A 60,948-nucleotide genomic window follows, 5' to 3' on the forward strand; every position below is an offset into this window, starting at 1 on the left:
GGAGGTTGCCGCGGCAGACCTTGCTCCGCTCCCGGAAAACTTGGGTGTATGTACTGGAGCGGTGGGCAAGCGTGGGTTTCCGGTTCGATTAGAGGGGAGCGTTGTGTCGTTGAATGGGACAATTGTCCGTTGTGAGCTGGTCAGCGCAATCTGACGAGTAGTATCAGTTACGGTCGAGCTTGCAGGCAAAGCAGTCTTACCAACCCATGGTGCTATGATGACGCGCGGGCTGAGTTGGTGGATTTGTAGTGAGGAAAGGAAAAGAGCGGTGTCACCGTGACTGCGGGTAACAAATTTTGGATCAACCACGACTGCAACAGCCAAACCAAGAACCAAGCTCAATTCTTTTCTGTCTATACGACGAGGAATCCTTTTACTGTCTGTGCTTTGAGTACGCTGACAGGAATCACACAGTGCAAACTGGATTACTGGAAAAAGTTCCGACGAACAGATCATCACCCATTTATTAGATGCTGAGGAAAACTTGAAGGCCCTACCACTGGTCTGGCGCATTCTCAGTAGACTGGTATTGCCTGATGCGGACAGAAAAACTCCGGGGCCGTTTTTGATTGAAAAAAAAGCCTTGAGCTTGCTCGCCTCAGTAGCTCCATTTCTCAAATGAACAGTTTCGGGGCTCAATTGAATCCGTTTGTCCGCTTTGCTTTCAACACCAGTACTTAACCAAGTATACTACTCTCGCAGGTGCTGTGGAGCCACGAAAGTCCTGGCCGGTCGGCATGTCTACTTTGGGTTGACTTTTTGGCTATGCTAAGGCTGTGCGATGGACATACACTTCTTGTCAGCTTCTCTCACCACTGATACTATGAATCGGGCCTACTTCCCTCGAGAGCTGGAGCGACTCATTCTGGAGACTGCTGCCGAATCCAGCCCCAATTTTGTTCCCACCTTGCTCCTCGTGGCTCATCGCACATCTATCTGGTAGTACCTCAGCGTTTCCATTTTAACGCAAGTGGTCGAGCCGTAGCTGTAATATTTTGAAAAAATCCCCTGGATATAACCAGGGTGACCGGATTCCACAGGCCCCGGATGTAACCAGGACCTGGCTGGGACCACCCAGCACGCACTCAGCACTACACACACGGCTCTTCCCCGGCACCGGGCTTGCACCGCCGCACCGGGCCATCAGCGTCATGCGGCACATCAATCACACACACGTTGATCGCTGGCAGCTGTTTGATGGTTGCCCACCAGTGCTCCCACATGTCGCCGATGACACTTCCCAAGCATGCCATGCTATGTGGCGGCATCGTTGCCCGCCCACTGATGATGGCGCATCAAATGTGACATAAGCACGTGGCGATTCGCTTGCTTTACTGCAGATTTCTTGTTACTATGAGTTGTTTCAATGAATATATAGCAGTATATGTCCCTGTTTTAACTAAACAGCACAATTAACCCATCTGCTGTAGGGAGTGTCAGGGGTTGGTGCATCTCTGACTGGTAAGTGAAAGAAATCCAGAGAAAGGCCATACAGAGATTCTAGTAGCATATATACCATGAGAGCCTAGCCAAATGTAGTATAATTGTGTCTCAAATATTGGAAAATAGTGTTAATCTATTGCCAGTCACGGTCACGTGACCAGCGCCCACCCTTGCGATTGGACGTGTATATGACCTTCTGTTTATAATTTCCAGTTGCCAATAGTGTCATAGACATGTCCAAATTGCTCTCCTGCCCTCATTATCACCATGAAGTGCCTCAATAAGTGTACTGTACTGAATGGCAGCAACTTTGTTCTTCTCCCTCTATGGACTGGTATATTACTGCCTAGCTAATAGAATTGATATGAGGCATAGTTTAACCCCCTGACTAGCTGTCTCACACAGTGGTAAGTCTGAATATTATGATTTGTGCCAGAAAAACATCTGCAAAAGTACAGCTGATGGCAAATCAAAAGGCACTTTCTAGCCAGTCTGCAGCTGAAACTGCTCTGAATTTGCACTATGACACTCAGACAAGGTATTCACTTCATATGAAGTCCATAATTATCAAAATCAGTTTAGAGAAACAAAATTGTACAAGTGAAATGTGTTGCGGCATACATGTTTCTGAACTCTAACCAAGCTTTTGAGAACTTGAAACTCTTCTTGCTTACTGTTGAGAAATAAAATCTAGAAAAAATCTCAAGACACCCCAGGATCCTACCCAACAATTTCCATGCAATTCCGAGGTCATAGGACCAGCGGGTGTAGGAATATAAGCTATTTAATCAGCTTCACTTTTGGAGGTGAGTTCGCGACTATTTGAGGTGAGTTCGCGACCCGCCGAATTGTCTCATTCCTGTGTAGCTACCGACACCGGATCATGTAGATCATGGGTAGATCTCCCCGCGTTACCTAGTAAAATGCAGGAATGCTGCAATGTCACTGACAGATCCCACTTTTCGCCACCAGTTGTTGCTGACTGCGCCCCCTCCTCTCTCTTACACCGTCACCACTATTCTGACGTGCCTCCCCATCAAGACGAAGCAGCCATTCAACGTAGGCTGTGGTGGGCGCCCCAGCGCCCATGCGAAATTCGTGGACCGTGGCTGGTGGGGTGGCCCAGCGTGGGCGTTGGTGTTGGCGCCAACCGCGACAGCAGGCGGTCGAGGGCAAATGTGGCCACAGCCACCGCCAGCATGGGCGATGCAGTTCGAGGGATGTGGGGGCGGGAACGGGGGCAGGAGAGAGGGCGGGGGGCGGGAGGGGGAGCGGAAGCGGAAGCGGAAGCAAGGGCAGGTGGCAACTGCTACGGCCGCGCTCGACGGCCGCGCCATTAGCTAGTACTGATGCAGACAAAGTATGGACTTACGTTGGATGTACGAGAGTCATTTGGTCGAACGACGGTTTGTGACATACGCGTAGCAAGCGTGGCCAGGGCGGGTGTGCGTCGTGCATGCCAAGCGGTGCGGCGCGGCGCGAAAAGCGCCCAGGTTGCGGTGCAGCGTCGTGGCGGCAGCGGGAGGGGGCGGGACCATGACGCCGGTCAGCAGCAGCGCTGCCAAGCAAATCGCGGCGACGGCCAACAATGATGGCGAGAGGCCGGTGGGTTGCGGAGGTCAGCGAAGCTCATTCCCGGAGTGGCTCCAACCACCCCCTGGTTATATCCGCGGTGGGTGCAATCTGCACACCCTGGTTATAACCAGGTCATTTGGCAAAAGGTTACAACCACGGGTGAGTGGTCTCTGACAACGAGTCCAGGCTCGAGCCATTTCTGTACCGACACGTGTATATTAGCCCTGACTGCGCGCGGCAGCGAGCCATGGAGGCGTTCTTCTATATTATTGACTCAAAACCACCATCCTTTCTGGCCAAGAGCGTGCGTCGCATCGTTCTCGAGTTCTTTGACGGGAGCGAGATGGCTACCGAAGAACTCGTTAACCGCGTCTATGCAGCACTCCGCCTCTGCACCGGAGTGCAGGAAATCGTCGTAAACGCCTCTGATGAAATGGACATTGGGCGGACATTGTTTCCCATCTTTTCTGCAATGCCGCTCTGTCGCCTCGGCGTTTTCCTGGAAGATCTAATGCCCCATCCAGTCGCTATGGCGAGCCACGCGGCAGCATTTCCATTCCTTACGCACCTCGAGGTCTACGACAACGAGGGCCACAGCAGCCACTCCCGCGACCTGCTGCGTGTCATCCCCTTCGTGGTGGCCCTTCCAAAGCTGACTCACCTTGCTCTTCACGTCCTCCTTGGTGCCACGGTCGTCAAGAAGATCCTGAACGAGTGCTATCATCTCGAAGTACTTGCTTTCGTCACCCGCGCACCCCATCCCATCTTCTGGCCATTCATGGAAGGCATTCAGCACCTCTCGCAGTCGCTCGGCGACCCGCGCATCATGGGCACCACTTGCGGGCAATGGATGGAGGCGCTGTCCGATGTCCGTGATGGGTTCTGGAGAGTTCTTGAGATTTTCATTGATCAGAAGCGACGTGGGCTCATACACGGTAAATGTTCTCCTCACTGTCTATTGCGTCTAGGAAGACTGATAGCTTCCCAGATCACCATGCTCTCACAGGCGACATCCACGCTCTAACGACGACAGATACTGTAGCGAAGCAGCTTCAGGCGTTGATTGCTGATAAAACTTGAACAAGCCTGAGGCTTGTACATGCTGAGTATTTGTAGCACTTGGAACGACCCGTTAATAATGACTCAATAATGAGGCATCAGGTATTCAAGTTGCCTGGTCCCAGACTCCCAGCGCCTGCCGGCTGGCCCCGAGCTTGGCATATCGCTGTTAAAATCGGAGCTTCCATTCCCGAGCTGTGCACGATGAGACATCTTGTCTAATCGCAAGCACTCCCAAGCCTGAGCGAGTTACTCAGTTAGTTCCAAATTGACTGGACAGACGATCGAGATCGTGTGAACTTGAACCGTTCAAAGTTGAACGTTGGTTGTGCAAACATCTGTAGCCAATTAGAGTGCATGGCTTGTGGACGCAACTCGAATGACTCACCAAGTCAAACAGCATAAAGGGCCTAAGGCTCGTCCACTTACTGTGCCCCAGCTCGCATTCTTCTACCGCTGCCGCGTGCCAATGTCAGCACCAGCCCCAGTCCTGGTGGCCACATATAAAGAGCCCTGTGAATACTGCAAGTCAAAAGGCCTCCAGGTAAGTGTTCCTATCCTGTTATTCTTCCCTGCTTGAATTCGCCGGCAGTGCAGAGAACCATTTTCAGCCAGTTCAATCCCGCTGGGAGAGAAGGGCTACCGCTATATGGCCTGCATCCATGCGAAGAAGACATTCTGCCTCTTCAGGAGCTCACTCGCAAACTCGGAGTTCCCGTACCGCCAGCTGAGTCCGCTCCCATGGAGGCGGCCTCCCAGTGGTGAGTCCCAACTTGAATACGGACCACAACATGCTTCGGGTGAGTACTTTACTCGAGGCGACAATCCTAGGCCGGCCTACTGGGACCAAGGCGCGACCACTAGTATGCCACAAGTTAGTGGATACCCAAACCCAAATGCTTGTGGCATTTTCTTTCCGGTAGCCCCAGGCGTGCCTTACCCTGGGCCGATGCCAACCAGAGCATATCCGAGCCTACCGCCAGCGCCATGGGCTGAACGTCCCCCGGTGGACCCACAGCACAATCACAATCTCGCATCCGCCCCCCTGCCCGGGGGGACATCTGGCGCGCCACATCACGGACATTGGCAGACGGGTGCGGCAACGACACCAGCCCCGGTACCTGCAGCAAATTGGAGCCAGGGCTCCGCTCAGGCGGGGCCAAGTCACGGCTATAAACTTCGTGATCGCAGTAAATCAAAGTCGAAGAAGAAATAGACATTCGTCTTGCTCCGTAGAGTCCGTCCAAACCTGTGGGTTCTGACAGGAAGCAGTAGCAATGGATCACGGAGATGTAGAAATGGCTCAGAGTCAGAGGCACGAATATGTACACAGCATTTGCTGTTATTGCGGCAAGGTTCCGAATTCATTGAACGACAATTGTTGCTTGGCAAGGTCCAGTACAAGTATAATAACGAGGCTCGAGTTTCTCGAGAGATGGCATCCGTGCAGCGGAACGTGTGTGTGGCCAGTGAGTTCCACAATTATGAAGGGAATATGGAGTCGCGCAGCCGTCGATTTGGGCGAACGCCACCACTGCCACCGGGATCAGCATTGAAGTAGATGGGCTCGAAAGAGTCGCTGTAACGAGGAGTAAAGCCGCAGTGGGTAGTGGGGATGATACATGCTGGAGAGGGAGTCTATAAGCGCGATTCACTTCAGAGCGCTCCGTTAACGAGCCATTCACAAAACTAGCAACACAATTGGTGCCTGTCGCTCTTTGGGGTCGGCCGAAACCCAACAAACTCCCATTTTGTTGTCAGTCGCAACGACACGGCCGGTTTCGCCGGACGGATACGAATGGGACAGACATGTAGTTGTCGGGTAGAGGATTATGGCCCGTCGTGGATATGACTCGCAACGGTGGGATAGTCCTGGGTAACGAAAATGCAAGGCCAGGCAAGCTGTTCGACTCGTGAAGAAGCGTTGGTGCAATTCCCCAGGATTCGACGACAAAGACGACAAAAATTCAGTTCGAGGCTTCGAGATATGCATGCAAACCCCGAGAGAAACCGAGGGTGGTGGGAAACAGCGCAAAAAGCTGCGGCGATACCAAGTCACGATCGAAGGGTGCGATTTTGGAAGCGCAAAGGAGGATGACGAGAAATGTCGCGAGAAGGGATAGAGATTTCGGTTTTTCGGCCCCAGCACGACTTGCAATTGAACGTTGCGGATGAATGTGATGAGACGGAAAAGATGGATGGTGGTTTTCGTCAGGGAGATAACAAAAGCGGCTGTGTTGTACATGGCACGAAACTGAAAAGGTCGCGACTATGCGGCGGTTTTCAAGTTCTGAAGGCGGCAGAAAGTAGTCGTTCGGGAGGACATCTAAAATGCCAGCTTGTGGCAAGCATAGTATTCTGAAAAAGTCATTCAGCAGCCTTTCGATCAGCGGTGGTGTTTACTCGCCTGTTGTCCATCCCAGGCCACCATTCTCCGGCGTTTTTGTCGGCCCCAGTTGGTTGACCTGCTCTGTCAACGTTTCGAATAAGAGCGACTTGAGATCCGGCTTTCTCGTCTTTTCCAGCCTATCGGCGTCGAATGCAAAACACAAGGGGGGTGCATGGCGATACCGTTTGGAAGAAAAGCAGGTAAAGGTAGGTTTTCGGAGTTGACCGCCATTGGATTGAAAACCAACGTGCGTGTCGGGTCGACTCCGATGTAAAAGGCCAAGGCTCTTGCGGTTCTCCAGCTGGCACAGGAACGATTCGACTGTCTAGACAATAGGAAATCAGCCCTCGAGGAATTGTATAAATTGGCATTGACTCACCTCATTGCCTATCGAACCCGCTTCTCCTCTCGTTGTTTGAAAGTTGATCCGCATGCGCAGAGGTTGTCCATGACGGACTTGCCTCGTTCCTGTCGTGATGAAAAGTATCAGTTCCTGTCGAAGCTTGCTAGAAAACAGGCCTGACCAATACATGGTCTGTGAGGATTTCGCAGGGGCTGAGGCTTGGTGGGAGGCATTCGCGGTGGGTCCAGGATGAAATTGGGAAGGTTTTGTCGATGAGAGTGTTGCACAGCCACACGATGTAGAAGTCAGATCGCCATAAACGACTACTATTAGGTAGTGCGTTGGCATTGGCAGTGGTGTAGCGGAATGAGATTAGTATGGCGAAGAATTTGGTGTTTTGGCTTCAACCCCACAGGGAACGATTGAATTTGCGATCGAGTATAAGGACCATGACCGTTGACTTTCGCACAAACGAAGCTGCAGTGAAATAAAGACGTGCTGGTTGTCGATTCATCGCTTTAGCTACGTGGTAGAAATCTTCAAAGCTCCAGCGCCCTCACACCGTCAAAAAATGAGGAAGTCGAGGTTTTCGGCGCGTGCACAGCCACACTTGAGTCGAATGGTGGAGACTGGGGGCGTGTTCGGTTTTGGGGTGGTGCGAGATGGATTATGAATGCCGCAGATGAAGCAAAAGAATGCATAGAGTCATAAGCTTGACCCACAGAGAGAACGAATGATTCCGCCCTCGCCTTCGAGGAAGAAACAAGGTATCTGCTTCCGCTTCCGCCAGACGAAACTGGAGCGAAATCGGCTGGGGCTCGCGGTCGGGGAGCCTCATCATTTTAGAGCACCAGCACCAACAGGACATGCAGAAACGGAAAAGTTGGTGATGCCAGCAGATGCACAGCCACAACCCGGAAAATCAAGCATTTTGAATAGCGTTGGATGAAGTCGTCATGGAGGTGATCCAGGTTCTCGACCCAATGGGCAACAATGGTTCTGGGAGCCAAAGCTTCTCATGCGGAGAAAGTTAGGCTGGTCGCGCAATGCAAAGCATGGGCAATTGAAAGTATCGAATTCCCTCGTGGTCGGCTGGGGGAGACAGGATGGTAGGAGCGAGTGGAAGGAAAGCGATGGGACGATATCATGGTGCATATAACACCTAATGGTGAGTGTTATTCGAGGAAGAGCGAGCGATTGGATTACGAGGAACAGAGGAAAGAGAATGTCGTCCTGAACAGTCGGAGTTAGCTTGAAAGAATAACAAGTAGGGGACACACCATTGCATCCAGCCCTTTTCCCAACGAAAAACTGCTTGTGGTCGCGCTGTTACTCAATCATAATGACCGCTCCCCGACACGAGCCTTCTCCCCCCCACACACAGTCCAGTTTTGCCCACCACTCCCCGAGTTCTTCGTCATGGTCGGGCTTTGTGTAACGTCTGGGTGGGTGTAGATTGCAGTGCCGTTGCGAAGATGCCCGTTGCACGTTTGGTGGAGAAAACGGATAAGAGCGACTTGAGATCCGATTTTCTCGTCTCTTTCGGCTCATGCGCATTGAACGCTAAACGTAGGGGGCTCATGTCGATGGAGTTTGAGAGAAACCGAGTTCGGAGTCATGTCAAGGCAGTTTTGGGGAACATGACCATCGCGCAATTGCAGCCAGCTCGATATGGTGCGTGTCGAATATGGTGTAAAAGGCGATGGCCTGAGCTCCTGTGCGACTGGCCAGCTGGCACAGGGACGACTGAACTGCCCGTCTTGCCACGGAATCAGTCCTCGAGTAGAAACAACGCAAGTTTACATCGACTCACCTCCTTGCCCATTCAAAAGACTCATTCCTCGTCGTTTGAGTGTGTCTGGTCTGGAGAGGTTGCCACGACAGCCTCGAACCCGTCTCTGTTCTCGGAAAACTTTAGTCTGCGTTGGAGTCGGTATTGCTTGTCGTGGAGCTGCAGGCGTGAAGCGCGGCTATCGTCTCGCACAGCGGAGCAGCTCGTGTCGTGGATGAGACCATGGTCCGCTGGCCACACAACGAGGCGCTTGCCGTTGGTGAATGTACTTAGTCTGACGAGTAATATTAGTCCCCGCCGGAGCTTGCTCAAAATCGAAGCCAAGCCTGACCGGTTCATCGCATGCTACAATTTCGCGCCGGAATACGCTTGGTAGGAGGCATTCGCGGTGGGTCCAGGATGAAATTGGGACAGGAAGGAGAGGAAGAAAAGCAGCGGTGTCACGGCGAGCGGTGTCACAGCGTTACTCGGACGCTTCCTGCCCACCAACGACGACGCCAACAGTGAAACCAGAAACCATTCTCCATCATTTCTGGATATATATGCGATGGGGAACTCTTAGGCTGGCTGTGCTCCGAGTGCTGCGTATCAAGACGACGGAATCACGCGATAGCTCTTGCTTCAAGTTCTCTATGAGTGCCACAAGTACTGCGATTATCCTCCGTTCGAGCTAGGAGGCCTCGAAAGCTCCTCCTAATATTTACTTCTAATAATGGCTTGAATGCACTGGCATATGTCACTTCTTCGCTGGAATCGGCTCGATATTCACCGGCCTGAACGGCAATTGCATCCCAGTGCTCCTTAGCCATGCTCATCCTGTTTCAACTTCAAGTTGGTCATGCCAGTGGCCACTCTGCGGGATCAGGGGTTTGCGGATCTGCTTTGGTGCCTCGGCGGTAATCTGTCTCCTCAGTGCTCACGCGGGTTGGACTGGCAATGAAAAATTTTAACTCATCTTTCCAAGTTCCCTCCTGCCGCGGACTCGGACCGCGGTATCTCCTCCCCATCCATTTGTACCCGGCATTATGCCAGCGCGCGCTGACGAGGACACCGTCAATGCCATCCCCAGGCCCACACGACATTCCCGCAAGAGCTCTTCGACCTAATCATCGACCACGTCTACCTCCAGGCTTTCTCGCGCTCAGCCGCCAGCGCCTTTCGCCACGCCAACGCTCCCGAGTCAGAACTGTAGAAAGAACTAAGATTGGCGCGAGCATCAATGATGAGCTACATGAAATTGCTTGCTTGGGCAACGGTCGTGGACCAGGTCATTCAGGTCTTCCAAGTTAATAAAAGATCCCAGTTGCATTGAAGATACACCGCCTCGGAGCCGCGAGGCAGTCACTCTTCCAACGACAACAGATTGACTATGTGGATGCAACAGGGCCCAAGAGCAGGACGTGCATCAGCAACCAGCTACGACGGATGATTCATGATCACCGAGCGCGATGGGCTCGGGCCCGATTTTCCAGGAACATTCGTGTTGTCGCCTCCGGAACAGGCTGTACATGGTGCATCGCCAAGCTGAACTCTTCAGAGACATTGGCAGGAAGGGCCGGGGTCAAGCTTGAAGTCAGGGAATGCGGAGCGGGCAACTATGATAGCCTGAAGCTGGTGCAATGGTGTCGGCCGCGTTGACGAAGACCGGACCTATTGGTATGGTTGTTTGATATCGCGCGTAACATAGCAGATGACCAAGGAATGCACATGGCCAGTTGCTTGCTTTTGTGCCGCCACTTATCAAATTTGGCTACTACTCCATACTCAGCTCCGTGTCTGCTAGCAGGTTTCTCCAGCAACGGCTGCGTCCGATCCAGCGCCACCGATGTACTCTGCAGCCTCCGCTACACTTGTTCTGGACGAGTGCTTCCATGCCCGTGCTATCTGTAATGAGGAATGTTCGCCGTCGACGTTACTAGTAACGACAAGGAGAAAAGGGTGATGTCAGTACTAGTGACGTTATGCTACTGTGATTCTTGTTTTTCCTCCATTCGTTGACAAGATGGATTGGGGATGGGTCGCATGCCGACGGCGATTGTTACTCAAAGTAACTCTCTCCCAACCATACACTGCAGCCTCATTCTACACTTAATGAGTCATGACAGTGCTCTTGATTGATAAGTTGCTGATACTCCAAGATGGCTCTGACTCGGAGCTCTCTTAAACTCCTTTCAGTCCTTCCCTCTTCTGCTCCCAGCCTCCCACCAGCCCAAAGCCTTGAACTTGAAGCTGAGGCCCTGCATCCATCGGTGCTGCAATGGCCACTGGCAATGAGTCAGAACCCGTCAGCATCATTGTCGACGACTGGACATTCAAGTTGCGAACAATGCCCCACCTGCCACCAGGCGGGTTTGCCGTCTATAGCTCAGCATACCCGGCACAATACAACAACACCATGTTCGTTGTGCACCAGAATAGCGAGTCTACACCCTGGATCCTCGAGTTCTTTGGTGAGCACAGAGCAGTGCATCAGGGAAAAACAAAATCAAGATAGCAAAGGGAGATAGAATATAGCAGAGATAGCACCATATAGTGATCCACACATTTATATTGCAGAATATAGCACAGATAGCTAATAGAGGTTCCATATAGCATTGCATAGCAGATATGAGGTCAATATAGCCTATATAGCACTGCAGCTAGCTATATAGAATAATCATAGCACTGCAGCTAGCTATATAGAATAATCATAGCATAATATAGCTATACATATATCTATATAGTAGTATATTATTTAGTGAACCTTGGCAATAAAGTAATAATTGATCCAATATTCAATTGCCCTGTTACCTGGACTGAGAATATACAATTCTAAGTTGTTAAGTCAAGGCAATAATTACATTTGTCCTAGGAAGATGCTAAGGTCCTATGAAATAAAGTACTTAAGCAGTCTATGCTACTTAGTCCCAACATATGGAGCCTGTAAACAAGTAAAGACCTCATAAAATAAAGCAGTTTGTAAGAGAATCAACTATGAGAGCCAAGGCTATAGCCCATCACAATCCACCCCTTATAATCAACTGATAGACTAGTAGTAGACCTGCTTGCTGTCTTTCATGCTGTTGTGGGTTCAAGTCCCATAAACAGTATTCATTTCTGTGAAACTTAAAAAGTGCCTGTTTTCTAACCAGAAACTGAGGGAAGCAAGGAAAGAAGGCAAGAAATAGGATGTTCATTTTCATGAATTTCTGTGGGTTTATGATAGCTACTGTCTATGCTATATTGTGCTATGAGATCATCTCTCTTTGCTATCACCTGCTATATTACAGTACACTTTGCTATGTGTTACAATGAGCAGGGGGACTTTTCAATAGTGCTATCACTGCTATATATTATATATAGCTTAATATTGCAGCTCCATTTTTCCCTGATGTGCTTGAAAGTACTATTCCTATTCAATTTTCTTCCCTCTGCCATAGGAACTTCAATGGCACTATACGGTGTAACACCCCCTATTGGTTCGTCTACTCAGGGCATCCCATATCCCCAAACTATCAAAATCAGTGATTCGACACGTCCTGGTGCCAACGCCGATGAAATCAGCACTTACGAGCCATACACATATGCAGCGCCAGCCACACTTGGCCTGGTCTTGGTGACGGGTACTGCATCTACGGCGGGTATTCTTCGCCTCGGAATCACAGGGTTCCTCGGCCTAGCTGTGGACTATGTTGTCATCCAAGTGAGCGAGTTCACAAATGTGGAGGGGCGTACAATGTTGGTGGATGATAGGAGCCCGGAACATTTAACATTTAACAAGCCCAAATGGTCCCACATCTGGGTACCGGGCAACCTTACAAGACGGCGAGGGTGAGCTGTACCCTCTTACGAGTACGTCGGCCCCCTACCCTCCTGCAAGGTCTAAAGAAGTACAAGCAAGTAATGAGCCACCTAGAGTCCCAGTCGACAGTCACTTGTTCAAGTTCATAGCCAAAAGACAAACCTGCCTCCGAATCTTCTACTCTCCCGCTGAATCTTCTGAATCCGCGCCACTGTCTGCCACGTCATCATCAGACTCGGGAGCCAGTTCGGTCACCATAGTAGGCAGCCTCCGCCCAAACCAATTCCAAGAACGGAAATCCAGTGGAATGGAGGGTGGACTGTGAAGAATGACTACCACTTGCAAGGCAACTCGACCCTTCCTCCAACGTTTGACACAATCTTCTATCCACATAACAATTCCACGCATACCAGTGCAACAGTAGGTGATTCATTTGTGTTTCTGTTCTCTGGTAAGAAAAACATATGTTATCCAAAACCGCATTAACCCTCTTAATAGGCACGGCTGTGTCTGTATATGGCATACTCCCTGCAAGTGCGACCATAGACAACTGGGAGCTGAGTATGAGCTTCTCCATTGATGGCCAATCCACTACATCAGCAAAACTGTAAATTCCAGATTTAGCGACTTAATCGATCACAAGCCTGTCGTGGTTTGCATTGCCTTGCAAGCACAAGTCGGGCAACGCGAAAGCTTCCAAGTAGGATGCAAGCAGGACAGACACTTACAAGAAGATATATTACTGTTATGTAGGTGCAAGGTAGCACATGCTTTCTATCTGTAGACCGACAAGGAATATCATATATGTACTATACTACGGCGGTGCATAACCATATTGGAGCTCTTCTGGGTAAGGTTCCCCTGCTTCCCACTCTGCCTCTTCATCTTGCTGATGCACAATCTTGCGCCGAGGTCGCGGGCGAGGCCGAGAGGAAGGAGGCACCGTGATAGTCAGCGGCAGTCCTTGCTGGGAGCCGAGGCTTGAGTCGGAAGGGTGTGATGGCAGAATTAAACGAACGCGCGGCAGGACACGAGCCTGGGTACCGGTTTCGTTGTCCTCCGAGCCTGCTCTTTCCACATCTGCAATACGTGCCCTCTTGTGTTGCAGCTTGTCATTGTCCCCATTATCGGAACCAGCAGACGAGCTTGATTCGGAAGACGAATCCGAATCGCTCTGATTAGATTCCAAGTCGCTACCGGGACCTTCGTTGGGGTCTGGGGCAACTTCCTCTTGATCTGCAGGGCCCGAAGGCGGTTCTTGGGGAGGTTCTACCGCCTGGGGAATGATAATGGGGGTGTCGACTGGTAGCTCTTGGTCATCCATCTGCGGCTGTTGCTCTGGCTCAGGCTCTGGATCCAATGGCAGTGGTACTCGATAGTGACCTATACCACCACCAAAGTATCGCATGACCATGTCACGATCAGCAAAGCTGTAAAGCAGTAAGTCTTTGGGTGCTGCTTATGTAGGAAAAAGACGAGAAACTGACAAATTGACGTAGTACGATGTCCAATCTTCATTTGGAGCCAGTCCTTCACGCGTCAAGCGCCCAATGGAGTCGCTCGCCAACAAGTGAGTGCATTTGCCATGCGCAAAGGCTGGAACCAGATGTGAAGCCCGAATGACCTCATCTGGGTTCAGGAATGCGAACGCGTTGGAGTCTGTTTCTGGTATGAAATGAACGCGATGTAGACGCTTTCGCTTGAAGCCAGATTTATATCCCTTGTCAAAAGCATAGCGACGGACCCATAGAAAGTCGACATGTTGCGGGGTTGGGTTTGACTTGCGAAGGACGTTTGCGTGGCATATCATCAGGACCTGCGCATATGAGAAAGGGTGCGAGGTATCACCTTCGGGGCTGAGCATCATAACATCGGAACGGCGTGTTGGATTGAGATGGTCTTGACCACGTCGTATGTCATAGGTGGTGTAATTGACTCGGCACATTTGGTGGTAATAGATGCGGTCATTTCGCAAGATGATATCCTCGCACTGCTCTCTGCTGAACTCGTTACTATCGCCAGTATGGTCTGGATGAACTAGACGTCCAAGCAAATGGGCTTGAAGCTTGGGTAGAAAGTCCTATCCTCCGCTATCAGTGAACATCGTCGCTAATGACACAATAAAACACACCTGGACAGCAGGATCACCACGATGGTCGGATAGCCAGGATGGGAGAGAGATGAATACTGTTATTTTGGGTGGATGCGACATGGTAATGCTGTTCCGGTGCCATGTAGGGGAGGGCCTCTGTCTCCGCGAAAGGCAGCGTCCTCTTGTTACGACGCTGATGGACGGGTGTTGGTTTATGAGGGCGAACAAGTGCGGTTGCACGCTTGACAGCACGAGCCCGAATGTTGCGGAAGAACGTATCACGACGCTCGAGTAGTGTCATCTGCCGTACAGCCCGGTTTTTGTTTGTGCGCGCATAAAAACGTTTCACACGACGATGCTCGAGCTCGCCCTAGATAGATGATAGGTGAAACTATACAAACAAAGAAAAATGGGGAACACGTACCGTTTGTGTTGTATACGAGTCCAGGGATCCAAACCAAAGAATTGATTTCACGTAATCTCCAAGAGCATGTAGCTTGTAGGTGAGAAGGGAGTAAACTTTCTCCTTTGGAGCAGCGCTGCTGGTACTCCTTGCTGTTTGCTGAGAACCACGAGCCTGTTGAGTGGCGGCAGCTTTGGCCGCTCGTTTAGCCTTCCGACTCGTGCGGGCATTGTGTTCAGATGGCAGTTCTTTTGGATGTATGCCGCGTTGGGCCAAACTGGGTAAGAAAACACGTTGGAAGCGTCGAAGCAGTCGTCCAAGTTCCTTGGTCAGGGCTCGGAGATGCTTTATGGTGTCGTCTGTATGAATGCGGAGTTTGGCAAATGCATGAAACTCCGCAAGAGTAAAGAGGATGTCGAGAACAAATGCATTGTCATTCGGGTCATCTAGCAATCCTTCGACAACAGGCAATGAGCACTTGGGAAGTCAATATATGTGTTGAATATCCGAGAAAATTTACATACGGTGAGTATCGCTTGCCAGTTCCATGCCGCAAGCTTTTTGAGAGCAGAGGTGTTCTCCGTAAATCGCCGAATAGTCGCTTGTCCAAATGTAGGGATAAGACGATATCTGTAGCGGAATCAGATAACTGTTCGGCAGGTCCTGCTTTTGCACGCACCGATAATCGAGTGTGGATACACAACCATTCCCATATGCCTGAAAAACCCGAAGGAGATGTGTAAAGAAAGCTTTGAATACGCCGAGCTCAAACTCGTGCATGAAATCGGGGACGAGCATCTTGAAGGGGTTGAAGTTGAACCGAGCAAGTCGGTCGGAAAAGGCATTCTGTATGGTGGTCATTGGGATAGAGAGAAAAAGCAACTGCTGTCTTACCGAAGTTGGCACCTCGGAAAACGGCCCGAGAAAGCGCTCGACAGCAGCAGACTTGATCTTATAGCCCCACTCATATATCCACGTTCGTACACGCTCAATGCCGACCACGGCGATGGTCATCATCAATACGAGCTAGCTTCTTGCGTCGCTTTTGGTCCAGTTCCATACCAATATCTGGGATTTGTTCTTTCGGCAGCAGGCACCGTGGACAAGGACATTTGCCCATATTGCGAATAGTTGCCAGGAGAACTCTGAGAGTGGTTAGCTAAATTCCATGCAGCAACAAACTCTTCGTCCAGCAGGAGCCTCCAGATCCCATGCATTAGCTCACGCCGACAGTGAGTGAGAAGTTCGCCGCTCGGACCGTCGCCTCCGCTTTGTGTTTTGAACCAGTCGCTGAAAGAGTCTGGCAGCTTAATATTGTAGTCAGTCGCACGCAAATGTACAATAAGAACATACACACCTTCGGGAAATACGCAACATGGTGACAGACACCAGCGCGCGGCTTTGCACGTAACCACTTCGATTGGTTCCCGAAAAACAGATAGAGTGGCCAGAGTGAGGCAGTACCGAAACTGGCCAGGTGTGTAGAGTCCGACCAGAACATTAATGGGAGAATGACTCGCTCCAAAGTACATTCCTGCTTTGGCGGCTGTTGGTGAAGCTCTTCGTATGCTTGAACCATCGCATCAGAGGAATAGATTTCGTCATAGACGCGTTGGGGTTGAGAGTCCTGCGAAGGAAGCCAGAATTGCTTGAACGGGGTATAATGGAAGCAACGTGCGCCGCCATTGATGATGGCGGCTTTAATAACGTCCACAAGTGGACGGTAATAAAGGCCAGACACCGAAAAAACAGGAGCCTCAGCTTCGCTCCGGTGTATGTTCCCGTCGGGAACGGATATGTTGATGGGCGCCGTTTTCCAGCCATCGCGAATACCAGCAACAGGTGCGGCCAGTCGTGTGTCAAGCATTTCGGTCTCTTTCTGAACATTCATTCCCTTCACATCATCAGGGTTGAAGTCGCTTGAACCCAGAAAGTCGACGAGCTCTTGAAACTCGGGAATTGTCTTTCTGCGCGGATCCACCCCAGAAGTAACTCATCAGTCCTGCACGGCTGGAATTGGAGAATTGTCCCAGCGCAGCCATATGACTCCAGACTGACGCCGATTGAGAAGTTTCGGTTTCTACAGTCATTGGGTGCATAACCGGGGTAGCGAAAGGAACTTCAGTGGGGGGCAGTGTCGCAGTATTGGCATGTAAAGGAACAGGGATATCGGAAAGGTCCGCATTTGCAAGCTGTTCATCGGGGTTGTAGGTTGGGCATGATGGATAATCGCGGAATAATCCAAAGCTGTTCACGGTTGTCCGCAAACCTTGCCAAACCCACTGATAGGTAGACGGCGTGGGCGATGGCGGTGTAGGCTGCTCGGTGGGAAGTGATGTGGTTGGGAGGCTCAACGGCGTCTCTGGTAGTTGTTGAAGAAGCTTCCAAGTTTTGCGTTTGCGTCGGATAGGTCGACCTGCTGCATTGAGCGGTGCTGGAACTGGGTCTGGCTCTACGGCTGGTGTCGAGTCAACATTTGGCTAGTTGGTCTGGTCATGAGATACGGGACCAAGAAGGTATTATAGCATACCATCAATGTCTCATGGTCTGAATTTGCTAGACCTTCGGATGACTGCAATGCGCTGGCAGCTGTGGCTGTAGCAATACGGTTATCCTTCTTTTTTTGCTGCCGGCGTTGATACAATTCGAGTGTGTTGGGCACTGTCGTTCGATTGGCTGTGGTCAGTTGCTGGTGAGTTTCGAAAGCGAGACATGTCGATTGGTGTCGTTTGAGATCAGATAGGCGTCCAAATGGTGTGCCATTGACTGCGTGCTTACACTGCGCGACACAGGCATACGACATAAGCACGAGAATGCCAACCAGGAGAAGCTGGAGGTGGGGGTAGGGCATCCTTGGCGTTGGAATAACATGGAAGCAGCTTTTGAGGGCGGATGGAACCCTGTTTCGAGGGCGAGAGAGGGGAACCGATCGTTTTACAAATTCTTTGGCCATATGGATGGAATATCAGGAGAATTGGCTTGACTCATGACCTGGAGGCTGCAGGGTCAGTAACGACAAACAACTGGCCAGCCACCAACCAAGGCGCGAGTGACTGGTAGGTCGGTACTGGGGTCGTCGCTGGCAGAGAAAACGCAGCAAACACTGCCACTGATAGACAGCGCCATATTATCGAACACCGTAGATTTCAGATTCCAACTATACAGAGAGATTATACAAACAGCCGTTGAGCCCGGATTCGTTGAGGCATCTTTTTTCGGTGGGTGCCGTTGTGGAGTAGAATTTTCCCATCGATCATAGTCGCAGAATAAGGGCTAGATAGCCCAAGTTAAGTCGTGAAACATTGGAAGAGAGGTAAACTCAAATGCTTACCAGCATTCGCTCGCTCCATGATTCCATCTGCTGCACCTGAAGTTGTAATCAGAGGAGGATAGAAAATATGATATTATTTTACCTTGGCTTCATTTTCTGATCGGAGCGAATATAGATAGAGGTGCTCAACGGCCTCTTGAAGAGTCACAAGCAGCCAGTGCTGCATCCCAATACGAGTTGTCCATTCCGGTGCAGGTCCTATGCTTGAGCTCTTCCATTCACGCCGGACAACAAAGACACTTTTGTCAGCAGCATATGAGTCTTCCTTGATATCAGTTCGAGGACGTGCCCAGAAACGGGTTCGCGATTGAAAAACAGTTGTGCCGTCGACAATCTAGAGCTATATAAGATGGATTTTAGATGTTACTATAAAAAAATCTTGCTATGGCGCGGTATCTGATCTCTTGTAGGGCTTGAGTGACACCGAGGAAGCGCATGTAGTGTGGTCCCAGAGTCTCAGGTGGTGTTTTCCAGTTGTACTTGGATCCTTCCTTTGGTACTAATGGAACTGTAGCAATCTAGAAAAATAGCGATTAATTGGTGCAGGAGATAGGTGATGGACCCACAGATGCAGCTGGAACGCCACCATCGAGGCCTCTACCGCTCGATGGACTCTCGGGGAATGATTGACAATGTTTGGTATAAATGTCATCGTCGAGATTTGTGGGGGTTTGCGGGCGGCGGGAGGGATACTCTGCAAAAATAAGGAAGGGGATGGGTGGAATCGACAAGTCCATTGGCTTGCGTGATCGCTCCAAGCCCATGAAACGCGCAGGCAGCACCTGACTTCAGTCAACAAACAAAATGGAGCATATAAAGGGGCACCACCCATCAAATTATCAACCCCCCTTTTCTCTCTCTCTCTCCCTCCTCCACTGAACCACCCATGGCGTTCCCCCTTCCAACTCCACCATCGAGTTCTCCATTTATTGACCGGACCAATACAGGGGTTCTTACTCCGCCTGGGGGCAACGCTTCTGAGCTCACAACAGCCGAGCTTCAAACCCAGATCACTCAACTCAAGAACGACTATGCGGCCCTCCAGATAATCGCTGCCAACAAAACCAATCGTGGGCGCAAACGCAAGCGAGAGTAAGTTGCCGAATCAGCACTGCCGCCAGTCCCGTGATCATTCTTCTTCTCACAGCAGCCCAAACGACAACGACAACGATTCATCCAATACGACGGACAAACCACCTGACTTTCACGAGGTCGGGCGAACCATTGCTCGTCACATAGGCAGTGGAATATTTGAAGACTTTGGACCCATAATTCGCTACGGACTAAATCGTGATACGGGCCTGACGGGAGATGAGGCGGAGGAGACGTACGGTTTATTTTGACTGCTCTTAGGTACTCACTGTTCCTCAGGCCTGCCAATAAGCGGCTGGGGGAAGCATATGACATCTTCTGGCAGTCTACACCCGGTCTTCATGCAACTATTCTCAGCAACTTCCATAACTTCAAATTCCTCAATGCTCTTGCTCGTTCGGTGCGTCACCGTTTGTGTCAATGGTTGATTGCTAAAGGATCACAGATTAATGCGGGCATAGAGAGTGTCCGCTCCGATGACTCTGGAACTCTTCGCTACAAGATTCACCAGTGGATTTCCTTACTGCCTGCGACGCCTGCCCCCAACAACACTGCTGACAGCATCGACATCAACTTTGAAGGCTTCGACCTCACCATCTTCCCAAATGCCAATGCCGCTCTTAACAAAGACCTTCCTGGCTTCAACGACGCATACTACGGTATGTTGCTATTGCCGTTGGAGTACAAGAACAATGACAAGTACCCAAAGTACGACTTTTCTTGTTTGATCCCTGAGCTCATTACTTCCCAGTCCTGTCGAAGGTGTTCGTTCTGGCCTCCACGCTCTCGACGGCTCCATGTTACCCTGTTTCATGTACCCCTTTGGTCAGCAAAACGATATCACCGCCCTGCGTAACTTCGCCGCAAGTCCAATCATGCTCCGGGTATGTTGTCATTGCAAGCTGATGATATACTGACACTGTCCTAGTCTGCAAAAGCAATTCTTCAAGGACCTTCGTCAGCTCTCAAAAGCGATGGATATCACGCTGGACGCAAAGCTATCGCCAAGATCATTGACTGTCGGACTATTACACCCCGCATTATTGCATACCTGGCTTGTCAGGTCAGTTTACCTCGTCACCTTCCCACTCAGCATGAATATTCCTGACAGGTCCGTTTTGCGCTGTCCAGTCTCGGCTCATGGAATCGATGGGAGGGCCAATTTGACTACGAGAAGTTCTTCTGGGCGGTAATGACTGAACTGGAAAGGCCAAACCTTCGCACACGAACTATTGCTATGTATAACCGGTATGATTTCCATTTTGTCTATCCGATTCTGGGCTTATATATCCGTCATAGTGCTGTATTTGGCGATCCGGCGGGTCGCAATGTGACCAACGATGCAACGACAGTGATCCCAACGGCAGCTCCCACCCTCAGTAATATGGAACGCCTGCGTGCGGAGGCACTCGCCAACGGGGAGGACGACGACCCTGCTTAATTTTTTTTTGTTTTTTTTTTGTATCAGTTGTTTGATAAATACATTTGTGCATCCTTCTTCTACTGCATGGCAGGCTGAGCAACAGTAAGCAGCAAGGTCAATGGCAACAGGCGGACATTTGTTTGGATGCGAATAGGGTGACCTTACATTGCCTTGTATCGTACCTACACTTCCAAGTCATATGAGCAATCTCAAGCTCATGTCGCAGATCACTTTTCGTGGTGGCAATACATTGCCGTTTGATAGCTTGGGTTGTTTGGGTCTTTGGGTGAGTTTATATACATATATATACTATTCTATGCTTTTTCCGGTTTTGCTGATGTACCAGGTCGTTCACTGCAAGTAGCACCCAGGGTATTGTTGGCCCACACTTTGTCTACTTTGCCACACCAAAGCTAGGAGGCCTGACAAGTGGAAACCACACTCTTGTTGCTACTATTCTCAACATTGTTGGCCCTGCAAACCCAGCAGCACAGATTGACTATATAACCTATGCTGGAGACTTTGCAACACCCCATGATCGGCCAAAGTTTTCATTTCCAACTAGCACTAGTACTAGCTCTACTCAAAATGCATCTATAACAAGCTGGCCAAAGCATAGGGCTGTAGTAAGCCCAGTGATTGCTGGAGGCTCAGCAGCAGGTGTGCTTGTCTTACTTATTCTGGTTGGGATATCATTTTGGTACTGGAGAAGATGGAGAATGCACCATGATAATATGAATTACAGAACTAGTGAGGGAAATTTTCAACCAGTAGTCTATGTTTCCTGACCTTCTTATAGCACTGGAGCCCTTTCCTGTCACACTGGTATCTGAGTCACAAGATATACAGAGTTCCATGAGATCAAGAATAGATGCAGGGCCATCTCTAATGGGATTGGCTCTGACTGGAACAAGGAGGGACAAGCACTTGCCAGAAACTATTAGAGTAGATAACACTGACAACATCAATCAGCAAATTGGCCTTGGAAACCAAGTTGATGGCTTAAATTTGATCCTATCACTTCCTCCGCCTGCATATACAGATACTAGAGAACGATCAATAGCACATGATATATAGTAACTGAATAAAAATAGTATTAGATCAAAAAATACAAATTTCACCCTTTAATATAGAAATAAGATATTTCATCTAAAATGATTTCTTTTTCATCCATATTTTAAGTGCCAAAAAAGAACTCTATTTTTATCATAATGAAATTGCAATTAAAAGACTATGGAGGCTTTATGATACGTATAATTGGACTGGAGATGTTTCCAAGTTTACACAGTTATTTCCACCTAGGGCTGACTGTACCTAGTGATCTAGGCTATTGAATCCATAATATCAATGATGGAATATATTATCATATAATATATGTAACTTAATAATTATATAATATAATACTTTTGACTTCTTTTCTTCAGGCTGCTGACCTGGTACTATAGTATTTCGATCAATTCGGCACGTCACGGTCACACTCAATTTTGGAAAAAATACCGGCAATAATTTTTCTCAATTTTTTTTGGTTTTTAGGCGACTTTTGATTCCATCAAAAAGCGGTGATCCGGCCAAATTGAACAAAAGAATGACATTCTCTTCCTTTCAGCGATGAAGAAGCACTACCCAGACCTGGATATGGACAATCCTGAGGCCATTCTAGGTGCATGGCCAAATATGGGCCGAACACCACTCAGCATAGCAACTCAAGTTAAGGTGTGGTCTACCAGTGGCACTGCATGCTATAAGCACTATGTGCTGCCACCAACTAACAAGCACAGTGGGCATATCATCCAATATGAGTTCCATTGCAAAAAGTGTGTAATCAGTCTGCTCCCTGGGCAACGCTGACTGTAGCAGAACCCCTTTGTGATTCGTCACTTGTGCACGCTATGATGCTTCGACAAGCAACCTTAATGACCACATGAAATTGTGCAATCCTGAATGGACTGCAAACATGATCATGAAATACACAAATGGCAGCAATTATAACAAGGGTGCATTCCACATGTGAGCCGCAATTTGGGCTGCCGCATGCAACCACCCCTTTGTCATCATTGGCGACTGGCCACTTGTCAATGCCTTATATGCAAGTTCATACACCGGTGAAACGCAAGAAAACTGAACACCAACACAAACAAACTCCAACACAACACACTAAATCAGCATACAAAACACAACAGAACACAAAACCAGGGAGCCTAACACCAAAGTACGCGGGCCGAGTCTCGGATCACTCGGATCAGACCGGATCACGTCGGAGTTTGAAATGGGTGGGGTAGTTAACTGATGCGGCGCAAGTACGGGGGTTCCAGCTAAAGTATATAGCTGCTGCAATCCAGAAAACATGTTTAACAGCTCGAAATGATAAGGTGATGGTGATTAGGTAAGCGAAACAACGGGCGGGACCAAGATCAACAGTGGGCGGGGAGGCGGGACGACGGGCGGGTACTCGGAACAATGGGACGCAATGACAGAGGTTCTCCAATACAAACGGCGATAGCGGACACGGCGATTACGGCGACAATGATAACGGAACGGCGATAGCAAAATAAAACCCGCGCAGAGCCGGGCACTCGAATTCTCTACCCTAAGCCTACAAACGCTGCAAATATATACGTTTTTGACCACAGCCTTACCACTGCCCTCCGGCGCATCGAAAGGCCTATCTGGCCTGTGCCCACAGCGCGCACAGCGCGTACTGCTTGCCCTCTTACACGTCTGGCCTTTTCTGCTTACGCAGGCTTGCTTACAAGCCTGTTTCACCTTTGCGATGCGTCTAGGACGCGCCTCGACGCGGCTGTGCCAGCTTTAGCCACCTCCGGTGACCCTCTATGGTCGTCCTAGCTGGATGGGCACGCGCTAGACGCGTCCCATCCTTCCCAATAGCCTTCAATGGCTCACCCTCCATTCAGGCACGGAACGGAGCTCGGTGCGGGCTTCGGACCGACATCCAGCCCAATCGGGAAACCCTGCTCCGGTCCGGCTGTGCGGCGGCGTCTGCCAGCGAAAATGGCACATGCCAATTCACAATGGCTGTGGTCGGGCTGTGTAGCCCGATCCCACAGCTGCGCAAATTTCGCGTGCGTGTCACCGGGATGGTTGGATGTGGTATGATCCAATGCTCTGAAGGAATATTACTCTGAGTTAAAAATCAAGCTTAAGCTCTTGCTAGGATAATTTAGGATCTGAAAATACCCACATTTGCCAGTCTTGGACTCAATTGCTACTACAATGCTGTATATGTAGGACACTCTTTATTTACTTTCAATCAGTTTGTGCTATGCCGCTACTTAGCTGTGACATTGTGACCAGCTATGACATTGTGACCAGCTATGTCACAGCTGTGACCACAATGTGACTGGTCACATCACCAAGCATGTTGTCTTGTCTCGAGCTACTTCCTCCAGAGCTGGTTCATCTCATACTGGATGCACTCAGTCGAATCCTTTACTCAGCAAAAAATGTGCAGGAAGACTTCAGTCGAGACTGCGCGGTTTCTCTGGCCACCGTCTCGCACCGCTTGAGAGCCACAGTCCTACCCTGGATGTTTGCCACGATCCACAACCGACACGAAAGTCTGCCGCCTCGCGCTCTGTGGTCCCATTTTAGGTGAGAGACGAAGGACCTAACTAGTTTTGCTGTTGCTGAAGTCAATACAGGACTCTACACATCCGGGATGTCTCCGCTTCACGGAACGCGGCCATCGTTGTCTCAGACGCGCTGCTCATGGCCCTTGCTGAAATGTCCCACCTAACGACAGTCACGATAAGACTGAACTCTGTCATCCCCGACCTCTGTTTTTCCGCTTTAAGCCAACTACCGCTGTTGTCCTCACTTGAAATCTACCAAATCAGGCTCGATGGTGAGGTGAATTTCGCCCGGATGACCCTCCCCGCCTTGGAAGCTTTGTCGCTTCGAATTGGGGGCTTTTTCGGCGTTTCCCGCCCTGCAAATGTGGACCTTGCGCAGGAAGCACAGAATATCATGCACCTCTTGTGCACTGTCGCACAAAAGCTCCGTTTCTTCACGATATCTGGCGACATTCTACCCCCGGCTTTCGGCGAAATTCACTGGCCAGGACTTATTTCCCTTGCAATTACAGAGCACCTGCCTCCCACACACATTCCGCTGTCCGCTCTTGTTGGACAGATGCCCTCTCTCGAGAAGCTTGAGCTTCTTTATACACCGGATCTTGCCAGGAGACGATATTCGCCTTTCAGGGTCATTCGACCAGGTGAAACAGTCCCTTCCCAAGTCCTCCAGCGGCTCTCTGTCTTGTCGCTCTCGAATGTGCATATCTATGACCCCATTCTTCAAGCTCTTCCGCAAAACCTCAAGAAGCTCAACCTCTTAGCGGCGTGGGATGTGCTTGACTATCAAAGGCTGGCGCCACCACCCTTTGGCTCTCCACCTATGGGCTGGATGGGTGAGTACCGGGTGTCATATCTGCAATGGACGTCATTGCTCAGTCAAGCTTCCTTCCCGAATCTCACTGCTCTCTCGATGACGATTGGGCCCCCGTCGCCAGCAGCTGTACTCATCGAGGCAATTGCGTCTGCGGCACCAAATGTACTCGACCTCGAATTCCGGCACACGATTTATGACAATTCTGACGATCGCCTCTTGACCATCGATTTTATAGACGTGAGCACGAAGCCATATATGGTCGCTGACGATCCGCTCACTCTACATTCAGCCAGGTTTCTTCACCGCACTGCGGAAATTTCACCAACTCGATCGTTTCTGCATCTTCATCGATTACCTCAGGATCCACATGAATCCGGGCCCACCAGGACACGCGGCCTATCGGTTGTTCGTCGAGGTTCCAACGCTGCAGACCGTGGTGTACAAGTTCTCCGGCTACGTTTCGCCGCCGCAATCACAAATGACTTGCGTGTGGGGTAGGGAAATGCTCGCCCGACCTGCACCTCCCCGCGTCATTCGTGACCTTGTCCTGGAGGGCCCCGCTTACTCGCATATTGAGGACTCAGACTAGTAACCTTTTCTTTTTTTTTCGTATACAGTATATAATGTTATCACGGTCCTCCACTCGAGTCAGTTAGAATTGATAGAATAATAAGGCAATTCAGTCCTCGGCACTGTTCGAAACAGTATACAAGCAACCTGCATCAAGTTGGAACTTTCTCATGCGCCAACAAAGCGTGAATGGTCTAACAGCCTTGAGAAGCTTGTTAGAATACTGGTACCCGAACTAACTAATATATTGTGTAACACGGAGAAAGGGCTTGGAAGATATGCATATTGTCCCACTGGCAGACAAGACTCAAAACCAAAAATGTGCTAAGCAAGAAAACGAGGCGGAGCATCAAGAGTATATCCTGAGCGTGGGCGGAGACACCGATTCATTCGCCATCGATAGGTATGCCTCGATACAATGGGAACATCTAGATCTGGGAGAAGTAATGGGCACTATTATGGGAGCTCCGGGAAACCATTTCGTTCGTATGTCGAAAACGAGGACGCAAAAGTTCCTTCAGCCCTAACAAAGACGTCCGCCTTTCCGCGCGAGATGAATGTTTACGATCGAGCTAGTGGAATGGCAGGATGCACCAACAGTCGGCAGCCCATGCTTCTAGCAACGGTTCGCCGCAAACAGTAAACAATGGCTTGGGATTGGCGGAGAGTGACGAGCGTAACGAGTGATGACTGAGCAGTGAGAAAGCAAAGGTAGCTTGTGGAGGGTATGAAAGGTCCAGCTCCAGGGGAAATCGACATTTTGTCGACTCGGCACAGCCACCGCCTCCTGAGAGACGAAAACAGAAGTCGCAATGAGGACGGAACGAGATAGAAAGGGCGGTTGATATAGAGTAGGGTAGGTCATAAGGGAGCTTCAATTCGGCTTGTTTGCAGCAACTCGAATACCGCCGATGTAGCGAAAGGGTAAGAACGCGTGTGGTTCAGTAGCTATTGATTGAGGTAAGAAAAGAATCCTAGATGGAAAGAGGCCACATACTGCGACTCAAAAGTGATGAGCAATTTCCCGATAACCGTCTACCAATCCACCATGATACGATTTTTCGTAGAACTGTGTCGAAGAGCTCTCCGGACTGCAACCAAAAGGGAAGAAGCTCTAGAACACCGCTGATGTAGCAAAGGGGTAAGAACGCGTGGAGTTCAGTCGCTATTGAAATCGAGGTAAATAAAGAATCCTAGATAAAAAGAGGCCACATACTGTGACCCAAAAGCAATGAGCAATATCTCGACAACCGTCAATCCACCATGATAACCTTCAACACGAGCATTTTCCACCAAGTTCGCCTCCACCAGGGATGTAATGTCGCTGTCGACAAGGCACACGCTTGCGAGACCCACAAAGAAGCTGAGTTCGTCTCCGTTTTCATGACCATGGTAGTACTAGGGTGGCTTCCAAAGTGCACGGAGTCTATCTAGCGAAATATGTTGCTTGACTAGAGTGGGAATTGACCGTGCGCGTGACGCCCAGCGGGTGCACAGCCACAATTTGGAAAATCAAGCATTTTGGATAGCGTTGGATGAAGTCGTCATGGAGGTAATCCGAGCTATGTTCTCGACCCAATCGGAAACAATGCTTCTGGGAGCCAAAGCCTCCCATGTGCAGAAAGCTAGGCTGGTCGCGAAATGCGAAGCATGGGCAATTGGAAGTATCGAATTCTCTCGTCATCGGCTGAGGGAGACGGGATGGTAGGACCGAGTCGAAAGAAAGCGATGCGATGATATCATGGTGCATGGAACAGAGTTTTATTCGAGGAAGAGCGAGCGATGGGATTACGAGGAACAGAGGAAGGAGAATGTCGACAGTTGCTACAGTCGCTGGCCATGGACATGTAAAGGGAGAGCTGCGCGAGTATAGGCCCACTGCGGCGGACGAGTAATAGCGGCGTTTGTGGGGTCAACTAGATAAACCGTTGTCGGCTTTCGTTTGGGATCGTGACAGACCTGACGCCAACCTGGATATATGCAATCAGTCCTGCTATAAGAGTTGCTTCGTGGGGTTTACACACCTCGATTCCCTGTCCGAGACTGTTTCCTCCGCCGAGAATGTCTCCATCCTTGTGTTAAACATCCTGAGTCCAACCCAATAACACCGTCCGGCTCGGTGAAAGATAGCCTCGGTGCTCCGCCTCGAGGACATGAGCTAAAGTCTAACTCGATGGTGTCCTACGAGAAGATTGTGGTAGAGCAGATAAGTTGGTAAAGAATGAGAGCGAGGATGAGGGGACGGGGCACAGGTCCTGAACAGTCAGAGTTAGCTTGAAAGAAGAACAAGTAGCGGACACACCATTGTATCCAGCCCTTCTCCCAACGTAAAACTGCTTGTGGGCGCGCTGTTACTCCCTCAATCATAATGACCGCTCCCTGACACGCTACCCAGCCTTCTCCCCCCCACACATAGGCCAGTTTTGCCCACCACTCCCCGAGTTCTTCGTCATGGTCGGGCTTTGTGTAACGTCTGGGTGGGTGAAGATTGCAGTGCCGTTGCGAAGATGTCAGTTGCACGTTTGGTGGAGAAAACAGGAAAATGTGGCTGTTCTTTCTTGTCTGAGCGATTGATACTGCGCTTCAGAATTTTGACTGCAAGTGCCTTGTAGTTTCACCAACATATCTTGTTGTGAGTGAGCTTCTAATGACAAGGTTGGTAAGAAACACTCACACAGCATCGTTACGAGGCAATGACGCCAGTATCTCCACGGTCACGATTTCCAGTTCAATGGCGAGTTTGTGGTCGATAAGATGGGTAGGGATGTTATGCGAAGAGCTCGAAAAGACTTTGCATAGCCCTGAACATTCGAATTCGTCTGCCATGCTGAACTTCGCAACCTCACCATGAGCTCCTCTATACAAGGTACCTATTCTTCGGTGGGTTTACTAGTAGATACGATGTAGACTTGAATGTCGGCTCCTCGATTCCGTTGGCGACAATTGGCATTAGTTGACCGGCTCTGCCGCCACCGTTTTGGGTAAGAGCGACTTGAATTAGATTTTCCCCGTCTCTTGCAGTTCATGTGCATTGAATGCTGAACGCAGGGGGTGATGTCGACGTAGTTTGGGAGAAACCGAGTCATGCCAGGGTAGTTTGGGGGAATAGAACCGTCGCGCAATCAGGGCCAGCTCGATATCGCGTCGAATATGGTGGAAAAGGTGACGGCTCGAGCTCCTGTGCGAATGGCCAGCTGGCAACGTCTTGCCACGGAATCAGTCCTCGAGTAGAAACAACGCAAGTGTACATCGACTCACCTCCTTGCCCATTCAAAACACTCATTCTTCGTCGTTTGAGTGTGGTCTGGTCTGGAGAGATTGCCACGACAGCCTCGGACCCGTCTCCAGTCCCAGAAAACTTCAGTCCTGGTTGGATTCGGTATAGCTTGTGCTAGAGCTGCAGGTGGAAAGCGCTGCTATCAGCTCGTGCAGCGGAGAAGCTGGTGTCGTAGATGAGACTATGGTTCGCTGGCCACACGGCGGGGCGCTTGCCGCTCGTCGATGTACTTTTATCTGACGAGTAGTATCAGTCCTCGCCGAAGCGTGCTCAAAGCCGAAACCAAGTCTGACCGAGTCATCGCATGGTTTCGCGCCGACCGACGCTTGATGGGAGGCATTCGCGGTGGGTCCAGGATGAAATTGGGATGGGAAGGAGAGGAATGAAAGCAGAAATGTCACGGTCACGGCGTTACTCCTGACCCTTCCTGACCCCACAGCCCGGATACTAATAGAGCTTCTCGCCAATGAGCTGCTTTCTTGCATTCTTGATTACCTTCGGTCCAGTACACTTAAGCATTCACGGTCTAGTGCAGTATCGTTGTCCAGCACGTCAAAAACACTACGTGCTAAAACTCTGCGATAGCTCTTTTCCGATGTGTCCAACCTGCTGAAGAATGGGACGGGTGTGTGGCCCAGAACACTTTGGCCGTATTTCATGTGCGTCATTCTGACTCTCTGGCTAACCATGACGGTAATGCATTAACAGGAAAGTCTCCTTACCATTTCTACGGGCCAGTCAGCATTATCGCCTTCGAGGTACCACTGTTGTGCGCTTCCGAGTCAGAGGCTGCTTTATCTCAGATGCCCTCTCTTACCCAACTGATGGTTATCTTCAATGCCGCGCTTTTCCGTGCATTTCTTGAAAGAGTGGCTGCCCTCGACTCCCTCAACCATCTTGAACTGCACTATCTTCGACACGATAGCCCAATACCAGCGAAGCTCCCATGCAACTCCCTATCAAGTCTTGTTCTTCGCGTGGGAGGACCGTTGCGAATTACACGTCGGCCAGACATCGACAAACGACAAGAAACTCGCAATATTCTGGCCTTTCTGGGCTCTCTCACACACAAACTCATCAGCCTTGCCATCTCGGGCGACCTTCTTGTCCCGCAATTCGGCGACATCCAATGGATGTGCCTCAAGCACTTCACCATTGCCGACCATCCTCCACTTCCATCTATTCCGCTCGTGCGACTAATTGGCAACATGCTACGCGTAGTCGAGCTGAACCTGCATTACAGTCTACTAATTGCTTGGTGTAGGATAACAACCACATACTCAGCTGGTTCAAGCGGTTTCGATGCCTTGCCCACCTCAAGATCTGCATTGTGATGGAGAGCATGTCCGAGTATCCCGGCCCGCCTGCGCACGCCGCCTATCGTCTTTTCACGCAAATTTCGACGCTGCAAACGGTGACATACAAGTTTGACGGGTATTGGCACATGAAATATCCGGGTCTCGGGCCGGACACAGTGGTCGACTCATGGCACCACAGTCTGCTTGCCTTGCCGCAGCCGACGACTCGGAGGGTTATACGAAGGGCGACACCCTTACACAACCTCAAACCCTTCATATAGACATCATGTATTCTGTTGAGGTCCTTACTTGGTCTGTTCCTCAACGACTGAGGCAATGTACATGTACTTGACTTCAACCAACGCTATCCACAGGTAGCATATTGTGTCATGCTTTAGGGTCGGTCAACTTGGAAAATTCAAGTTGAATCTGAACAACCACCGTGACATCGAAGTCAATTGATCGTCGAGATGGATCGTTGTCTTGTCTCGCGCCTGCATGACTCGGACAATTACTTATTACTGATTAGTAGTACTTACTGATTGTCCAGCGAACCCTGGAATCTTTACGCGTACTTCGAGTCAGTGTTGTCACTCTAGATCTCGCAACGATCTTCTGGACTCGGAGGTTGTTCTGATTCACTTCAAGTCCACAGCACTTCTATGATTCGACTTCTGAGTGTTCGGCGTTCGCATGATCACAAAGAAATTTGAATTCACTGGTGCTATTGTGCGGTCGTTCGGCCAGCCGTGGGGAGGGACTGCGCATGCCCCAGTAGACGCCGTTTGGAGTCTGGACACACACACACTCTCTCTCTCAGATCCGGAGGTCATCGATTGTATTACCCGATGTTGACTCGAGAGCCATGAGGACAGAGTCCGAATCTGAGCATTGTGGGTTAGCATATCATATGATAGAGCACCGCTCGCACCCGGGCCCGTCAACTTGGTTCTGCAACTTCTTGAAGTTGACGTCACAAATTACAATTGAGAGAAATCTATGGTATGGTAGAACATTTACAGACAATATTTCGAGCTTTCTCCTCATAGCATCGCAAATTCGCAATCTGTCGGTTGATGTTGTTTGAGTCATCCAACTCATCGGAGGAAGAGGGATGCTGACGTCATCTGATGCAAAAAGTCACACAGCCTCATCTTCGACACACATCCAATCCACGAATGCATGCGACGTTGGATTCACTACCGGAAGAGATTCTATCCGCCATTCTGCGCACTCTACTCGCTCTTCTTCATCCCGAGAAACCACCACCTTGGCATCAGGCATCTCGAGCCTGTGGTGTGCCATTGTCGAGTACTTCACGGGAGCTCAGGGTAAAGACTTTGCCCTGGGTCTTTCACGAAACCACCATCCGACACTCTCACACTTGGCCCGCCAACTTATTGCATTATCCTATGTGCGTGGCTGCCCTTGTTCTTCGTGAATCGTGATTAACCGTGTCGCAGCAAAGTGCATCTTCTCAACGGGACACCGGCCCCGCCACATCCACTTCTGTCGCTCATGAGCTCTGGCTCTTTTTCGGCTCTCACAACTCTCACTGTGTGTCTGCAGACGGTCCTCCCCGTCGAATTTTTTTCTGACGTGGCTTCGATTTCCCTCCGCCATTTGGAAATCTACCGGTTGCGTCTAGATGCAGCCCCGCCTCCTCTTGACCTGTGTTTCCAACAACTTGCAACTCTTGTGTTATGTATTGGCGGCTCCCATGGCACTCGTCGTGACAAGGGTATCGACAGAGAGTGCGAATGGCAAAACATCACTCTGCTTCTAAACTGCGCCTGCAAATGCGTCGAAGACCTCTCCATTTCCGGCGACCTTCTTTCTCTACACTTCCCTGAGATCAAGTGGAAGAGGTTGAAGCATTTCAGTGTAACCGACCACCCGCCGCGTTCTCCATTGTCGCTCTCAGCCCTAGTGGGCGGTATGCCACTGCTGACCACCTTTGGCCTGCTCTATACGCCTCACCTGCGTGCACGACGGCTTCCCCCGTATTCGCTGAAACACGAGGGGAATGCATTCGACCTCATACCGAATCTCGTCGCGTGTTCTCTGTCCAACATTGCCCCAGAAGACCCCGTGTTTGGATACCTTCCCACGACGCTCGAGTGCTTACATGTGCGGGCGCTGTGGGACATCTACGACCCCAAGGTCCGCAGATCTAGACTACCCTACCACGTCCACAAGCTGCTCGATGATCTTGGCGACTGTCCTTTGCCAAGCGCTGGTCCGGGGACAAGCTCTGTTATAGCGTGCAAATCAGAGTGGCCGATGTTAACGACTCTTTCCCTCACCGTTTCAGAACGAGGGCCCGGGTCTGACCTATTGCCAACTCTCATCCAAAGGACACCACATCTTCGCTCGCTGGAGCTCAATTACAGGCCAGGAGACATCGAGCGCCGCATTTTTGCATTCCTTTTCATTGACCCATGGGTAATAATGATACTTTCCGCGTAGAATTTCAGGCTCACGGCTTCCTAGAGAGTGCTGATCACCTTGAAACAGTTTCAATTCCTCACACACCTAACATTTGGCATCACATACGACACACTCGAACACAACCCGGGCCCGCCAGCCCATGCTGCATATGATGTGCTTGTGGCGATTCCCACGCTCCAGACGGTAACCTACAGGTTCACTGGCTATCTCGATGGCAGCATCGTTCAGCCGTTGGAGTACACATGGGGCCGCGACATGCTCTTCCTCCCGCGTCCGCCGAGGCGAGTCCAGCGAGAGCGGTCCACCGAACGGACGGTATGGTCAGAACTGGAAGACTCGGGATCAGACTACTAGGGTAGACTAGAACTTGTTTATCGTCAGATACAACGTCAATTTATGTCCTTTGGCTGACTGCGTAGCCAGGAAGTCAGGAGGTAAGTAAGTACTCGGCGTGACTGTCACGTCACGAATCGTCGTGCTTTTCTTTTTTTGCCTTTTTCTGCTTTACCTTCATTCTTGTCCGTCAACCACCAGCCCCCAAGCTTGATCCCGGGAGAACACTGAACGGAACGAGCTCTACGACTCGCTTGGCTCGATTGAGGCAAAACGGCACCGGCAGCCGGCCACGATTCACAATCCGCAAGACTATCTGCAGCCACGTGCACCTGTACTTTTTAGGTGGGACTCGAACCATCAGATTGTTTTCGCTGTTTTTAACCTCCACAAGACAGAACTAGCTCGCGTGATGAACCCCGTTTCTCCGGGCACGCTGTTCATGGCCCTTCGAGAAGTGCCAAACTTGACGAGCTGCTGTCACGAGCATCGCGATACCAACTCCATTCCGACATGGCCCCACCCTTATTCTCCCCAGCGACAACAATAATCCTCCTTCAGATTATACTATCCAATCATTTTCAACACAATAGCATGCGTAATCAGCTTGGATTTCCCTCCACGCCGCGCTCGAGACCTTGTCAGCTTTTTCGGTATCTCCCGACCCGCAAACTTGAATGTGAACCCCAAATCGCAGATCATCGATCATCAGGCTTATTGCGGACTGTCCGAGTCCTCCACCTAGCGACATTTTACCCACGTAGTTTGCGCAGACCGACCGGCGTCGACCTAGTTCCTTCGCCATTCTGGATCTCAGGCTAGCGTGATGGAAAAGAGTGGAACATTTGACTCCCCCCCAAGCCCCACCCACATTCCGTTCCTCTCTCTCGTTGAACGGATGCCATCTTTTGAGAAGCTTCCACTCTTTTCCATCACGCTAGGTCGCGCCAAGAAACAATTGTCGCTGTTTGATCCCATCCGACCAGGCGAAGCACCGCCGGTCCACCCTCCAACCATGGGTACCGGTTGGCTCCGGTGAAGAATTCGATTAGCATGAACATTCCCATGCACCAACAAAGCGTGGACAGGCCTGGGCCGCCTGGCCCTGGGCTACCTTGGCTGAACACTGGCAGAATCTCTGATGGACTCCACGAGCATACTCATGTGTGCGCTCAGGCTGTGACTCGCGCGCGCCTTCACAGCTCCCACTTGAACCCACATGGCGATGGCGGCTATGCTCCATCACCCGGTTCGCTATATAAGATGCTTGGGTTAACACTGACGCCCCAGGATCTTTCTCCACCGCAAGCTCCACTACTGACCACTAGTGCTACACCTCGAATCTCGATGGCGACTACAGACGACACAACTGGCAAGGTTGACACATTTGTGATCAATTTCACCACACATGTCTCTGTTCTGAGCTTGGCTGAAGAGGTGCGGCTTGGACGGCGCCGGCGCTGTTTCTTTCACTAGACGGTGTAGCACTAACTCAAATACATAGTTACGCCTTGCACGGATTCGGATACTGGTCAACGAGCATGCTGCAAAGGGGATGACGGACGAGGAGCTCAAGATCGAGCTTGACGCAATTGCTGCTAGCGCTACGGCTACTCAGACTCCACTTAACCCGACCGCCGGCACCAAAAATATCTCACCTCCCAGCATTCAGGTTGGCAGTATCCAGAATATCGCGAGTCAGCCGCCGCCAACACAAGCACAATCCAACCGATTCGCACTAGATGTGATGAGCGGTGGCAGACGATTAGGCACTCCTGCATTTTCCAGCGCCGGGGACTCATCCGACTCAGAGTCCGACTCGGGGTCTCGTGATGCCAGTGGAGGTCCGCGCAGCGCGCTCCGAGGCCAAGAGCAAACCGTCATACAGACTGCGCACGGTATCATGGGAACATTGAAATATGTGCCGTGTACGTGCATCGCTCGAACCGGCTGAAAAAGTTGCTAACTTGAACTCATTATTATCCACTGGCAGACGGACACCACGTTGCTGACCTTGTATGCCATAAGTACTATTCCCGCTAACCTTGGTAGCCTGATCACCCCTTCTAGGAGTTCGGGGGACCGGCGGCCAAAGGTCAAGTGAAGTCAAAGCTGCGTCTGCGGTTTCTAGTTGATACAGGTCAGTGCAAAGTTGTCCTGTCTGAGTCCCAGAACTAATAATTCCTCTCTGTATACCAGGCTCGAATGGATTGTGAGGCTCATTTTATTTTTACACCCATAGTGCTCTTCTTGGCCCCAGCCTGATTTTGACATGCCAGTGGGTTTTGTTCAGCCTTTAGTCCGAGTCGCATAATGGGCGCTTCGGGCACTTGGCATGTCGGGCTGGGCCAGCCAGAAGAGCACTACTAAGTCGTACCTACAATCATGACTATTAGACTGATCATCAACTAGCTGGGCTGCGTCATCCGACATTGTTGGCATTGACAAAGATTCTATGTTCAAGGGTCCAGATCCTCGAGTTCTAACCCCGCGAGAGCAAGAAATTTTCCAGCCAACAGGCTATCCCATTAGCCGGATGAATGGACAGTTGGGACCACGGCGGCGATTCCCACTTTGTGCAGCCTTTGCCCATGAAATTGTGGGCCAAGCAGGTTAGTACTATATATCCTTGAACTTGAATTATATTGGTGATTTTACGAATATGCTTTAGATTACGAAGAATATGTTGAGAATGTTCTCTTCCCGTCAACAATGCGTGATTCCCCAGCTGAAATGCTTCAACTTTACCTTGGGGTTGCCTATCACATTAGCCCAGGTCTTATTCAACACATCCCATCCGACGGAATTCTTGGTCTGGGAAGATGGTTCGTCATATCTGGTCACGGTTTCAATTCTGTCGTTCATTTTTTTTTAAATGTGGATTAGCATGACCTTGAGCAAGGAGGGATTGGTATGTTTCTCCACTCAGGCTACAAGTGCATAGCAGTTATTAACCGACATGGCTAGTCGTTTCTGGCTCAGATCAGAAACCGATTGGTAATGTTATTTATCAGGGAGCATTAAGCTCATATATGTTTAACCGAGTTTTTCAGACGAGTCCTGAGATGACCATAACTTTTTCAGATGGAACCACAGGGTAAGTCACCTCGCTTGCATTTTTTAAATTAACTCCGAGTCATATTACTAGTTCTATCATTTTTGGGCACCGTGTCGAGGATAAGAAAACAACAAAGGATTGGAACAAGGATATACCAGTGCGGGGTGCCTATCAATGGGAGGTCGACTGCCGCACCAAAAAACTGAATAATCGGGTTATCGAAACAACCAATTCTAAGAAAACGATCATACTGGATACCGGTGAGTACCAGTTGACACAATTTGCCGTGTAACTGTGTTTCATCCAAGCATAGGAGCGATCTACACCTTTCTCGATGACGAGTTTGTTAACCAGGTGGCTGCTCTGATTCCGAATGCCACGCAGGACACCGAAACCAAATTGTGGAAGATACCGAAGGAAACTTGGGGTTCAACTAGTTCACTGGAATCCGACGCGACAACTGGGATTGAAGTTCCGCATGTTGAAATTGAAATTGGGAACAAGTATTTTAGCTTTCCCGCCATTGCGTTCTCGCGTGACGACGATGACGCTTATGATATGTGCACAATTCAGCCAAAATCATACGTCTGGGGTACTACCTCGCCGAAGCGGAAGCCAGAGATTTTAGGACTTGTGAGCATGAATCCCATATAATACCCCCCCATTCTCTGACGATCGATGCCTGTTCAACAGTCTGCTATCGTCTATATGGAGCTGAATCTACAATTCCCACCGAGTCCCGAGCCCCATTTATTGTCATGGCGAACAAAGAAAGGCTATGACAAAGGTTTCCACAGCAATATGGGAAATAAGCCAGTTCAAACGACTCGGAAGGCCGTTCAAGAGCCGAAATAGAGGAGGAAATCATCGTAATTCGACTTGCTTATGGAATACACCGTCTGTTCAAGTTCGTTAACGTTTGCAATATGGATTGGAGTTGATGACGTGCTCGGACTGCAATTGCCAATGTAAGGTTCAGGTACATACTTGCCCAACAAGGGTGTGCGATGTGGATGGTGATTCGTGTGTGTGTCTTGAATATGGATGAGGATCTCAAACAATCGTCTACACATAATCATTACCAAGCAGCGAGTGAAGAGGCCAGGTACAAGGGAACGCCCTACATCTCACCCGATCGTCCCATCCCTCGCGCCGAGTCGTCGCCGACGCCTCCCAAGGCGCGACGGGAAGGTAGGTCACCGTAGGTGGTCGACATAGAGTATGGGGATCCATAAGCGAGCTTCAATTCAGCTTATTTGCAGCAACTCCTTCCCTTTCTCCCATCTCCCCCACGAGCATACCCAACGCCTTCTCAGCTGCCGCCCTCCTGCCCGCCTTCTTCGACCGCCCAACTCCGGAGCCCACCACATTCCCATCCAACAGCAAAGTCACTGTCCATGTCGTGACAGCGCCCTTCTCGTCCGAGGACATCTCGATAGAGTATTCCCAGCCCACCGTCTGGTTGGTCTTCTGCGTATATTCATGGAAGCGCCCCACTGGATTCGTATCCGTGACAGAGAGAGGAGAAGGCGCGATATGATTTTCTGGTGGTCGCGGCAGTGAATGTGTTGGGGTGTTAGATGCTGGAACGGGAGGCGATGGAACTTCGGGAAAGGGACTGGGATCGGGGGCTTGTTCAAGCTCGTTGTCGGGTTCTTTCTCCTTTGGGTGGCCCTTTGCCCTCCTAGAACGTAGAAACGAAAGACGTTGGACGAATTTGAGCATCCGCAGGATGTGAAATGTCCTCCTTCTCGGCGTTGTGGAGTTGGGCGATTCATGGAATGAATCCAATGTGGGCAGAGTCTCCTGGTCCTGCCTATCCGATAGACAGGATGCATCATTGGTGGTAGCACCAATTGAAGCGTGAGGAATAGTACAATCTGTCGCCTCAGTACTAGTCCTAGCCTTAGTCAATGCCTATAAAGTCGACAAGAGCAATCTACTTACTGAATGAAAGTCGCAGCCGCAAACGCGCGAACTTGATACGGAGTCGAGAACCAACGTTGAAAGCGACTGCTGTTTGCCCACACATATGCACTAGGCAAGAACGCTTCGGCTCTCGGACTTTCGATATGCATCAGCTACCTTCGTTGCAATAGGCAGGAAAAACCACGTACTATCGGAGAAGCGAAACGAGCTGGAATGTGTCTTGGAACCACTCCTGGTCTTGGAGGATGCCCAGGATGTTGCAGCGAATGATGAAACCATGGATTCCAGATAAGAAAGCGGACAAAACAATGTCGAGGCCATCAAGGTCCGCAAAGACAAGTTCGGTGGTATTATCGGAGGCTTGCTCGACGTCAAGGTCTCGCAAGATTTGAGACATAGCATGTGCAATCTTTCGCAGGACTGTGTCGAAGAGTTGTCCAGACTGTAACCAAAAGGAGGGAAGTTCCAGAATACCGCCGATATAGCGAAGGGGTAAGAACGCGTTTGATTCGGTAGGGGTGCTATCGATGGAGGTAAGAAAAGAATTCGAGATGAGAGAGGCCACATACTGCAACTCAAAAGCGACGAGCAATTTCTCGACAACCGTCAATCCACCGTGATAACCTTCAACACGAGCATTTTCCACTAGGTTCGCCTCCACAAGAGATGTAATGTCGCTGTCGACAAGGCACGCGCTTGCGAAACCCACAAAAAAGTCGAGTTCGTCTCCGTTGTCATGACCATGATACTGCGGCTTCCAAAGTGCACGGAGCCCATCTAGCGAGACAGGTTGCTTGACTAGAGTGCGGATTGACCGTGACTCCAGGAAGAAATGACGCAAACCCGGGTAACGGGTCGTGAAATCGATGATGCAATTGAAGGCATCCATTTGCGTGTCCGCTGAGTGCGTCCTGCAGCTGTCGTTGAGAGATGGGGCCAAAGAGTTTGTATGAGACTCACGGGGAGGCATAATATAACAGCTTGGAGCAGTCCCTCTTGAGCTTTCCGACACAGGCCTGGCTGTGGTGAAGGGTATAAATTTTGCGCTCCCGTTCATGCTCCCCTCCGGTGTCGAAGTACCGCGTTATCCTTCCTGCCACAGCCAATGGACCCAATCCGAAACTGTGGGCCGCCCTGTTGGCCGTCTTTTCTGCAACTGAGCCAAGCGAGTCGTAGAACTCATTCAGCGTCCGCCCGGGATAAAGTTTGTGTGCCGGTGATTGAGCGCGGTTATTCTGACGGGCGAGCGTCTGAGTAGGGCGAAGGATGAGCGCAGTACTGCTCATTCACGATCGAATGGACTGGGGGAAAGCCAGGCATAAGGCGCATGACCACGGACAGATTGCTGTGTTATATCCATCTATCATTGCGAAAATGGTAAGTAGAAGAACGGGGAGACTTGAGCAAGAGTTACCTAGTCTGACTCAGCGTAGAAGTTTGAGAATTGGCTACAGCAGAGTGAGCGCTGACGACGAAAAGTGACGAAAATTTGAGATGTGACACCGCTGTGACCATCACGCTTCAGACAGGAATATTCGCAAAATTCTGGATTGACTCCCATCCACTTAGTCTGCCATAGCAATCGAACCTGCAACAACGTATTCTAGTATCCTCCCTGCATCTTTGTAGCGCTCTCCCTCTGTTTTGACTCTGGGTCCTCTGCTTGCTGAAATAATGCCAATTCGAATCGCTTCCTCTCTACCCAGCCTCAGCACCACAGCTACATCACGATACCAGCCAATTCCATGCTCTAGTGTTACCCATAATGCGTACCCCTCCAGATCCGGATGCAAGATCACGGAGCCCTCTGTGTCGTCTGACCAGCGAAGATTGGGGAAGGCGTGTCCACTGTCCGCCCAGCGCCGCCACTTCCCTTGCATCGGCTCTCCACACGGAATATAAGCGTACAACTTGTACTCCCCCGCCCTGCAGTCAAGGTATATGTCTCCATGTTGCGGCGCCTCGTCTTGCGACCAACACAACTCTGTTTCTGGGTCGCTGATGCCATAGAACTCATGATAAGCTATTTCGTACGACAAATGCGCAAATTCCGATTCATTGGCGGTTGGAGAACGAGGTCCTGGAGCTCGTGTCGCTTGGACTGGATGTGGGTATGACGCGGGGAGGAATTTGGTCCGGAATGACTTTTTGACGACTGCCATGGGCCCCGGAGCAGGACAGTACTGGTTTTGGGTCTTCAGCTCGGTGATCGTCCCAAACGAAGGAGTAGGCCAGGTTTCGCGTTGACAGAGAGGCGACATCTGGTCAGTGGTGTCCATTGGTTGTTTGAAGCCGCTAAAAGTATTCGAAGCGCATTCCTGGTTGAAGAACTGGTCGGACTGAACCTAAAGAAACTGCATTACTGGGGTTAACCAGCAAAGACGATGTCTAACCTCTTTTGAGGGCCAGGAGACTGCGGGGATCCGGTAATTGAGGGTACTTTCTGCTCGACACTTGACCTCTTTAAGGACCCGAATTTCTAGATTTCGTAGTTTGGCTGTTGGCACTACCTCCTTGAATGTAAAGTCATATGAGAACCTCGATAGATCTGCGATTCGAATCCAGCGAGCGCAGTGTTCGTATCGATCGACCCCCAAAGAGTAGGAAGGAGCGAAAGGATGCCAAAGAACCGGAGAAAACTGGACAGAACAAGGACCCACCACGTCATCGACGAGTGGGAAGAGCTCGAGCTCTTTACTTAACTCAAGCTCAAGACGCCACCGCTGCCAACCACCTTTTGTATAGCCATAGAGCGTGAACTGTTGGTTTGTGTCAACATAAACATCGCCGGGGTTGACGCCTAAAAGGGACGCTGTCGGCGGTCCTGCACCGTAAATCTCATAGTAAGGAATTCGAAAAGCACCGTTATGACTGCGACGGAGAATATACGGATAGTCGACCTCCAGCTCATCCTGAGCGACACGAAGCTCCTTCAATCGCGCTGTAAGCCCGGGCTGCGTAGCGCAGTGCGGCATCGATTGTGTTCTTGTGGGATGGATCGTCCGGAATCGCTTCAAGTCACGGGCCCGTGCCAACTTGAACTTCGGCGGCATGACGGGAAGAGACAAACTTGCGATTGAGTCTCCGATTCAACTGGACGCTGTGATGTAAGCAGCACGTGCTCTGCATCACTCTCCCACTTACCGTCACTCAACAGCCTTCGTCCCATTCCAGGCAAGGCTGCGATGATCAGCGCCAGAACCATCTCGAAGAACTTCAAGAAGACAAGGAATGACGTCGCCTGACTGGACTCAATTCGTATCTCGTGGCTTGTGGCCCTGGTGGTGGCTTTCAAAGCTTTATGCTCACCAGGCCTCCGTGGCAGCATAATCCTCGATGTAAAGGGTAAGTCGGTGCTCATTCTGACGATTCCAGTTCATCTGACGTGTCATATCAGCTATTGCCGCATCTTATATATTACTGTGTGTCCATGGGCCGTGTATTTAGCGGCGTTGTAAGTATAAAGACCGCAAAAAAGGTCACACAATCTCTCTGGCATATTTTACCCCTCCCCTCTGGACCGCGATGTCGATGCAAAGTAAGCAGAGTAACTACCCCTTCGGTCAGCGCATAGGTACGTGACCATTACCCTTTTAGATTGTCCTAACATTTACCTGCGTCTCTATAGATCACCCGACCACCGATTTCTACGGTCTCGCAAGCGGAGGTTCATTCGGACGCTCGTCTTCTACTAGGATCCCTATAACTTTGCTTCACGACTGCAAATTCCCGACAGCTGAACGGCCCGCTGCCTCTGTGGGATCGGAAGGGCCCATTCCTGCCAACTCCCAGGAGCCCCAAACGGCCTCATCGTAGGCTTTTCTTCCTCGTATTTGGATCGGTTGCGAACATACTCCACAGGCAGGGAACTTGAATGTGCATGAGTACGAACGCTGGCTGCTCGAAGTTGTCGGTATTAGCCTGTTGCTTCACGTTGCATGCATTTCAATGGCACTTTCTGGATTGTTATTTTCGAGAGGGAGTCAAGCTGCCAGTCACCATTCTTCCTCAACTTGTCTTCGAGTTAGGGACTGTGTGTACGACTGTGTACGACTGTGACGAGGACATTTATCTGAATTGGGTGGAACAAAATTTCCGATCGCCATCTGTCCATCGGACTCTTTCCCATTCTCCCCCACTCAACCACTTGGTTTGGATGCTCGAGCTAAGTATACGATACTAGACACGTCTTGTCAAGGTGGAGAGAGCTGTAGGCTGCCACCGTGGTGTAGCACGCGGTGCACCCTTGATGACAGCCCTCCTGCCTGATTGACCTCTTGGCTCCTCAATCGACTCAGTCCGAATCCGCAAGAAGCCCTAGAAGCTGTCGGTGCCTTCCGGTTCGAGGAACAGAGTCAAAACACCGCTTTTCAATATACGCCAATGATTACGGAAGCAATACAGCTCTTGCCGATTGGTACATCTGAGCCCTTCATCAAACGCGTCCTTGCTTTATCTCCTCTCCATTGTCTCCTCTGTGTCGACCCCGCTTGACTTTCCCCCCTCATGAGCCTCGCAAACTTCCTCCGAGAGTACAAGTTGGTCGTCGTGGGCGGAGGTGGTGCGTATTCCACTGAATGTCACGGTCGCGCTGTAGGCTGACCTCTTCCCTTAGGCGTTGGCAAATCTGCTTTGACCGTCAGATTCATCCAAAGTGTGTCGTGTGGCTTTCGTTGAATCCTCGCCTAACTTGCTGAAAAGACCGCTATGACGAGGAGGACTACCAGCCGACGATAGAAGGTCTTTCCTACCCCATCTCAAACGCGTCTGTCGTCGCTCATGACTGCCAGACTTCTTTCGAAAGCAGTGTGTCATTGACGAGGAGGTCGCGCTGCTCGAGATTCTCGATACCGCTGGCCAGGAGGAGTATCGGTGCGTGGCGCAACACCATAAATAGCTGGCTATTGACGAGCCACTACCAGGGCTATGCGAGAGCAGTACATGATTCACGGCGAGGGCTTCCTGATTGTTTACTCCATCAACGACCGCAACTCGTTTGAAGAGGTGCCCTCGTTCTACGAACAGATTCTTCGGGTCAAGAACGTCGACGTCTTCTCCTCGGTGATCATCGTTGGGAGCAAATGTGATTTGGAGTTCGAGCGGCAAGTTAGCACCAGCGGTATGTGGTCATAACTGGTTTTTTTGGCGAGACTGATGTCCTTTGGTTTGGCAGAGGGCCGCAATTTGGCGCGGAATCTTCGCTGCACGTTCATTGAAACCTCTGCTAAACAGCGAATCAACGTCGACGAGGCATTCATCAATCTTGTCCGTGAAATCAGGCTGTACAACAAAGAGAAGGTGCGTAACCATCTTTGCCCAATTCAGCACGAATCATCCCTATCCAACTATCCATCCGCTGCAATTTTGACTGATACACACCGTAGCAACTGGCGTCTGGGCGGGGAGGTGGCGGTGGCGCAGATTTGGCCTCGCGAGGATTCAATAACAATGGCGGAGACGATGACCCAGGATTCACTTGCAGCTGCAAGTGCGTCGTACTCTGAACAACTGAAGGAAGGAATTGGAAGAAGTCAATACTGGAATTGAAATGTATCTGTATAACAACCCTGGACAAGTATCATAGACTGTGTCTGACCCATACTCGTCAGACATCAAGGATGGCTTGGGACAATTCTTGAGCAGATGGTTACCCGCCAGTGCTACTAATACTGAGAGCGAGGTTGATTGGATGAAGAATAACTTGCTCTAATCGCTGCGGCATTCAGGATAGCGCAACGAGTGTTCTTGAACTTGAAGATGGTCGACTCTCGAGCGAGGCTGCCGCCGAGGCAGCGTCGATTTGTCAGTCATGTTCTTCGATGCAGAGCTAGTGCTATTAGGAGCATAGACTTGTCTTCGCGGAGGTTCATACGTCCGATGTTATTGGACTATCAGAGTGACTAGCCGGGGTCAACGATAAGTTATAACGTGTCAATGACCATGAAGGAGCCCTTTCAGAACGAATCGCAGAGCCAGGGAAGTGATTGGAGTCGTTTGATGTCCTCTCGAGTGGGCTATGACCGACGTGTTGCCACAGTTCCTGGGAGTGCTGTTAACAGTTAAGCTCTACTAGTAGGTCAACGACTTGTAATCTTAACTTGTGAAAAGACAGACAAAGAAACGCGCCATTTAGCTTCCGGAATATGACGGCCACGAAATAGCATGGCTCATGGTCGTCTGTTGTCGAAATACCCAGACTATTCGCTCATGGGAAGAGAGAAGCCTTGAAGGACTGAATCTGACTTTTTGTAAGTTCCTGTCCCCTTAAGTATTGGAGCTCTACCGTACCACGAGCTGCTTCTTGTGCTTACTCCCGAGAGCATTATTCCTCCTGTCGCCTCGTCAGCGATTTTTAATAGGACCATCTTGCGAAGGAATTGGCCTGAAGCAGGTTTGTCAGCGCGTGATCGCATGACATAAGCGATGAAAACTTGTCCCGACAGTCGAAGCCGTGCACACGACGCACACGCAGCCTGAAGTTGTTGACCCGCAAACCCACGAAAGCACATAACAAGCGAGACAGCACTCCTTTTCTCGCAAGAATGGCTTGACTCTAATGGCGAATCGGCTGATGCGGGTTCCGTCGCGGTTGGCCTTCGTTGAAGCAGACAGCAACTCGGATAACGGTTTCTTTTGGACTGTCTATGCTGGTCGGAACGAGTCGCCGTACTGTCAAAGTCGCTGGTCCGGCGTCCACGCCTGTTCACGCGGGGTTTGTGTTATCCTGTTCCCCGCCTCGTCGGATGCTGAACTTTCCCAGAGCCTCGTCCCCCTCGATCTCAGTCCCGACCGCTTTGGGGGGCAACCCTAGCTGCTGACAGCGCAAATACCCGAAGCCTCGCGAGCATTTTGACGCTGTCTGGGCTTGAGGAAGCCTGAAAGGAGATTCGGGGCAGCACCAGGTGACCACATCCCAAGCCTCAACGTCGCCGGAGAGCCAAATTTAGGTCATGGGAGCGTGAGGGGCATATTTAGCCAAGGGGCTCAATTCATCGATGGTCGCGGGTGAGGTCCAGCTTCAAGTCTTATATGGTGGCCATCGGCATTCTCCTGCTGGTTTGTATCCTTGGGGTCGACGCTGCTACTTTGTCCACTGTCACTTTGGACTGTAGGTACGCGTCTTTGAGTAGTTTCGTGTCTGATTTCATTCTAGATGGGACGTTCAAAGGCGTAACGAACACGACGACGGGCCTTATATCATTCTTGGGCGTGCGCTATGCAGACCCGCCGACTGGGGCACTGCGTTGGCGAGCACCTGTCTCGCCGCCTTCAAAACATTTGGGGAAGGTCGACGCGACTGCAGTATGTGACGCTCGTTCAGTGCTCGTCTAACTCGTCTCACTCTCGATTTGTAGCTTGGCTCCGCATGTATCGGGACCACTCAGACGAACTCTGGCGCGACAACGGACGAAGACTGCTTGTTCAGCAATGTACGCCCCTGTTCAACATATAATCATTCTAACGCCGCCCCCCGAAGGTCTATGTACCTATCAACGCCACCCTTGGCAGCAACCTCCCTGTCCTTGTCTTTTTCCATGGTACATTCCCCGAACGCTCGTCGAAATCACGCTCTAATCTTATCTTAGGCGGCGGATTCGAAAACGGTCGGACTCGCGATGCTCCCGCGCAGTTCTTCATGCCCCACATCAAACAGCCCATGCTCTTTGTCACTTTCGAATATCGCCTTGGCCAGTTCGGCTTCCTTGGTGAGTTGTGTGTTCGCCAAACGATGACAATAAACTCATTCTTGTAGCCGGGACTCCAGTTCACCAAAGCGGACAGCTGAATGTCGGGCTCTTGGACCAGGTATGCGATATCCATGTCGCCCTTCCCGAGTTGCTGAACCTGGGTTCAGAGAGCGGCTTTAGAATGGGTTCAGATCTACATTGCTCAATTCGGCGGAGACCCGACAAAAGTTACGATCTGGGGTCAAAGCGCTGGAGCCGCATCTGTCGTGTACCACGTAGGCGCATTTCTTTGGCCAAATCCAGAAGCTCAGAATCACGACAGCTGATAGCGGAGGGAGGGGAGGACAAGGGACTTTTTCGTCAAGCTATTGCCGACAGCCCACCTATGCTGTCGCTCTTCCGCTATAATGATCCGCACATCGAGAACCTTTTTATGCAATATGCGGGCTTTGCGTAAGTCTCAAAAAACTTCTGTTGCTTGTCTTTGGCTCAATACATACTCAGAGGCTGTTCGGGGAGCGGTAACGGACCAGCCATCATGGCCTGTCTTCGTGCAGCATCGACAAAAACGATCGCGACTGCGGGAAGCAAACTTTTGGCCAACTTGACGTCGGCTTTATTTCCCATCGGCCCAATCTTCGACGGTTCTTTCCTGCGCGAAAGACCTGTGGAAGCATTTCAAAACGGCCACTTCGTCCGCGTCCCCGGAATCTTTGGGTGCGGGGTTGGCAAGCCCTTGCAAACTCGCCTCTGACTATGTATCTCTAGCTCCAACACCAATGAGGGTGATCATTGGTCCGCCGAACTGGACAATCCCCTCGCAAACACTTCGATGCCTAATGCGACACAAACGACGGTCTACAACTTCCTTGCCGGGCAATACCTCGACTTGTCCCGCTCGTCTTTCGACACAGCGGTCGCACAATTCTATCCCTTGACCGACTACAATGGCTCGTTCAGCCTCCAAGGACAGCAGATGTATGGCGAGATGCGCTACATATGCAGTGCCCTCTCTGTTGGCGGGGCCTTGAACGTGTCCGGTGTGCCCTCCTGGCAGTTCCAGTAAGCGACGGAACCTGCTTCTATCGATAATGACTGACATGCGTGCGTAGCTGGGACAACCCCACCCTCGGCTCTTCCCACGGCGACGAGCTCGACGCCTTCTTCGAAGACGACTCGGGCAACGATAACGCCAACGAAGCGGTAGTCGTAGCGATGCGCGAGTTCTGGAACTCGTTCGCCGTGTCAGGCTCCCCGCTTTCGCCGTCTGCCTCTGTTTTGTGGACGGCAAGTAATTCGCGGGACAGTTGCTGCAATGTCGGCTGAAGGCTACCCACAGGAAAACGGTGTCGATGGAGGCCCGCGAATACTGTTCCATCCCTCGCAGGTCGCTATGGAGCCGGTCGACCCAAAGTTGGCTGCGCGATGTGCGTTTTGGCACTCGCTGAGCACAGAACTTGCAATCTGAATCACTCAATTTACGTCTTAAAGACTTGTATGTAACAAAGCGCAATGCGCGCAGATTGATTGATTAAATCTGCTTATATAACATGTTACCCCTCCCCGCACGCCTCGCTCCAACGCTAAGTCGCGCTCGCTCGCCAAGTCGCGCGAGGCCAAGGCCATTCTAATATACCTCGTTGGCTTGCGCACGGACCCATAAACAACGTCATGTGAGTACTTTTGTGCGTCGAGTAGCGGGCGAAAATTTGGGTTTGGGGACGTGTTTGGGTGGATTTCATGGGTGTCTCAGGCAGAGTCAGTCTCGGGCTTCTCGGGTAGGGGTAAAAGCCATGTATTCAGTATTTTTATGAGACACGCTAATTAACGACGCGTCGCGACGCGTCTCGTCGCGTCAAACACGCGTCAGACTCCCTCCACGCAAGTCCCTCCATCCTCACTCCCCCTTCCAATGGCAGCGCGCCGCGTCAATGACCCGTACACCGTCCTGTCCGGTTCCCACTGACGGCCGTGTGGCCAACACACACCCAATCCCTTCGCAAGCCCACCTGCGCGTTGGCCTCCGGCGGCCCGAAAACGAGCCTTGAATCGCGCAAGGGGCATCCTAAATCACACCTACAAATACCATCAAAATCGTGGCAAATCCCGCGGGTGTCGACTGACTACGTATGTCGATGTCGCTGGCCGGCTAGATCCGCCTCGGGTGCTGCAGGTCCGGCGGTGTGGGCCAAGGAAGACACGGGCCTAAGCTCGGGCAACGAGAGAGTGATGTCGAAGGTTTAGGGTTGACGGCGCGCGCAAAACGGCAGGCTAAGCGATGTGATGTCCGCGCGGGAGAAAATTGATCGGAGACCGACTTGATAGCAGCCGCGCGAATTTGGCCGTGCACCAGCCGGGCCGTGCCCGGAAGCATGTCAATCTTGCCGGCAGGAATGTCCCAGTACATGCAGCGGCGGGATAGAAGCCGACGCGCGCAAGGACGGGAGTCAGTGCAGGGGGGGAACTTGACCGGAGGCCCCGGACTTGATAGCCAGTCAGGCCGTCGCGCAGAAGAGTTTGGCATGGGCGGCAACTTGAAAATGACAGAGACTTCGGTGCAGCGGGTGAGTCACGAGCCAAAGGTGCAGCTATACAAACGAACATGTTAGCAGAGTTGAGAAGCAAAGATGACGGGTACTCAGTACCGTCACTGGCAATCGGGGACCATAGTGCCGCGAACGAGAGGTTGGCCGCGGCGCCGGCGACAGACCCGATGAGTTGGGAGAGATGATGGCCCGGTAGCGCAACTCCCCATGGGTCCCGAGGGAAACAAGCTGATGCAAGGCGCGGGCACAGGTCGCGGTTCGGGTGATCTAGACAAAGATGTAAGCGGAAGTATAAGGCAAGAAGAACATGAACCTATTACAAGGGCCAGCGGCAACAGTGGCGGATCCACTGTGCCGAGTGCGTTTACAGCCAGGCGGTGGCGTTCGCCTCCGGCGGCCCGGACCTGCGAAAAAATGAGCTTTGAATCACAAAAAGAAGGGGTAAGGATGCACCTGAAAATACCATCAAAATCTGATGATATCAATGATCCGGACGTCGGCAGCCGTCGCTAGCGCTGTAAATTGGGTTAGCAAGAGGACAAAAGTGGAGACACGGAGGGAAACTGACCCGAAATGATGTGCCATCAACAAAGGCTGGGAGGCATCAGTCGGTATTGGCGGTGATGCACCGACTGATGCGGCTGATGTTCGGTGATGGCGGCGTGGCAGCCAAAGACAGAGCTTTGGCTCCGGGAAGGTTGAAGCCTGGAACAATGGTGGGCCTGCGGCCGTGGAGACCCTGGAGGAAAAATGAGCATGTGAAGGTCAAAATGAGCGCTGCTTACATGAGAGGTAGTGATGCACCATCAATCGCGGCAAGGTCCGTGGAAGGCTGCAGGTGGGAACCAGCAGCGGAAGCAGCCGCGGCTGCAGCCAGGGTATGCCGAGGACTGGCGGCGCCAAGGCAAGGCACCATCGCTTCATGTTGACCACATGGCAAAGCAGCACCGATGGCACGTTGTGTTGATGCGCCGATTGATGCGATATTTGGGCGGGCGGGTGATGGCGGCCGAAGTGCCACCAAAGACAGAGCTTTGGCTCCGGGAACATCGAGGCCGAGAGCAATGTCGGGCCTCCGGCCACCAAAACCTGGAGCAAAAAATGAGCATTTGAACGTCAAAATATGCGCCGCAATCTGCTTACGTAAGCATCAATTGATTCGTGAGTTCAATCAAAACTGCCGATTTCTCGCCAAACCAACCAGCAACGTCCCCATCAGTGTTCGGCCAAAGGTCCCCCGCGCCGGTCGGGAATCGTCGGACTGTCCGGACTCCGGAGCTTGAGATGCGAAAAAAGACCTATCCAAGGCATGGGTCAGCAAAGTTACATTCAAAACGCACAACAGCATACCAGTATTAGTTCCACGTCTGAGCAGAGGTTCATCACACCACCACGGCCTGCGAAGTCGGAAGCATCATCGTCGGCGGTTGCCGACCAGCGTTCTCCGTGCCGGCATGGATTCCCGCTCGGAGTCGGCGGTGGATCCAAGAGGAAAGCCTAGCAAAGGTCAACGACGTGAGACTCAGAAGAAAAGATCATACTGACATAAGTTCCGGGTCCGAGCAGAGGTTCCCCCAACCGCCATAGTTTCCCGCTCCACCGGCGATGACAACGAGACAAAGAACCTATCGAAGGTCAGTGTCATGGATGAGGAATGGATACAACTTACGAGCAGAGGTTCCTGTACATTCACGCAGGTGCAGGCCCCCACACAACAATACTAGCCTAGTAGAACTCAAGGTCAGCTTTCAAACCCCAGAAGAGTAACGAAGACTTACCGTATACTAGTACACCCATGGTTGGTGGCAGCGGCAGCGGTAGCGCTACAACAACAGAGATATTGCCGCCGGCGGCTGGCATGTCGGCCGACTGTTTTCGCGCAGAGGTGCCCGCTCCAAAACCGGCACGAGACAGCCGAGCAAACGGAAAATCTGGAAATTTCATGAGTCGAAATCAAAACCAGAGATATTCGGACCATACCTCCATCGAGAAGAACCAAAATAAGGGCGGGAATTGATAGTGGATAGTGAAGCTGCGGAGTGGGGGTACTGGGGGGCTTCTGCGCTCGACACAAGGACAAAATCTGCAAGCTGTTAAGTCAAGGTCAAGCAGAGGTACTGCGGCCATACCTTGAGCGCAATGTAAGCACACAGGGAGAGTCTAGAGAGAGTCGGCACGGGCACAGCATTGGCAGCTCAGGTGGACATGTGATGGTGAGTGCGCTGTCGGTTTCTCCAGAAGGCGAGTCAAGCATTTGGCTGACGACAATGTGAGAAGGAAAAAGATCAAGCAAACAGCCAGACTCACCGCGCTCAAGTTGGTGGGCAACTTGAAGCAGCCGAAACTTGAAGCTCCAGTGCAGGATGTTGCAGCGACATTCAGAGTTCAGCGCACCAGACACGGATGGCTCGGGGGATGGTGTGAGGGGAAAGCAAGAAGTCAAGCGAGCTTGCAGACGTACCGGCACTTTAATGGGCGCGTTGAGCACCGCAACGGCAAGGAAAGGTAGTCGTGGAGTGAAGACAACCAGGATTTGATGTGACGGTCAAATCGTCACGTCAACAAACGAAGCTGCGGTCCAAGGGCGGAGCGCACGTGTGGAGGGAGTTAGAGTGCTAAGTCTGCGTCACTGTCCCAGCTTGCCCGACATGATCGCAGCTGTCGAGAAGCTTGCGGGCACTGGCATGGTGCGGCGTGGGGTGATAAGGCGGACACCGGCGGCCCGCGCTGCAAGTAATTCGGAAGCTAGTTGAGTGGCGCCTCGGCGAGCAATCGGGCGGCGGAAGGATGGAGGTGTGGGCGTGGGTAGTGCGGTTAAAGAAGGGAAGTCATGCACGTTGTGAGGTTAGTGGACAAGCTTGTGTCAGGCGGGCGTAGGGTGGCGATATGTACACTCGAGCGACTTCCCCAGCAAGTCTTCCTAGCGCTACTGGTGCTCTCCTGCCTTCTGTTTCCTCTCTAGCTGTTCTACCTCTCTCTCCGACTTTTGCACTGTATCATTTTCATCTTTTTTTTGAAATTCTCCCTGGGAAAGGACCTCGAATGTGGTCAATGCGTCGCATACTCGTATGGAAGTCACTCGCCTCACTAGCAGTCCCTCTGCAGAGAACTTCGCACAGACAATTCCCGATTGGGAAGTTGGCCCGGTACCTTTCGGGCTCAGCGCCTTTCTTACCGATGCATAGGTATATTTCAGATAAGTTTTAAATATACTTTGCTTCCGTCTGCCGAAAACTGTCCGAGGCTTATCGCGGCGCGGGATACCATCTAATTGGACACACACACATAAAACCAGCATTTGTTGAAGTAAGTTATGCAAAGTCCGCTTCGAAGGCCGATTAAGGCGCGGAACGGATATTAATAGATTTTATGTGATGCTTTGGGCTTTTCAGGCGGCTTCAAAAGTGCACAATCGTACGATTTGACCACATCAATTTCCGCAAACCAACAACCCGCCGCACTTTGTCCACTTGACAGGTGGATCCTGTCGCCGCCTTCGATGGACATACTTCTTCTCCCGATGACGTGGGGACATCTCCGAGAAGCCGCTCTTTGGCCCCCCGCTATAAGTTTGTTAGCCTCCACGATCTTCGCAAATCCACTCTCTCCCTTTCCCCCCCATCTGCCCTTCCCCCACTCTTTCCCTCCCTCACACTTTCCCTCAGCATAATTGTCGCCCTGCTCGTTGTCCGCTCCCTTCGCTCGCTTCCAGCTCGCCTCCGGCCCACCCGGTCGATCATCACGTGTGGTTGACTTTCCACTCATTCTCGTCATCGTTGTCATTGAGCTGACCATCGTGTACAGGCTGTCGTCTCCTCTATCTCTCTGTTCCCTATTCACCATTGCCTCCCCTCGCTAACTTGAGAGAAGCCATAGCGCAGACGATGAAGCCTAGGACATCGTTTGCGCTATGGCTTCCCTCAAGTTCAGCGGTGGATACTGCTGACCATCGTGCACAGGCGGATTCCGCTCTTCAAGTTCGTCACCCACCGCTTCTGGTCTTCAACATTATCGCCCGTCCCTTCTCTTGTCGGGGTTGCAATGCAGGTATGCAAGCTAGTTGTTGTCGTGGCCTTGCTCGTTGACAGAGTCGCCTTAGTCCTTGATTGGTGGACGTTGTCGTCGGAGCAGTTTCACCCTCGGGCAAAGGTGCGCGTCGTCTCTTTGCTATTGGCTTAATCGCTGATTCCGAAGTCAGTTCTTGTGCCCGACTTTTTTGAATATATCGTACCGTGACCAGTCTTAATCCCTTCGTTCCACCTCCCCTCTGACCATCGTTCACAGGCTTGACTGTGCTGTCTCGTCGGAGGGTCTTCGATTTATCCAACATCTTGATCTTCATTCGCTGACTTCATTTCCAGGCGTTGTCGTTGTCGGGTTCCACCACAAGTGTGTCGTTACCGTATCCTTCCTGCCTGCTGACCATTAATTTTAGACCAGCCTTCGTTATGCAGCACGTACCATTCATGCTGCTTCACCTTCCCGCTGACCATCATCTCCAGTTACCTCGGGTTGGTTATCGACCGTGTCCTTGTCGTTCGCAACGAAGTCGTAGTCAATGACAAGACGGTCTTCAGTCGGTAACCCAGCAGGCTTGGCCTCTACTTCTGCATCTCCCGCTGGACCGCTCACCGTCCTTCACAGTCCTTTTGCCTCGTTGGAGGCGGCATTTTCGCTCGAGGTCGCTGGGGACGGTGCAATCGGGGCGGGTTATTCGTCAAGCTGCTGGGGTCAGTCCCCGTCTCGCTTTCCTCAATCTCGTTGCTTACCACCGCACAGATCGCCTCATTTCGCCCAAGAATGTTGTCCATGCCCAGTTTGCGAAGTACCCATCGTGTTTTCGTTCTTGCTGACCGAGTTTTGCAGGTCTATGGCTGGAATTCGACCAGACGATGCCTTGGCGATAGACGTCGAAGACCACGCGCTTGGTTTGCGATTGAGGCTGTGTTCGCAGGCGCTTTCGCGCCCAGTCATTCGAAATACTACTAAAGTTAGTCTCCGTCTCGCTTTCCTCACTCTCGTTGCTTACCACCACCCAGATCGCCTCGTTTTGCCCACGACTCTTGCCCATGCCCAGTTTGCAAAGCATCCATCGTGTCCTTGCTCTTGCTAACCGAGTTTTGCAGGTCTGTGGCTGAAATTCTGCCAGGCGATGCTTTAGCGATTGATGTCGAGGGCAGAGTGCTTGGCCTCGCGATTTGCGACGAGGATGGCGCGCTAGACAGCGCATTCGCTGCGGGCGATTCGAAACACTTCTGGGGTCAGTCCCAGCTTCTCTCGCTTCTAATATTGCCACTTACCGCCCAGCAGGACACCTTGTTTCGCCCAAGATTGTCCTTCATGCCCAGTTTGCGACGAATCCTCTTGAAGTCGCTATTGCTGACCGATTTTTGCAGGGTTTTCGCTGGGAATCGGCCAGGCGGAGCCGTCCGCGATAGAAGCCGAGGACAGCGCCTTTGGGGCCGCGCTGAGCGGCGCAATCGCGGCTGGTACAGGTGAGACTATGCCGGGTTAGTCATAGTATCGCTCGCGCTGAAAGCCGGTCGTTTAGGCCCAGCCTTGCGAGCAACAGTGCCCGATGCATCCCGAGTCCGAGTTTGCGGTCGATTCGTCCTGTTTTGGCCGCTTCTGAACGAGCTTTGCAGGTATCCGGCAGGCATTCGGCCAGGCAACGCGTTTTCTATGGCGCTTGGATGTGCCGTCGGAGCGACTGTTAGTAGCCGGGACTCACCAGACACAAGTATTACCGTTGCACTATCCCTTGTCCTTGGCCCATTCACTAATCTTCGTGGGCAGGCCGCTTGAACAACGGAGTCAGCCAGCACAGCAGTTGTCAACAAGCTGTACCTTTCTGATACTCTACCTCTTTGCATTCACATGCTGACTTTTTTTTGCAGGTTACCGCAGATGTTCTGTTCGCGATTGCCAGTGCCGACCTTGGGCTGGTACTGGATTTCCTCATTCGTGACATTGCCGCTGACGAACGCGTTCGTTAGGATTGATTCCGCGAGTTGCGAGCGCAGGACGGACGTTAGCGGCGCCCCGGCATCTTGTTGTTTGGGTTCAGGATGGCGTAGTGAGAGTTCCGGCCCGCAGTACATAGATTTGGAGGTCGTGCTGCCGAGCGAGCGCCGGTCCAGCTTGCCCGAAGAAGCCGCGTCGGTGGCGGGCGTTGCATGAGAACGCGGCCCGAGCTGTCAGGGCAGCTTCGGGCGGGCTGGTTGGGGGCGGAGGAAGGGACCCGGAGTGGTTGGTCAGCAACACGTGCCCGGGTGACGGACCCGACTCGCCGGCCATGGTCCCACGCTGCCGCCGCCGCTGCTGGGCTCGTCTTGTCCCCCCGTTTGACTTGTGCTCACCATCAGTGCAGAGTCGTGCGGCGGTGTCTTCAAGTTGTCGGGGTTGCGCGTATGCTGGTTGTTGCCATGGGCTTAGTCGCTGATGCACTCGTCATAGGCGTGAATAGGTGGAGCCGCGGCCACGGCCTAGGCCTGAAGTCGCTGTGGTCGTGGTTTCACCCTTGGGCAAAGGTGCGGGTTGGCCTTTTGCTGTTGGCTATGTTGCTCATTGCGAAGTCAGTTCAGGCGTCGTTTCCAACGCAGGCGCGTGTCGTTACCGTCTCGTTCCAAGGGACTTTTTTGTCAAGCTATTGCCGACAGCCCACCGATGCTGTCGCTCTTCCGCTATAATGATCCGCACATCGAGAACCTTTTTATGCAATATGCGGGCTTTGCGTAAGTCTCACTTGAAAAACTTCTGTTGCTTGTCTTTGGCTCAATACATACTACTCAGAGGCTGTTCGGGGAGCGGTAACGGACCAGCCATCATGGCCTGTCTTCGTTCAGCATCCACAAAAACGATCGCGACTGCGGGAAGCAAACTTTTGGCCAACTTGACGTCGGCTTTATTTCCCATCGGACCAATCTTCGACGGTTCTTTCCTGCGCGAAAGACCTGTCGAAGCATTTCAAAACGGTCACTTCGTCCGCGTCCCCGGAATCTTTGGGTGAGGTTGGCAAGCCCTTGTAAATACGACTCTGACTGTCTTCTTAGCTCCAACACCAACGAGGGTGATCATTGGTCCGCCGAACTGGACGATCCCCTCGCAAACACTTCGATGCCCAATGCGACACAGACGACGGTATACAACTTCCTTGCCGGGCAATACCTCGACTTGTCCCGCTCGTCTTTTGACACAGCGGTCGCACAATTCTATCCCTTGACCGACTACAATGGCTCGTTCAGCCTCCAAGGACAGCAGATGTATGGCGAGATGCGCTACATATGCAGTGCCCTCTCTGTTGGCGGGGCCTTGAACGTGTCTGGTGTGCCCTCCTGGCAGTTCCAGTAAGCGACAGAACCTGCTTCTATCGCTAATGACTGACATGCGTGCGTAGCTGGGACAACCCCACCCTCGGCTCTTCCCACGGCGACGAGCTCAACGCCTTCTTCGAAGACGACTCGGGCAACGATAACGCCAACGAAGCGGTAGTCGTAGCGATGCGCGAGTTCTGGAACTCGTTCGCCGTGTCAGGCTCCCCGCTTTCGCCGTCTGCCTCTGTTTTGTGGACGGCAAGTAATTCGCGGGACAGTTGCTGCAATGTCGGCTGAAGGCTACCCACAGGAAAACGGTCTCGATGGAGGCCCGCGAATACTGTTCCATCACTCAATTTACGTCTTAAAGACTTGTATGTAACAAAGCGCAATGCGCGCAGATTGATTGATTAAATCTGCTTATATAACATGTTACCCCTCCCCGCACGGCTCGCTCCAACGCTAAGTCGCGCTCGCTCGCCAAGTCGCGCGAGCGAGAGCGTACTCTAATATACCTTTTTTTTTCAGCGCACGGACCTCTAGAAAGTCATGTGCTTAAGGATTGCGGGGAGAAAAAATGGATTCTGAGGGCTATTTGGACGTGTCTAACGGCGGTCTCGGGCATGGTTTGGGCAGACAAGGCAGTGGGTCACTCTCGGGCTTTCCGGGCAGGGTTTGGTAGTGCAAAAACAATGGAATTCTATTTTAAGAGGTACATCCAGGCGCGCTACTTAAGACGCGTCGCGACGCGTTCGATGCCATCAAAACCAGCCCAAGTCCATCTCCGCATCCACATTGTGTAGACAACACACAGTCGCAAACTGTGCAAGTCCAGCGTTCGTTGGCTCGGACCTAGAAAAAAATGAGCTTGTTAAACCGCATAAGGGAAGCAAATACACACCCGCGATGTGAAGCCGCAGCGCGCTCCCAACGCAACTTTCAAGTCCACCCGTTCATTGGCCTCCGGCGGCCCGGACCTTCGAAAAAATAAGCCTTGTAGACCGAAAAATGGGGTCAAAAATGCACCATCAAATCGCGCGATGGCAACGGCAAGTCGGCGCAAAGAAGGAGGACGCGGGGCCCGAGAAGAAGTCGGCGGGAGGGAAGCTGGACCGGCAGCGCTTCCGGAGCGCAAAGGGCAAGGGATGCGGGGAAGGCACCGCCTGGGAGAAGGAGGAAAGCCGGTCACAAGGCCTCCGAGGCAAAGTCAGTGATGATTGCGCAGGGATTGACAGAGAGTACTCACAAGCATGTCACAGGGGAGGCACCGCATGACCACAAGTCGGTCCGGCCCGGGGCAGGGACTGTGGCCGGTGACTCGGAGCAGGGATGGGAGAAAGACGATAACGCGGGGAAGGTGCCGCCCGAGAAGAAGTCGGTGACCAAGGACAAGGAGGAAAGAAAACCGGAACAACCGCACGTCCCGAGCGCAACTCAAGGCCTACATGACAAAGTCAGCTGCGATTCCATGAGTATTGGCTTCAAAACTTACCGACAACGGCAACCAAAGGCTGAGATGATATGACCAAGACTTGAAGGCCGAGTCGGCGGCCAAACTCGGACCCTCGACACCCGAATAGGACAGAACTGTGATATCCAGGGCGCGATGCAGGCCTCCGGCGGCCCAGACCTGCGAAAAAATGAGCTTTGAATCGTGTAAAAACAGAATGCTCACCAAAATACCTTCAAAATAGAAGTAAGAGGACGCGGGGGAAGCGCCGCCGGAACAAGAAGTCGGCAGGAGGGAACCGAAGCAGCAGCGCTTCCCGAGCACAAACATCAAGGTCGAGCAGGAGAAGACGAGGGGAAGGCGCCGCCTGATAAGAAGTCGGCCCCATGTACCCGTTGACCCGCAGGAAAATGGGCAGCGCGTTCCCTATATAGCAAAGTCAGCTATGACTAGATGAGGATTGGCTTCAAAACTTACCCTAATGATAAGATGATATGAAGACAAGGACTTGAAGCAGGAAGCCCATCGAACCGATGGGCCATGTAGCGTTGCTAGGCCACCCGTTACTGACGCCTCCGGCGGCCCGGACCTGTGAAAAAATGAGCTTTGAATCACGCAAAAGCAGCGCCAGAATGCTCACCAAAATACCATCAAAATGTGATGATGGCATCAGATGGCCGTATGCCGGTGGCGGCGCCGCGTTCGGCCGGCTGATTATGGATGATCCTGAGGCCGGCCAGGCCACAGTGGCAGGGCACTGTGGCAGACGAGTGCGGTTGAGAGTCCGGGCAGCTATTTTGTGCCTCCGGCGGCAAAAATCTGGGGAAAAATGAGCTTTTTTGCGTCAAAATGTCGGCCAAAATCGGCTTACGTAATCATCGTTTGCATGTCGAAATCAGCCAAGTATCGCCTCGAAATCCCGCGCTGAGGCAGCGAAATGGAGCCTTGGGATATAAGATCAATAACATGTGCCGCAGCAAAGCAAAATGAGAACATACCAGCATAGGTTCCCCCGCACCGGCAAAGGTTGCCCCTGCAGGCAAGCATCACAGGCAACAACAAATCTAAGCTTGGCGTCAGCACAATGGAATAGACAAGGAGAAGCAATGACTTACAAGCGCGAGCAGAGGTTCCCCCTCCGTGCAGTGTCACGCTCGACAACAGCTAAGCCAAACTTCAGTACTGCATCACATTCCGACGACAGAAACAACTTACAACAAGAAAAGCGGCGTGGATCAGTCCCGAGTTGTGAATAGTGGCAGAGCACTATGCCGGACGAAAGTGGTTGACAGTCCTGGCGGCTGTCTTGGCCTCCGGCCGCAAACGATCTAAAAAACATAAGCATTTTGTGCCTCAGAATGTCCGCCAAATCTGCTTACGTAAGCGTCGCTGACACATCAAAATCAATCGGTCGTGCGCGCGAGCAGAGGTTCCCCCTCCGTGCAGAATTGTCCGCGCACCATCACGCTCGACAACAGCTAAGCCAAACATCAGTACTGCATCACATCACAATGGCACAAAGAACTTACCAGAAAAATCCCGGTCCGAGCAGAGGTTCACCCTCTTATCAGGGTTCCGAGGTCAGAAGACAACAACAGCTGAAGGAGTAGGTTAATACTTTGTCGCATGCCATTGAGGGACGACATACCAGTAGTGCGCGAGCAGAGGTTCACCCTCTGACTTGCGAGAATGGAAGCGGCAACGAATCTAAATCCGTCATCAGCATCGACCATGAAGAAAGGTGACGACTCACTACTGCCCGCGCCGGGACAATGAAGATACCAAGGCTGAGCCGGACAGGACCTCCGAGCAGAGGTACACCCTCTGGGAAGAGTTCGCAAGCCGGCGTTGTTGTTGGTGGGGCTCGTCCACGAGCAAGGACAGTGACACACAAGGAGAGGTTGCTCCAATGTGCAAGGTTACGGTCCACAAAGAGAGCAGCGAAGCTATGTATGCGGTTAGCATCGTATCATATACCAACGAACAAAAATGACTTACAAGTAACAATGCCGCGTCCGAGCAGAGGTTCCCCCTCTCAGTCCGATGAAATCCACGAATCTGAGTTTGAAAATCAATGCGCTGTCAGATATGACCAAAAGAAACGGCATACCAGCAGTGGTTCCGCGTCGGGGCACAGGTTTGGCCGCTCTTGCAACATCAGGATGGGAGGAGACGGCGGGGGGTGAACACAAGAAGTTTGGTGGCCAAACGGATAACAACAGCGTTGCCGCCAAGCCAATGGCTGGCGAGAGCATGTCGCCACACGGAAGGGAGTAGAAAGTTGATGGCGCGGGAAGTCGGGGGCCACCGTTGGGAAACTAAAGAAAGGGTAAGCGCAAGTCCAAGGCAACACAACAGCAGAAGCTTGCCTTCGACTAATGCAGTCGCGTTGAGGAGGGGCAGACCAAAAGCCGCGCGTTCAAAGTCTAAGCCAGAGTCAACGCAATGAGCTGCGCAACATGACAGTACACACCGGAGAGGAGAGGCTTCATTGTCGACAGCCCCAAATGACGTCCAATTTGAAGTCAGCATCGAGTGGTTTGGAAGGGGGAAAGACTGAGGAGAGGAGTGAGTAAAAGGAGCAGGCATATGCAGAGCAACATACCGAGATAGACGACGGACGCGACGAGGGATGGTGGAGGAGTGAAGACAAGAAGGAAGGTGCGTGACCTTGTTGATGATTTGATGTTTTCACGGCAGTCAGTCGCGTGCATCACGTCAAGCCGGGGCCGATTGTCGGGGGCGGCGAACCGCCTTAGGTGATGATGGCCTGAGAATTTCTCAGGATGCCATAATGCCCGCCGACCATGATGGCGGGGAGCGCGTCAGTGGGCGCCGCATGCGACGCGTTGGGAATGTCGATAGCGCTGAAGGGCGCAAATACAAGCGGAGAATAGTAGTACTAGTTTAGTATAATGAGAATACTTACCGGGGGCCGCGGCCTAGACCGCGCGGCATCTCGCCTATGAGCGTCGGGGAAGGAAATGGAAGCGCGGGCAGTGTGCTCAGGGTCCAATGTCGTGAGCATCAGGGATGCCGGTATTATTACAGAAGCAGCCGACATTAGCCGAGGCCGCCCGAGGCCGACCTGATGTAACCCTGCCTGGGTCTCTCCTCTGTAGTCTCTTGCTCAGGTTGGCTTTGCTGCTGGCGCTTTTGGTCCTTTATTGGTTCCAAGGCTTTTATTTTCCTCCCTACTTGACACTGCCCTTTTTTTTTCAGAACTCAACCATAAATACACGCGAAATCACGCGTTTCTCGCGTGCTAAACCCGCGATTTTTCTCGCCTTGAGTTGTCGCTGCGCGCTCGACTTTTTGGAGCCATCACCACTCACGCTGGAATCCAAATCCGGCAATTGTACCGGTCCGTCTCGGACTCGCGCCCATCCACACCTGCGCATCAACTTAATTGGAAGAAGTTTTAGGCCGGAGCCTACCGCATCTTCCGAGGAGCCCCCGAGGTCTATCGCGGTACGCGATGCTCTGGAATTCCAGGAAAAACAGAAAGCCCCATTTCGTGCAGTAAGTGGGTGGGAAATGGCCACGAGGCCAGATTAATTTGATAGAATGATACGAATAGATGCCCTTACCCTAACTCCGTTGCCCGAGACGCCCAGCATGGTCAGAATGGTACAATCTTTGCAGATCAATTCTGGTGCCCACACTGATTTCCGTTTAATGCAACCGCTGTTGCGCTGTAACCCTCCGCGGCATTACCACTTGACAGATGGGGCCTGTCGCTTAGTCTGGGCGCGGTTAGTTCCGTCTCATGGAGTTCAACTTGGGCAATTTTCGATGCACTTCATCCTCTTGGAATTTCATGGTTCAACCTATACACACAATGCATTAGGGCCAAAGTTGCCCTCAGATGTACTCGCACACACTCGCCGTCGCTTAAAATGGCT

At 51.6% G+C, this 60,948-nt stretch overlaps 10 protein-coding genes across 10 annotated transcripts; 7 read left to right on the forward strand and 3 right to left on the reverse strand.

Moving 5' to 3' along the window:
• Positions 1-2,979: 2,979 nt before the first annotated feature.
• MIND_00656200 (uncharacterized protein) lies at positions 2,980-4,098 on the forward strand (the record flags this gene model as incomplete). Its single annotated transcript, XM_037363289.1, has 3 exons — positions 2,980-3,149; positions 3,205-3,953; positions 4,007-4,098. The coding sequence occupies 3 exons, from the start codon at positions 2,980-2,982 to the stop codon at positions 4,096-4,098; spliced, it is 1,011 nt and encodes a 336-aa protein (XP_037218933.1).
• Positions 4,099-13,196: 9,098 nt separating this feature from the next.
• MIND_00656300 (uncharacterized protein) lies at positions 13,197-17,728 on the reverse strand (the record flags this gene model as incomplete). The annotated part of the gene is made up of 12 exons (XM_037363290.1): positions 13,197-13,812; positions 13,870-14,462; positions 14,514-14,630; positions 14,677-14,844; positions 14,899-15,354; positions 15,402-15,507; positions 15,557-15,723; positions 15,772-15,903; positions 15,975-16,184; positions 16,235-16,821; positions 16,871-17,357; positions 17,408-17,728. 12 exons carry the CDS (start codon positions 17,726-17,728, stop codon positions 13,197-13,199), a joined length of 3,960 nt encoding a protein of 1,319 aa, XP_037218934.1.
• A 6,371-nt stretch (positions 17,729-24,099) lies between these two features.
• MIND_00656400 (uncharacterized protein) lies at positions 24,100-25,719 on the forward strand (the record flags this gene model as incomplete). The annotated part of the gene is made up of 3 exons (XM_037363291.1): positions 24,100-24,332; positions 24,383-25,367; positions 25,420-25,719. The coding sequence occupies 3 exons, from the start codon at positions 24,100-24,102 to the stop codon at positions 25,717-25,719; spliced, it is 1,518 nt and encodes a 505-aa protein (XP_037218935.1).
• A 5,716-nt stretch (positions 25,720-31,435) lies between these two features.
• Positions 31,436-33,080, forward strand: MIND_00656500 (uncharacterized protein; the record flags this gene model as incomplete). Its single annotated transcript, XM_037363292.1, has 3 exons — positions 31,436-31,689; positions 31,739-32,720; positions 32,769-33,080. Exons 1-3 carry the CDS (start codon positions 31,454-31,456, stop codon positions 33,078-33,080), a joined length of 1,530 nt encoding a protein of 509 aa, XP_037218936.1. The 5' UTR covers positions 31,436-31,453.
• Positions 33,081-34,278: 1,198 nt separating this feature from the next.
• On the forward strand, positions 34,279-36,972 carry MIND_00656600 (uncharacterized protein; the record flags this gene model as incomplete). Its single annotated transcript, XM_037363293.1, has 14 exons — positions 34,279-34,308; positions 34,350-34,496; positions 34,564-34,987; positions 35,053-35,075; positions 35,130-35,199; positions 35,259-35,271; positions 35,472-35,671; positions 35,731-35,884; positions 35,946-35,970; positions 36,027-36,056; positions 36,113-36,156; positions 36,208-36,377; positions 36,431-36,750; positions 36,811-36,972. 14 exons carry the CDS (start codon positions 34,279-34,281, stop codon positions 36,970-36,972), a joined length of 1,812 nt encoding a protein of 603 aa, XP_037218937.1.
• Positions 36,973-37,359: 387 nt separating this feature from the next.
• On the reverse strand, positions 37,360-39,332 carry MIND_00656700 (uncharacterized protein; the record flags this gene model as incomplete). Its single annotated transcript, XM_037363294.1, has 5 exons — positions 37,360-38,017; positions 38,065-38,181; positions 38,235-38,567; positions 38,616-38,957; positions 39,007-39,332. 5 exons carry the CDS (start codon positions 39,330-39,332, stop codon positions 37,360-37,362), a joined length of 1,776 nt encoding a protein of 591 aa, XP_037218938.1.
• A 279-nt stretch (positions 39,333-39,611) lies between these two features.
• On the reverse strand, positions 39,612-41,099 carry MIND_00656800 (uncharacterized protein; the record flags this gene model as incomplete). Its single annotated transcript, XM_037363295.1, has 2 exons — positions 39,612-40,391; positions 40,440-41,099. The coding sequence occupies 2 exons, from the start codon at positions 41,097-41,099 to the stop codon at positions 39,612-39,614; spliced, it is 1,440 nt and encodes a 479-aa protein (XP_037218939.1).
• Positions 41,100-42,552: 1,453 nt separating this feature from the next.
• Positions 42,553-43,593, forward strand: MIND_00656900 (uncharacterized protein; the record flags this gene model as incomplete). The annotated part of the gene is made up of 6 exons (XM_037363296.1): positions 42,553-42,607; positions 42,662-42,700; positions 42,748-42,786; positions 42,837-42,918; positions 42,969-43,165; positions 43,220-43,593. The coding sequence occupies 6 exons, from the start codon at positions 42,553-42,555 to the stop codon at positions 43,591-43,593; spliced, it is 786 nt and encodes a 261-aa protein (XP_037218940.1).
• A 1,482-nt stretch (positions 43,594-45,075) lies between these two features.
• On the forward strand, positions 45,076-47,202 carry MIND_00657000 (Carboxylic ester hydrolase; the record flags this gene model as incomplete). Its single annotated transcript, XM_037363297.1, has 12 exons — positions 45,076-45,154; positions 45,200-45,348; positions 45,402-45,476; positions 45,524-45,584; positions 45,633-45,752; positions 45,800-45,852; positions 45,902-46,009; positions 46,057-46,187; positions 46,239-46,451; positions 46,503-46,796; positions 46,847-47,025; positions 47,063-47,202. 12 exons carry the CDS (start codon positions 45,076-45,078, stop codon positions 47,200-47,202), a joined length of 1,602 nt encoding a protein of 533 aa, XP_037218941.1.
• A 7,904-nt stretch (positions 47,203-55,106) lies between these two features.
• MIND_00657100 (Carboxylic ester hydrolase) lies at positions 55,107-55,890 on the forward strand (the record flags this gene model as incomplete). Its single annotated transcript, XM_037363298.1, has 3 exons — positions 55,107-55,285; positions 55,333-55,626; positions 55,677-55,890. 3 exons carry the CDS (start codon positions 55,107-55,109, stop codon positions 55,888-55,890), a joined length of 687 nt encoding a protein of 228 aa, XP_037218942.1.
• Positions 55,891-60,948: the final 5,058 nt, after the last annotated feature.

This window comes from Mycena indigotica, assembly GCF_014461135.1.
Source record: "Mycena indigotica strain 171206Taipei chromosome Unknown Mind.scaff0006, whole genome shotgun sequence".
NCBI classification, from domain to species: Eukaryota; Fungi; Basidiomycota; class Agaricomycetes; order Agaricales; family Mycenaceae; genus Mycena; species Mycena indigotica.